Source organism: Cydia splendana, chromosome 14, assembly GCF_910591565.1.
Source record: "Cydia splendana chromosome 14, ilCydSple1.2, whole genome shotgun sequence".
Taxonomy (NCBI): domain Eukaryota; kingdom Metazoa; phylum Arthropoda; class Insecta; order Lepidoptera; family Tortricidae; genus Cydia; species Cydia splendana.
Genome location: NC_085973.1, coordinates 11,495,388 through 11,552,243, shown reverse-complemented (window position 1 = coordinate 11,552,243; position 56,856 = coordinate 11,495,388). Strand labels below are relative to the sequence as shown.

Sequence of the window (56,856 nt, the reverse complement as noted above, 5' to 3'; positions counted from 1 at the left end):
TTGTTATAGCGGCAACAGAAATACATCATCATCACTATCACAGATCACGAGATACAGCCTGGTGACAGATGGACGGACGGACGGACGGACGCACGGACAGCGGAGTCTTAGTAATAGGGTCCCGTTTTACCCTTTGGGTACGGAACCCTAAAAAATAAAGTAACAATGCACTTTATTACACTTGTTGTTACAAGTTTATTGGTCGGTTTATTGTCCAATAATTTCAATGATGTTAGTTAGTGACTTTTGCTTGTCACCCGACGATCTGTTAATTTCCTCGAGTGACGTTCGCTGCCGCATGACTGCCACGATTTGACGTTCATTCCGTCACTCATTTTATCAAGAAAATTGACAGCGACGAAATTATTTTTGCAAAAAAATAGTACATACTATATTTTTAACTGCATCTTTATTTTATTAACACATTCAATACCACTAAGTGCTACGGGTTACGCTCGTAGCGTGTAGCCACGGTTTCGTCGTATGTAGCGCGTAGTCGCTACGAACAGTGTACCCGACAGTCGGGTTCTTGGTGTTGAATGTGTTAATGTTACAAGATTGATTTTTATTTTCAGACATACTTTACATCGTTTGGCAGAGGTTTATTTAAAGGAGACCCTTTATAATTTTAATATACCTACCTATTTCCAGATGTTTAATAGCCACTCAATCATAAAATTCTATTAAACCTTTTGGCTCGCTAGTATTTGAGTAATTTGAGAATTGTATCATCATGAAGAGTAATCAAGTTTAATAACTACGACGTTTGCCTACAAATATTTTTGAACTGTCGCCTCTGCAGAGGGATTTAAAGTTGTATGTTAAACTAAACCTATGCATACTGTACTGCTACGTTCTATCTAAATTACGACTATTGAAACAGCACTCCCTCGCGTCTGACGACAAAGCGAAGGATTGCAACTTCAGCGTTTGCTTTTAAGTTTAAAGAAACTTTCCCGACTTACATTTCACCCTCATATCGGACATAATGCGGAAATGCAATTTCCATAAATTTTACACACCGTGGGCAGAGCCGGGCCGAAAAGATTGGACGTGACCACGCCGTATTAACCCCTTGTCCACTTGATAGGGGTTTGATAACGAGAGCTAATATTATCTGCACAGGATTATACAAATTGGTTATAGTTTTCGTTATCGTTGTTGGAAAAGGAACAATTTATCTACTCATTCGTACTTGGGGTTGGGCAGATCACCAAATTTTGTATCTTAATAATCCCACGAGCATCTGAAGATCTGAAGGGAGTTTAAAAGGCAGTCAGACAAATTATTTAGAGTTCTTACTCCTCTTCTGCAATATATCCGGCTTAATTTTTAAGTTTATCTACTATCTTTTAAAACTAAGAAGTTTAGAAGGGACTAATTATAACTTCAAATTCATGTCAAATTTTATTATTTTTACAATAGTTGTGAAATTAGATGGAATTAAAATTTACTAACAATGCAACATGTCGTGCGTTATATGTTTACAGGTTTACGTCTCAAAAGATTATGTACGTTTTCTTGTTAGCTACAAGGGACGTGCGGTTTTAACAAAGCAAATAAATTATAAAAAGATATCCGGGAGGCAAGACAGGCTTTTCTGAGACAAGTCGTAAATTTAATGGACGGAGAAATTCCTATTTTCCAAGCCTATTTTCGCGGTTAACTTGGTGAAACTATTTTCTGTGAGAATACCTGAGTAGATTAGATTGTCTTGTCTTAATGCTGCTACCCAATTTTATTCTGTTTCATAGGCTAGCCCAATGACCTTGAATGAATACCTGATTAAAATTTATATTTTATTTTTAATATTATCTTCATAACACCTAATTATTCAAATTACAACAAAACAAGATAATTGGATATCTTATAGTTTTCTGCTAGAACCACAAAAAATATTTTTCATTTAGGAGAACGAATACATCGGTAACAGAAAGTTGTTAGAAAAGGCCACTTAGAGATCATTTAAATTTATCGAGGTACATATGTGTTATGACTTTTTACATACATTTTACATTTGAAAATTGTAGAATGACGAGCCTTATTCTTATTTGTCTTGTATAAAATTTCGTGTCATAACATAATTGTAAACGATTTTCACCCCTGAGTGGCCTTTACTAAATGGATAAGAGGAAATCCACGTAATAATTACGCGATGCTCACCTCTTCTTTATAATGTTTAGGTACCATCGCCCACACTGTTAACTGTACATCGGTGGACCTTATGCCTTTTGTAATAAGGTCCACCGATGTACAGTTAGGAGTGTTGCTGTTTGTACCACCGATGGCTTTTTATGTAGGTATGTTTCAAAATTCCTCAACTGTTATATAATATATATATACACGAAACGCGATTCCACGTGTAACTAACTCCCTTAATTAACACAGTCGTTCTCCCATTCGGCTCAGAAATTGCTCCATTGTACAAAATTTGTAACGTAGTAAAATTCTTCGACCGCAACAGAATTACCACGGAATTACGAGTATAATTTAATTAAGACATAACAGCACCTTTAATACCAATTAGTCACACGATCCATAGTTTGGGCGTATTGGGTAATTTGAGAGCTTGATGGGTTTACGCCGGCTTTGGGTTTACCACCTACTACAAACTGACCAATCAGGCGCGGCCAGTTTTCGGACTTCGAAGGCTTCTCTGATTTATCACAACACTTGATGAGTTTCTCTAATAAATCCAATGATGTGTCTATTAACGCATCCATAGTAATAAAATTTACTGTGGAATTAGTTTCATCATATTTTCTGCGTTATTACCTGTAATAAACATCTGGAGTTTGCCGCGGCTTTACTTACTGATCAAGTATGACTATAAATAGAAAACGTTTGCTTAAATAAATTTTGTTACTCATGAAATAAAACTATTAAAACGCAACGCTGTAAAGGGTTCGAAACGTCGGGATGTAGTATAAATTCAATATACGCTATATAATCCGTTTAAACTTTTTTTTATTTGATAAAAAATATTGTTCAAATAAGGCACCCCAGTGTACAGTTAATATAATTTAATTTACAATCCTACATCCTTATGCTACAGAGTCATCCTTAAAAATATAGTAGGTTTAATTTTCAAGCATTTCCAAAGATGTTCCACATTCGACGCTTTAGAGTCCGTTCCTGTTTTCGCAACCTTCAACCAAACAATGACTGAAACCAGAAACGTAATAAATTTTATGCGACGTGATGAGAAAAATATAGTTAGACTCATTAGATAAATTATAAGAATTTAATTATTTCTAGGTCTTGGACACTCTAAAATAAATAATATAATACTAGATGTGCCCGCGGGGGATCGGACTGTCACCTCACTTCCCTTTTCCAGAAGGTAATTTTTTGGTAAATAAAGTAGCCATTGGCTGCCCAGGCTTCAAGCTTAGTACCTAAGTGCCAATATATCAAAATCGGTTCAACAGTTTGTTCACGAAAAGGTAATATGTATACACAGTAGTGAGCATTTAACTAAGTTTACATTCTTCTTTAAGTATAATATTGTTATGTATAATATAACGGATATTAGAAACATTATTAATCGAAACATATTAGAATTAAATATCTATTTCTTAAAATACACACATAAATAGCTAATTACTTACCTACAAGTTACTTAGTGAGGAATATCGTTATGATAAACCTAGATGTGTACCTATTAGGGTACCTATTAAAAGTGCAGGATTCAGTTGCGTGCTAATAAGCTCGTTATATCAGGATAAGTATTCAAAGCTAACATAGAAACGATATTTAGGATACCGTTCAAGTTCATTGAAAACCTCTTTCGTTATCTTATATGTAGGTATATTAGTTTCTATCTAAAGATTTTCTCTTCACGTATATAACGACAGGGAGATGTCACATTGAGTATGGAGTTTCTTCGGCTGTTGAAAGCGTCCGAGCAGTTATTTCAACCAGCACAGTGAGTTAACTATTTATGGAACATTATGGGGCATAGATATTCTATTACATTATGATTATGACATACCTAAGTAGCAATTTACTGACAATATTTTAGTTGGTTTAGTGTGACATTAGGACAGTGACGGTAACAAGCGGGTTATTAGGGGCAGAAACTTAAATAATATATTGAAATGGCCACGTGACTTCTCGATACATTTTAACTTTTCGATTGGCGTTTCTTGGTTATGCCTCTCGGATTTCGATAAACGGAGTAATATCGGGAAAGACGCCTGTTACTTGAGGACCTCTGTCATTCTATTTCTCTAAAATGTTCTATGTCTACTGTTTACGTCTATCGCATCCCAGTTTAAATAAATATCCATTTAAAAAGCGGAACCAGAATTTAATATCCAAGATGTACTTAACAGACTTTATTCTTAAAGATACCAGCGGAGGTTTTCAATGTAATTGCCCCGGTTCCTTCAAGAGGCTGACAGCTCAAAGGCTGGCTTGTGACGTGCTCATTGTGGGACGCCTACGGTATATTCAAAGTTTGCCCGTATTTTTCTATAAATACGAATATAAACTACTGGGGTTTATAGTGTTTGTTATGTTTATTCAAACAAATATAATTATCATGTTTATAGATACCTACTGTAAACTTCAGAAACAGTCTCTTCTATTTGTAACGTCTCTATTGACAGTTTCATTTTTTGTTTTGTTCTTTGAAAAACCGGCCAAGTGCGAGTCGGACTCGCGCATGAAGTGTTCTGTACTATTACGCAAAAAACGGCAAAGAAATCACGTTTGTTGTGAGCCCCACTTAAATATTTATTATGTTCTATTTTTAGTATTTGTCGTTATAGCGGCAACAGAAATACATCATCTGTGAAAATTTCAACTGCCTAGCTATCACGGTTCATGAGGTACAGCCTGGTGACTGACAGACAGACGGACAGTGGAGTCTTAGTAATAGGGTCCTGTTTTTACCCTTTGCGTACGGAACCCTTAAACATGTACTCTAATATTCTTAGCCCACCAAATTTAAATAAAATATGTAGAAAAAATAATTTTCGTTCCCATTTTGACATGGTCATCCCGGTAACGATTGTAATCTCGAGTACGGCCCATGAACGAGTAAATATGTATGAATACGTATAAAAATTAGTTAGTCGCTAACTATTATGGGTAACTTACTGACATACTATATAAGTGCGTAGTTTAGCCAAAAGGATCCTACCTCTATTTTTTTCGTTTAGACAGAAAGTTCAAATTCTCCATTGAGCGGCAAACATTGCAAGTGCATTGTTTATTACATTTTCATTATGAGACAAAAGCAAAAAGTAAGTACAGATTAATTTCTTCGCAAAGTAGCGATTAGTTTATTACTAAAATTATGATTTATCGTAACAGTTTTATTGCGCTCAGATGCTGGGTTCAGCCCCAATAGAAAGCCTCCTAATAGTCATAAAACTACACTATGGTTGTAAAATATCTTGATTAGTGAGACTAATGGAATCTTCTAATGGCCTTTACACAAAAAGATTGTAACAGTATCATAGTTTTTGAGCTTACGAGTATAATTTACTGCAGTGAGTAAATTTTATAATATTGCAGGATGCATTTACAATTACATTATTTAATTCTGAAAATTGCTTCGTTTTGGAGCCTTTTAAGTTTTCCTTGCAATGCTTTAATACTGCAATAGATGCTACTAATAGCAGCTGGGCAACAGTCGTCTACGGCCACTGATAGAAATCTCGAAACTTCTCAAAAAAAGAGACGTTGTCGCGAACATTATCATAGTGAAACAACTGCCAAAGCAAATATGTAAGTAATGTATAAAGTGGCACATAGAATTACATAAAATAAATATGTTTACTGATACTGTTACGTTTACGATATTTGTTAAAAAAAAACATTATTTTAATCTTTTAGGTACCTACATATGTACCTAATAGTTTTTTTTTTCAAACTACTAACGCTGCACTCAAAATAGTATTTTATTTACATTTACATTGTATTTACTACCAATTAAATATAAGCTAAATCCACGTAGGTTTTCATTACAATTTTTCTCCGATATATTGTTTCTATCAGTGGGCGATGGCCTTTAGGTCTCCAATAATTTTCAAATAAATACAATGCCCGAGCATTCCTTATAACATCCGTCGTCCGTAAATCGTATGACAAAGTTCATACAAAAAAGAACCAAGACAGAGTCCATTATTTCTCTTGAGTAACCTGATATTGCTCATTCAGTTGTTTTCTGGCTGTTTGGGTATAAGATTACACAAAGTTATTTCAATATGGCAATCGAATAAGAACCGAGCTCACATCGTGATTTTGTGATCTTCGAAATGCTATTGCTAACCCATTCAGTAATTGAAATACGTTTATGGCTGGATATAATTTACAACTCGCATCTGACTCAAAAAGGGCTCCGAAGCTTAATAAAATATTTTTATATGTGACGTTTATATTTAATAAACTTAAAACAAAAGAAAGGTATGCGTCATAAAATACGCTTCAGAACGTATTTTAAATTAACAGCTTTTGTAATTATAATAAATATTTTGTTGGAATCGATGTTGGAATTCTTCAACTATTCGCATTTAATAACCCTCCTTTTGTTTCACCGTAGTCTGATAAATACAATGGTTTTACTTTTTTATCCAACATAAAAGTTCTTTTACTACCTATTCAATACATCACACACTAAATAATCCAACCGAGTTTGTCTGAAACAACCAGCAAGTTTTTACATCCCACATCGGCGATACGTCTCCCGTTTATAAACTACCATTAAATCATTCCAAGTAAACTTTAATCGCAAAAAGACTTCAACTTTTTAGCGCTCCCCCTTTTTGTAGGTATCGATATCGGTACAATTATCGATAGAAGCACTCGCGGACGGCAAGATTGCAATCTCCCGATAGGTTAGTTTAATCCATAGATTTATGGCCTCAGCTACCACGCTTTAATCCGCTCGCTGAGAAAAACCAACGTGTTTGCCTTGCCAACTTGGGAAATATTTCGTTAGGTAAATTTAGGGGTGTAAACAAGCCAGAAATGTGTTATTGGTGTACTAGATTTCCTAGCTACCTTTGGTTTAAATTTATTACTGTTTCAGTAACGGTATTGAGCTTCATGTGTTTCTGGAAATGTATTATGTGGATAAAAAAAAGTACAAAACGTTGCAGTGGCTATTGAAATTGCAAGGTTAGATTTATTATTCAAGCGGCCTTGTTTGCCAATTTTGCAAGTAATAAAACAATTACCGGTAACGGTAAACCGTTGCGTTTTAGAAATCGTCAAATTGCACAAATATAAAAAATGTGCAAAATGTGCAAATACTTTCTAAACAATACAAATTGCCAATTCCGAAGAAGGATGGGTTACAGTTGCAAAGTTTCTAAAGAATTTTATTACATGCAATAAAAATATTGGCGTTTTACCAATACGGACCAGACCCATTTACATATTTACAAAAAGTCTTTACCGGCTAATATTGGAACATCAGGTAAGCCCTTCAGTCCAAAGGTTGCGGTGCAGGTAGGTCGTATAAATGTATCGAACAAGGCTGCACCTTTTGCTCGAAACTTTTGAAGCTAAGTGACTTAAGCAAACACAGTTTATTGGATATTTGTACAAGTGTGATAACCAAAATATGGAATAATATTCCGTTTGCCACCCAAGAAGTATCCATTATTGTCAATGTAAATAGGATATAAAAAGTATACCTTTATAAATTATTTATTTTATTTTTAATAGGTATGCATTTATTTTTTATAAGTGTATGGTTCACTAATAAAATGTCTAACCAAACTAACGACGTACTGGTCTCAATGTCTACTCTCATGTTGCGAAAAATATAAAATAGAAGTTACTGTACACTTGCCTAATTTAGATTGATGAGTAACTTTCAGTTCCAAATCGCTGGCCCAATATTACAGGGTTTTATGTTACATTCTCAAGATATTTAGTTGAAATTCGACATAATGTCACTATGCCAATGTTTAAATTTCAGTTCGATAAAAGTGAAACATAGAACCCTGTAATAGTGGACCAGCGAAATGTTAAAATAATAGGTATGTAATTATGAAAATATTGCCTCATCGGCGGCAGACGTTGCAGAATTTTCCAGTGTTACCGTAAATTAAGGAAAAAATAAAATAAAATAAATAAATAAATCATTTATTCAGATGAAATAAACCCTAAGTATTATACAATTTTTTTTCTTCTGCCAAACTGAAGGTAACTATTGTATAGTCCTATAATATGTTCCAGTTTTTAACGTTGATTATTAACGAGCCGTTTTGATTTGTACTCGTTACATTTATTTTGTTGCTTATATATAGGTACTACTTTTTCTATATTAGATACTCATTATAATTTGAAAAATATTTATACATATTTTCCTGGAACTTGAAGCTGGACCATAGTTGTAAGTAGTCGACTAAAGCTAAAGTTACCTGATTTTACGGTACTGAGGGCCTACCGCGAACCACATTCGACGTATTGCCTCCCTGTCACACTTACGTACGAATTTACAAGTGCGACAGAGAGGCAACACGTCGAACGTATTTCGGGGTAGGCCTTCTGGAATGTTTAAGGGAACTAACTAATCGTAATCAACGGCAATTTTATTGGAAACAATAAAACAATTGCAGTTAAATTTACTTCCACTGTTTCAATACTAACTGTAACCAAGAAACAGTTTTCTCAATTTTCTCACAATGATTAACTTTATCGCAAACAAAAGGAAACGGTATGCTCGATAGTTATTATGATTAGCAAGTACTGCGCTCATCCGGCGGGATTAACTTTAGCTGCAGGCTTGTACTTGTTATTAGAACATCCTATAAATAGGCCCATAGTAATTATCAGTCGAATGTTTTTTTTTGCCTTGAAGGAAATTACGAAATCAGTGCTGATAAAGTTAAGTAAATGAATGTATGAGAAAAAGTTAATAACTTTGATTTTCCTTCTTTGTGTGCTATTGTATGTCTCCAAGCGATATCATGATAATATGAATGATTGAGATGGCATAAAAAATAAGTAAAAAATATCAGTTATTTACACCACATGTAACCTTTTTATTAATAACTTTCCTACTGTCCAAAGCTTTTGATATGTACCTACACAAAAAGGGTTAATTTACTTACATCATGTTTTTGTAAAAACATATTTTTTCCTGCAGTAACTACGAGTATGTACACTGGCGTTCAAAGCTGCATGGAGATGTTTCAACCGTAATATTAAGGCAGTACGGTCGACATCTATCCATGCACTTTTGAACGCCACTTTACTTACTAATTCGTTTCAGAGTCTGCAGGAAGAAAACTCTTCACTGTAGTAGTATACATATGTACCAACTAGTAGTAGTTAGATAAGTATCTCGTATTAAGTATTCTCTATGTCTCAAAGTAAAAAAATTACATAACATTATGATTTCGTACTCTCCAAAGTAGTCAAATTTTACACAGAAAACCCCATTTTATCTGTTTGAGGTTAAAAGTTAAAAGACTGATTTAAACTTTCACGATTATTAAACATTATCAAACTACACAACGGGACTTAATCGCGTATTTAAGTTTTAAGATTTACCTCCGACGTTTCGAGGACGGCGTTGTCCCCGTGGTCTCGGAGAAGACTGGCTCAAGTTGACATCAACATCTTCTAGCCGCGCGAGTTTTTCGAACTACCCGCACTTGGTCTTGTTTATCAGTTTGAACGTTTTGCGCACTAGGGATGTTACTCTGTCGACACACAACACTAACGATATTCGATTAATCGACTGTCGATATTCGTTTCCGCTTACATTTACTAATGACTGGATTCCATGTGGATGAGATCTTAAAACCCTCGTCCCGATTAAAATTGCAATGTTTTTCTTAAAACTTAAGTCCCGTTGTGTAGTTTGATAAAAGTTAAAAGAGCTAAAATACAAGCATTACTCTGCGAGTCTGCGCCACAGAAATGTATGAAACATAAAGTGAATAGCGTACAGATTGAGGGATTTTCACAGAACAAGTACCATAAAAATGTCGCCACAGTATGAACCGTCCTTTATATTCATATGTAAGTTATGTAGAAAAGGGGTAATATTGTACTGAAGCGGGAATGGCGGTTTTCATTTGAGTAGCCGACTTGTTCTGTTTGCGTTATATTTTCAGCACAATAGAAAAGTGTGGAAGGGCTTTGGATAAGTTGAATAATGAAATGTGTCTGAAATTAGGAATTTAAATGATAGTGGAAAAAAATATTATCTACGTTCATCAATAATAAAAATTAAGTTTAGGTAATTCTTATTTGTATTAAAAACAAAGCTTTCTATGGCACCTCTGCCAATTTGCCGATCGATACCTATCACTGGCCAGCCGGCAAATTGTATAATTCCTAATATATACCTACTACATTATTTAAGTGTTTGTTGAAGTGTTGTTTCGATAAGTATGAGATACAATACTTTGCCATATCAAATAAAGACCTGACACTATGCAGACCTTTTGCAGGGCTACCGGCAAGTACCTATAAATGACAAAAATTACAATACTTAATCCCTTTGTGGTAAGTTAAAACTACACTTTGAAACAGTCACTAATATGAAAAGGTTTTTGTTTTCACATCCAGAGTGAACTTGTATTACACTACGAAAGGGAAATTCAATGAAATAGTATGTACTTAATATAAAACGAAAACAATAATGGGCGTTTTCAGAAATAAATATCGAAAACCCGATTCTCACAGATCCCGGTGTTTTTGGGTTCTTTCAACTCAGAATCACAAGCATAAGTATTCAATTCTGACGATAAAATAAAATGTCCCAAAAATTTGTATGAAAATTGTACATTCCACTACGTCACGCACATACAAGTGAAAAAAAAATTCATACAAAAACGTGACGTAATGGAATGGACATTTTGGGACATCTTTTTTTAATGGTGGGATGGAGAATGCTGTCGATTCTGAGTAGAATGAGTCCAAGAACGTCCAGATGTGAAAGAATCAGGTTTTCAATATTTATTTCTGAAAACGCCCTAATACTGCTTTGCTAATTTATCGAATGTTGAGAGTTACATAAAGTTAGGTGAATCATATTTCATTTGAATATTTTCAACAAATATAATCGATGATATTTTTTTACAAAAAGTTTAAGCAATACATCTCAGACCTACTTGTACCGTGTACACATACATCTTCCAGCGGCCGGAGAGCTTTGATATCTTAATAAGAGGTCATGTCGGACGAAACGAGTAAATTACACCTGTAAAATATTTACAGCCTTTTACTTTCGCACTGATCTATCTTCCATAACCGAGTAATGGCAAAATAAACCTTGTTCCCAAAACGTAAGACAGACTACTAAGAACACGTGAAGATGAGATACGAATTTACGACAACAGCCAGTCAGTTTACAACACACGGTACTAAACAAACAAAAAATTGCATTTTTTATTTAACGCAATTTCGGTTTACGCGCCGACAAAATAACTGAGATTTAAAATTTATGAACGGAAAGTTAAGATGTTCTCCAAAATTTTGAGTAGCGGATAAGATGGTTAAAAGCTAAGTGATTCTGGGTTTATTATTTTTTTTTAATTCAGGTTTTAATGGATTAATTTAATGGGTATTTTTAAAGTTTTTATAACCTTGGGCATATAATAAGAGAGTAGGTATACAGTGGAAGAAACATATACTAAAGTCGAAGAAAAAATATACTATTCATGTACCATGTACCTAATGATGTTACATATGGATGGTGTTTAGCAAAAATGAGTCATCCCACATCCATTTTGCAATAAAATGACAACTTTAAGCTTCAATTTATTGAGTTGACATCTTATTGAAAAAATAATGTGGGTTGACACATTATTGCTTAAGAGCGCTATTACATTTCGGCGTTGAGCGAGTTTAGGTATTTTACGCGCTGCGGCAGGCCGTGCGAGCTCAGTACGCCGATCCCTTCTACCACACTCGCACTACAATGATGGATTAAACATTCTTGATCCTTCGCGAAGCATATTGAAATCAACCATAACAACACTAACTGTACTTAACTTTTAAAGTTCTAAAACTGTTATTTGGTAAGTACGAAAATACTAAATGCAGTGCATACATACGTACATAGGGGCTGTTCATAAATTACGTCATCTATTTTTGACGATTTTTGACCTTCCCCCCCCCCCCCTCAAATCATCCAAAAATCAAGCTTCGGATGAATCTGTTTCCTCCTACGTCATGTTACCATCATCCGATGTCCAGACCCCCCCCCCCCCCTCTCCTCCCATTTGAAACGACGTAATTTATGAATAGCCCCATACTTGTACTTATGAAGGTATATTACTCGAAAGAAATTATAGGTACCTACTCGCTTATTTACATGTTTCGTCATTGCATTTGGTACCTATAGGTTGTAAAGTTTGTATCAACGAGGGTTTAAAAACGAACTGGTACTGAGGATCTGATGATGATTAAGGTGGTCACGGATACCAATCAACCATGTAGTAACATGATTAGGCTCGTTTGATTCGTCTCAACAAGATCTTTGACACTGAAGATACACAGGGTCTGATGATGGAGCTGGAAGGTGGCCACGGGTACCAGTCTATCATGTAACTAAACAACTTCGTGTTTGGGCTCGTTTGATTCATCTCAACAAGATCTTTGACACAAGACAGTACTCAGGGTCTGATGATGGAGCTGGAAGGTACCATTACCAGTCAACCATGCAACTAAACCACATCGTGTTTAGGATCGTTTGATTCGTCTCAACAAGATCTTTGACACTAGGTGATACTCAGAGTCTGATGATGGAGCTGGAAGGTGGTCACCGGTACCAATCAACCATGCAACTAAACCACTTCGTGTTTAGGCTCGTTTTATTCGTTTCAACAAGATCTTTGACACAAGATAGTACTCAAGGTCTGATGTTGGAGCCGGAAGGTGGTCACCGGTACCAATCAACCATGCAACTAAACCATTTCGTGTTTAGGCACGTTTTATTCATCTCAACAAGATCTTTGACACAAGGTAGTACTCAGGGTCTGATGATGGAGCGCGAAGGTGGCGACGGGTACCTGTCTTTCATCATCAGCTCCATCATCAGACCCTGAGTAGTATCTTGTCTCAAACATCTTATTGCGAGGAATCAAACGAGCCCAAACACGAAGTGGTTCAGTTACATGGTAGACTGGTACCCGTGGCCACAGTCCAGCTCCATCATCAGACCCTGAGTACTAACTTGTGTCAAAGATCTTGTTGCGACGAATCGAACGAAGCCAAACACGAAGTGGTTTAGTTGCATGGTTGATTGGTACCGGTGACCACCTCCCGGATCCATCATCAGACCCTCAGTACTACCTTGTGTCAAAGATCTTGTTGCGACAAATCAAACGAGCCCAAACACGAAGTGGTTCAGTTACATGGTAGACTGGTACCCGTGGCCACAGTCCAGCTCCATCATCAGACCCTGAGTACTAACTTGTGTCAAAGATCTTGTTGAGACGAATCAAACGAGCCTAAACACGAAGTGGTTTAGTTGCATGGTTGATTGGTACCGGTGACCACCTTCCGGCTCCAACATCAGACCCTGAGTACTATCTTGTGTCAAAGATCTTATAGAAACGAATAAAACGAGCCTAAACACGAAGTGGTTTAGTGGCATGGTTGATTGGTACCGGTGACCACCTGCCGGCTCCATCATCAGACCCTGAGTACTATCTTGTGTCAAAGATCTTGTTGAGACGAATCAAACGAGCCCAAACACGAAGTGGTTTAGTTGCATGGTTGATTGGTACCGGTGACCACCTTCCGGCTCCATCATCAGACCCTGAGTACTATCTTAAGTCAAAGATCTTGTTGAGACGAATAAAACGAGCCTAAACACGAAGTGGTTTAGTTGCATTGTTGATTGGTACTGGTGACCACCTTCCGGCTCCATGATCAGACCCTGAGTACTATCTTAAGTCAAAGATCTTGTTGAGCCGAATCAAACGAGCCCAAACACGAAGTGGTTTAGTTGCATGGTTGATTGGTACCGGTGACCACCTTCCGGCTCCATCATCAGACCCTGAGTACTATCTTGTGTCAAAGATCTTGTTGAGATGAATAAAACGAGCCTAAACACGAAGTGGTTTAGTTGCATGGTTGATTGATACCGGTGACCACCTTCCGGCTCCATCATCAGACCCTGAGTCAAACTATCTTGAGTCAAATAAATACATATAGAATGTCAGGTCGTTTCAAATATTTTTAATCCTGTCGGGTAGTTTATTAAACTGTACCATTATAAATTATAATACTATAAAAACGGTGCTAGGATCAAAGTCTCTCGTTGCGGTTTACACGCACACAGTATAGCGTTTTACACGGCGCCCGCCGCACACAATGATAAAAAACCTCGTCGTCGCCGTTGAAAATATGCGGAGCCGACCGACACACGTCCTGCCTCTACAAGCTCTGCCGCGGCACTGAGCTGGCGCAGCGCGCGTCATCGGTAATATAGAGTAGTTTTCAAAAAATTGCCAAAAAATTATAGTAGAATTTCATAAACACTAATGTATACCAACAGTATAAGCAAACGTGCCAGATTGCTTGAGTATCAAAATGACTTCGATATTAAGTAGATTTTCGTAGGAATTGACACTTGTTTCGGAGAGAAAATCGAGTTCGTTTTACTTTGATTTTCTCTTTCTCAAAGATATGTAGGAAAAATATAGTTTGATATGCCTAAAGTACAGGGTATTAGTAATACAAAATAGCCAGGTTTAGCAGAGTAAAATTCTCAACATTTCCAAATAAGAGCTCGCCATTCAGTGCTTCACGGGGTTTTTCGGAAACGACCATCAGAAAAAAAATCATTACTAATTTAATAAGTCCTTTTTCTAATATTTACAACGATATTTATAAAGATAAGAAGACGCTTTTACTGGAACACGTACTCATTGTTTCTAATAATGAGCGCAAAGTCCTGAATTTCGTCGACTAGTATCATCAATTTTGCATTATTTCGACTTTTCTTGTAAGAGCGCTCTTAACAGCATCCATATATTATATGCCCGTGGATTCACCTGCGAAGAACTTGGTAAAGAAACCCCATACAACTTTGCTTTCTTATTTATTCTCTATAGTTTGTGATAAAAAATATTTTATTTTAGATCTAGTTATTCAAACAAACAAATATTCACATTATTTTATAATAACAAGCACATTTTTAGGCGTAAACTAAAATGTGAAATATTCATTGGATGAGTACTATTTTACTTTTTTATTTTATTTTGATTGCCTAGTATTGTAACTTTATACTTGAATACTCGTCTGAGCTAAAATCTTGTTAGGTACTAAATAATATTGTATCATCATCATCATCCTCGCTCCATCCCATTATTTGGGGTCGGCTCTCCTGATACATTTCCGCCATTCTGGGCGACGTTGAGTTAATTCGGGTGACAGTCCCATCGTCTTTAGGTCGTTTTCAACGGTCTTCATCCAGGTCATAGGTGGGCGTCCGCGCCCAATAAAAATAATATTGTATGATAAAAAAATGATGAAATGATGTAAAATAATAATAAATAATATTGTATGTAGTTGGTAATTAGCAGACTTTTTCCTGATAGGTAGTTTATAAATAGTTATACCTACCTGTGTGACAATTTTATGCCATAAAAATATGTAGCCGGTTATTTTACTTATACATAAGTACTTATCTACAATGGAATGAATTAAATGTACGAAGTAACCACAATCTTTTGCAGAAGAAAGTAACTAAGAAGCAATTGTTTATATTTTTGACTTCTAACGACACATTTTTTCAACACAACGACCCGAAATTAATTAAACTAATCAAAGCGTATCTCCTCCGAAGTCACAGTTGAGAGGCAACGCAATCGTTACATCGATAATTATTTTATACTTCATCGCAATTGTTTCCATCGACAATTTGTCCGTATAATTATTTTCTTACGCTCAACTAGCGTTAAACAAAGACAGGATCATTCACGAATATTTTTTTCGACTGTGAGCTGTTACTCATTTAACTTGAACTAGAGATTCATAACAATTGCGCTTAATGACAGACCAGACATATACTGGTTTGGTCTGAGGCGTTGTAAAAAAGGTTTAAGAATAACTGATCTGTCTTTCCTTTGACCTGAAGCGTTGTGCCGTGAAATCGACAGATGTAAAATAATAACAGAAAGTTACTAAGTGATTACACAGAGTTGCAATACTTACAGAAAGGTCGGTTCACAAGAAAACGCTTATCTTACTGCACTAATCAATATATATAATTGGAATCGACGAAATATACTTAAGACGAAACGGGAGCTGAGCTAAAAGTCAATTTTGAGATTTCAAGCTGAATATACCCGTCGCTCTGACGGGGCGTGAGAGACTGTATTTGTGTGTGTAATGCACGCACACAGATGCGTACGCTTGCACCCGCGCGCGCCTCATTGCCGACAATTTGCAATGTTATTTTTCGTGCGTTACTGCCACGAGGCGTTCACTTATTACTTACTGTGTTGCGATTGAATTTTTTGACCCGGCTTACGTTTACGGAACTCGATAATATTTCTACTACTGTGACTTGGCTTTGTTTACTTGACTTTGCTGATCAGCTTATTGTTTTGGACTCCGTGAGTTGTGGTTACCTATTGGACCGCACGCAATTCATCTACCTTTATTCAAGTAATTAAGCGTAATTAGCCGAAACCTTTATAAGAGTGTAATTCATAAGAAGTACATAAGATATAATTTATGTACTGGTTTGCTGTTAGCTTTTAATTGTATCACTTTACATATATGTTACTCAAATAACTAACACGGTTACACTGTTGTAAGAACATTATTTTTCAGGTAGGCCTTATTATACCTACTATAGGCCTTATTACCTCCTAGTACCTTAGTAGTAGTAGTACTACTACGGAAATTGATTCAAAGACTCAAGACTGACTTAAGTGGCAGTAGGGTGTAGGGTTTTTTCTAGGCTTAATGAGTTCGCTGAAGCTTATTTTTTATACTTAGCGCACAGAACCACTAGTTTAACAGTATCAGCTCTAACCACATGTCACCATTTTGTCCTTTACGTAACAAACTCAGGGGCCCAGAATATCCGATGTACCTATCAAATCAAGGTTCTGTACCAAATAAGGCCCGGTTATTATAGTTAGTTATTTTTTAGCATTAGAAAGAAGGTAAATAATCATGACGTGTCTTTTTATTAATAATTATTGAAAAACGCTTTCAAAAATTAGTTTATATTACTTATGAAAGCAAAAGAATATAAAAAAGTATATGATTAATACATACATACATACATACATACATACAATCACGCCTATTTCCCGGAGGGGTAGGCAGAGACCACGGATTTCCACTTGCTACGATCCTGACATACCACTTTCGCTTCCTTCACATTCATAACATTCCTCATACACGCTCGTCGGTTTAGGGTGCTCTTGCTCATTAATATGATTAATATGATTTATAATTCTAACATATTTGCTATGACTTATTTTTCAATGGTAATTTTTAATAAGACATGTCAAAATCTGTTACCTTAATGCAAAAAAAACGAACTTTAAGCGTGCTAACTTTCAAAATTTCATTTTTTATAAGATAGTATAAGTAGATGGGCAAAAATTTTGCGTCCATGTCCACCAGTGAGTAAGTGATTGAGATACCTAAACATTTAACTTTATAATGTAAAATGATATAATTCACTAACCTACTCGTTTAATTTCAGGTAGGTTGAATAAGGAACCAAGTAACCATGGGGAGGAGCAGTATTTACTAACATTTTCTTTTTGGGTCTTCAGAGTGTATCGTTTTCTTTTTTTTGCACATATTACACTTAAATATATATTCTCTGTGTAAACCCTTACGTCTTTCAATGACAAAGGCAAGATCAGCAAATGTACAATTTGTATGATCGTGCCTGATATTTGAGATCACAGAAAATAAATATTTTAAATCCACTATTCTGCGACCTTCTAAAATTTTGTTTTATCATGATTCATGATCAAAAAGCTCGGATTCAATAGTCATATCAAACGTCGATTATGCAGTTGATGATGAGCTTGCATTTTCTACCATTGGTGCTGCAAATGCATCAACCGGTGGCGATAAACTTTGCCCTCTTGTAAAACAAATTACTATTGTGATTGTGTCCAGCAAAAGGCCAAAATTCGGTTTACTTTCCTGTTTAAAATATTACTAATTTATTCATATTTCAGATTAGGTACATAGGTAACTGTCTGAATGTTACAATGCCAGCTGGCAAATTCTATCACATTTGTTTGTTTGGTAGTCATGGTAACATTCACTTACATTGATATCCTTATTAAGATCTGTATCTTATTATCCAGACCTTAAAATATTGCCACCGTTTCCCTTTAAAAAAATACTGTTTAAATAATTGGCTACTCAAACAATGCTTCTATAGTATAAATAATGACTACACAAAAATGGGTAGTATTGTATATAATGCACGAAATAAGGCCCGATTCTTAAGCGGGTTTAAATTTTGAGGCCATGTCCGCTAATACTATAGACAAAATATCAAGTTTAATAAACACAAAAAAAAAACATTGATGGGCCTTATTTTATAATTTAGGCCTTACTTTGTAATTTAAAGTAGAGTTAGGCCAAGAAAAATCTATAGCGATTTTGATAGAACACGCAGTGCAAGTATTATTTCAAACGTCGCTTCTATGAAATTATGACATATAAATAACACTTGCACTGCGTGTGCTATCAAAATTGCTGTAGACTTTTCTTGGTCTGACTCTAAAATATTCTTTATTACACCACAAACATAAAAACAAATTTAAAAAAAACCGGCGAAGTGCAAGTCGGACTCGCACACGAAGGGTTCCGTACCATTATTTATAAAAACGGTCACCCATCCAAGTACTGACCCCGCCCGACGTTGCTTAACTTCGGTCAAAAATCACGTTTGTTGTATGGGAGGCCCCACTAAAATTTTTATTTTATCTTGTTTTTAGTATTTGTTGTTATAGCGGCAACAGAAATAAATCATCTGTGAAAATTTCAACTGTCTAGCTATCACGGTTCGTGAGATACAGCCTGGTGACAGACGGACGGACGGACAGCGGAATCTTAGTAATAGGGTCCCGTGTTTTACCCTTTGGGTACGGAACCCTAAAACCGATTTACAATGTAGATAAAGGTAGCAACAGGCGGTCTTATCGCTGTTAGTTCTTATTCTTCGTTTGTTTAGCATTAGAGTGAAGGTGACGTTAAGCATGCAATCGTATAATTATTTAGCTTTTTTTGTAATAGTTATGTACTTAGTGGTTAATATTAGTATTTACTATTTTTTTTTCAATAATGCTTAAAAACGAAGTACTTATAGACATGACAACCAAATATTAACGCCATTGTAGGGCAGGATATACAGAACATGAATCATTTGTACTGTCACGCTCCGTGATTGTTGAGCCATTTAGGGTTCTAGCTAAATTGGACATTCCATAGAGCACGAGTAAGTATGGAACAACCAATTCAGCTAGGACCCTAAATTGCTCGACAATTACGAAGCGTGCCTGTAGGTACCTAAAAATTTTGTTAACCCATTTTAACCATGCAATAAAATATTTTTGATTTTGATTTCTAATTTGAAATATTAGAATCAAAAAGTTCATAATAGATTGTATATCATAACTACAAAAATGTGTTCCCTACTCTCAACCCAAAACCCCTTGTATCTTAGGATCTAGATATTTTCACACAAGACGGTTTATCGATAACTTCTTACATCACTAGATTATCGACATTAAATGTCGACTATTGCCCATCACTTTTCTGGCTGTGTACGTATTTAGAAACTTGACTCCGCCCCTAAAATTAGTGCGATAGGGACAACTGCAGCTGAGGCGAAAAATCCTGCGTAAAAATGACAAAAATCGAGGTTTCGTAGTCCTCTTTTTCCTCCCCCAAAACTTAACCAATCGTAACCAAATTTGGAAATCTAAATGATTATGAAATTATCTGTGTCGGACCGTTTTGCTTTTTTGGCTAATTGATATCAGTTTTGAATACCACGCCTCTCATTGCGGCATAGTCTATTAGGCCATTTTGGCCGTTTTTGAAGGGCTCTAGCGCCTTAAAAAACAAAAATATCAAAAAAAGCAAAACGGTCCGACACAGATATTGACAATATTAATCTGTGTTGAAAAAATCATTGCTCTAGCTTCAAAAACCACGGAGGAAAACGAGGACTACGTTTGTATGGAGGAATGACCACTCCTGTTGGCTCTTAGTGATCGACTTTTGATATTTACCAAGATAAAAATTGTTAAACCGTAATGTATTATTTTAATCAATTTGTGGATTTACATGTCCTTTTGTTAATCTGTAGTCGTTTAACATTTTGTACAATGCCTTTCAGTTTCTATCAAATGATCACAATTATATTTATATTATTCTTGCGGGTAAATATTTATTTGTGCGGTAGTTAACGGAATCATAGTTTCTAAAAACGTATGCCGTAAACATTAGTTAGGTATTTTATAGAACTTATATCATAACTACTTTTTAAATAACGCAAAGTACCAATAAAGATTACGCACTGATAAGAATTTAAACACGTGTAAAGTGTAAGTAAGCATGCTCTGTTAGGAGTCTACCATATCAGTTCCTTGATGACATCAGTTACGTCAAAATCAGTTTTTTTTATTGGACCTAATCTGGAAGTATGACCTTGAATGAAGTACTTTTTTCTGTGATAGACACTAATAAAGCTGACAAAAATATGCAAATAAAAGAAGTACGTGCATCAGTAAAAACACACGTCACAAGTTAAAAACTGGCTCGGGTTATATTGTGGGAACAGAAGCTGACATTTAAAGATAATTTAAAGCATTTTATATGTTTTTAGTATTTTAATAGTCTTCATTAATCCAGTACGCCCTGGTTTATATAAAAGTAATTAAGTTTGGTAGTCCCTAACCTGGCGTTAAATCAATTTCCTGAAGAATTAAAATTTAATCAAAACGAAACCGAATGTAGTCCGCATAATATTATTTACGTAAACCCGTGAAGAGATTGAAGACTCTTAATTATTTCCCCTTTCTCAAATTCGCCGATTTTCCTGTTTCACCTTGAGGCTTACCAACCTCTTTTGAGAAACAAATAATTTACCTTATTGAGTTGGTTACACTTAATTTTTATAAACGTGAAAAAAAGAAATCTACCCAGTAAAATACAGTAGTAAATTTTTCCTCTTGTGTTTCGAGTTCGGCAATACTTTTATTCAAATAATAATATTATACCTACCTATCTACAAGTTACATTAAATATACACGTACGTTATTTATTACATTAGTAAGCACATAACGCCAAGCAAAATAATAACAAAATTGTGGAAAAAATATTTTTAAAAGTGCAAAATGACACGAGTCAATTTTTTTACTGAAAATAGGGTGCACGTAATGTAATAGGTATTTTCGTCCCGTCACAATGTGAGCAGAGTGGCGCAGTGGAAGCGTGCTGGGCCCATAACCCAGAGGTCCGTGGATCGAAACCACGCTCTGCTATAAATGTTTTTTGTTTTTGTTTTTAATTTTATATGCCCATTTCGCCGGTCAGGTCCAGTAATCAGTTTGTGAATGAGCTAACTTTAATAAAATAGTAACAATTTTGGTTACTTAAATTAGATATTTATGAACTTACATGTAGATTTTTTATAATTATTATCGAGACTTAACGGCATACCTAACGTTTTTTGCGCTAGAATATCGTTTCACATTTTATTATAAGATAAGTTTATAGAGCACTGAAGAAAAAAGGTAACGTAATGACGTAATCCGGGTACTTTTACCTGCGTTTTGGGATCACTAAAATAATTTTACGATTATGAGCTCCCTATGTAAACAATCGTAACCCAATTCAGAGAAGTATAAATTGCACTATAAAGACATTGTATTTGTTGGAATTTTTGTTGTACAATTCCAACAAGTCAGTTTTTGCTCCCTCTGTGTAGAGCCGCCACCGCCACTAGTGATGTGCCGCCGGGCTATTCTTGTTCTCGGTGATTCCCAGATAAGAAAACAATGATTTTGGTCATATGTCTTCAACGCGTATTTTAACTAACATTTGACGTACACCTGCAGCTGCAAAAGTACATACCCACTTTTTGAATGAATTCCATTCATACAGTGTATATGTTTTTTTGCAGCTCGCTGTACCTATTATGAGTAATTATCCGACTTTTTACTTGCTATAACTACGAATATTTTGTACTAGTACTCTACCTACCTTTTATTAATACAGTCAAAACCGTTTACGACGACATCGTTTAGAACAACATACCGGTTATATTGACCAAAATCAAAGGTCCCGGCTGAATTCTATTAGACCGCCTTATAAAAAACACCGCTTTTTGCGACATCGCTTATTACAACATATCTCTTTAAGCGACTACATTTAACTGATATTTTCGGAGAATTATATCTGTTAGAACGACCAGCCGTATTGTAAACATTTGAATAGGTGAGGGCAGTATCCCCTTCCCACATCTGGCACACTAAAGTCATTAAGATCGCAAAAGTAAACAAAAACAACTCGAGTTTAGGGTCTATTGTATTTCTCAGAAACAAAATAGGTACACGTGTATGCAGTATAATCGAAACCCAAAGCCCGCTTTCTCATTTCTTTTCAGTCAGTTTGTTACTTATCCGAACACAAGACGCACCAAAACATATTATGACAATACTTTAATTAAAATTCAGCGTGAACTAGTAAAGTGCGTACGTACTACAGAAGTGTTTCAAACAAACTAAAATAACAGATTTTGTTAATGTAGAAAAATGATAATTATATGTACGTAATGTCTTTTTATTATAATTTTCATGTGATATAAATAAAATGTAGTTTTATTTTATAGATGAGTATATTAATTTCACATTTAATAATAAGTATTAAGTACGTCATCGGCTGTTACGACTATCGGTTTTTACGACCAAATATGAGTAGTCCCTTCGATGTCGTTATAAACGGTTTTGACTGTATACGCAAAATACGAAAACAAATACAACTCGATACATTGACAAATTCTTATTAACTAAGTTATTATACATACAAATATTTTTTTTTGTATTTGTAAGTTTCTTAAGTTTCGCAGTTTATTCCCGGTAATGTTAGAAATATTCCTAAAAAAGTAAGATTTTTTTATCAGAAATATGACCCGGGTATGTCCTTAAACTACGCCCAGGACCTGGGTATGTCCTTAAACTACGTCCAAGACCACCGGTGGACGGGCAGCAGCGTCCCTCAAATTCGGTGTACTCGACTGCGATCGCCAACCCGCCTGCCAAGCGTGGCGATTATGGCATACACCCCCCAAAGGGGGAGGCCTATGTTCAGCAGTGGACGTCTTATGGCTGAGATGATGATGATAATGAAAAGTAACATTTTTTTGGTCTTCCCTTACCGATCACACGTACAGAAATGATTCCAAACGAGAATATTCCCCTGAACACGTCACTAGCCGCCACATTACGTCAGTGGCCAGTCATTATTGAAATGTGTGTCGCGACCACCCAGGACACACTGTCGCAGAGAACTAGAACAGGTGTATGTTTAACTTAATCGTTTGCTTACATGTTACTTATTCATCGTTTTAAAAGTACTGTCATTTTGCCTGGTTAATATGTTCTTAGTGCAAAAAAGATACATTAAAATAATGTACTTAATTTTAAAGTAAGCGGGTTGTTTATAAATATGGTCCCAATCCGGCAAAAAGCATAAAGGATGACTCACGTTAGACCGGGCCGTGTCCGGGCCGGAGCTTCCGGCGCATCGTTTTCTATGGAAAGCATCACGTGATCGCCTGTCATGTCATAGAAAGGATATCTCATGTTAGAACGGCCCGGGTCCGGGACGAGGCATCCGACTCAGCGTTTTCTATAGAAATTCATAATTCATAATTTATTGCATAATAATCATGTGGTACAAGACAGATATTACATTAGGGTAAGTTCACACATGAACCCTGTTAGGGCACAGCAAATGTTTCTTAAAACTAAACTATAACTAGGACGTGCAGTGCAGGCACATATATGTACATAATTTAAAATAAACGCATTTTCATACTTATGTTCAAGGCATAAGAATAAAAGCTATAATATTTATTATTTTATACTTATGAAATTACATTAATTACCTACCATTGATTTATTATTATTAATTTGTTTTTAAATACACTCCCATAGTATCATTAATAAATTAGCATTAAGAATATTTAATTCAATTCATCATTCATTAATAAATCAGCATTAAATATATTCAATTCATCAATTTATCATTCATTCAATAATATTATAGGTAAGTATATTCAATTTAAATTATCATTATAAGTTATTATTTATTTAATTATTTAGGTATATTTAATTTAAATTATCAATATAAGTTATTACTATTTAATTATTTATTTAATTTAAGTTATTATTATTTTATTTAGGCAAAGATTCATCATTCAGGTACTCGTCTATGGAATAATAGCATTTATTTAGCAGCAAATGTTTTAGTTCCCTTTTGAACACGTTGTCTTGAATTTCGTTTATAATTTTTTCGGGTAGTTTGTTTGCTACAAGTATGCATCGATAGTAAGGGCCTTTTTTAAACATTTCTAATTTTGTTGGGGGTAGTTGTATTTCAATTTTATAATTTTGCCTTCTTTGCGAGTTAACAACTTTTTTAGTGAAAAGATGGGAATTGTTAGGAAAGCATTAGGTACGTGACGACCGGTCACTTGTCATAGAAAATGAAGTTGCAGTTTTCATTGATTATAGATAGAGTTTGTAATAATTATGTATTTACTACCTAGATATTATTATTATATTTTGTACTTATTTATACTTTCTACCATCAAGTGATATTCCTAGTTATGATCCATATTCCGTAATAACTTTACCTATATGTTATTTGTATTTGTATGAGGGCATTTAACGTTATGAAAAATAGATTACATCCAGCACTTATAATCATTGGAGCTACCCAACAAAGTAACTGCAGAATAACAAAATTATTACATTTTGCTTCTCCTGTCTTATTATATCGATGCAAAACTGGTTACACAGTCTGTTTACACAGGAATTACAAGAATTATTTATTCAACGATAAGTAGTCTCAGAACCAGTTAGCTTAATGAATTGTTGATGTATCGTTATCGTTAATTATTTGCTCGTGTGTAAAAAATAAAATTTAAATTATTTAGGAAAGACATTAATACTGTCTTTGAATTACTGGTCTAATAATTATAGATTTGATTTGTCTAGTTGGAGGCCAAGACACACTTTGGGTCGCTGCGCCAGAGGAGTAAGTAGTAGTAGTAGCAAAAAGAATAGATAGTATAGAGGGGTCCTGTCATTGTAAATTTTGTAGTCACTGTAAATTTACTGCCATCTATCGACACACGACTAAAACTCAAAATGAAAACGTATAAAGTTATCAAAAAATGTATATATATGGATAAATGATTTTATTATTTTTATATCATTTTGATCCATGTTCATTCACTGATATCTATGTGTTAAAATTGTTAAATATGAAACGGTGTCGTCACGCCATCTAGCCGAGGATATAGGCTAAAGGTGTGTGCGGCATCTATTCGAGAATGACTTTTACTTGAATTCCGAGGCACGTTTTTTCCTTAGACTTTATTCGTCTTATACGAAGTTACATATGTCTTTGGTAGTAGTAAGTAAGTTTGTCTAGTTAAAATGTCTGGCTTTACTTGATCAAGAACGCTAGACGCTAGACGCCGAGACATCTGACATGTCATTTTCTATGACAGCTGATCGGTGATCACGTGGTGCTTTCCATAGAACACAAAGGAAGCTCCGGCCCGGCCCTGGCCCGGTCTAGCTTGAGTCATCCTTTATATTGGCTGTCGTAATTACGTTGTTTTTCGTAATTTAATGAAGTTCTCGTAATAAAATAAGGTCTAATGTAGGTAGCATGTGAAAACTCATGTATTATTTGGGATGAAATAACTTATTTATTTAAATCAAAATCGTAAAATAACCGACAAAATATCATACAAATCGATATAAACACGGACACTGCACAACATTGATTACTTATGTACATAAATTGAAACCACTCATCAGTTGTAATATACAACAAATATTTACGTATATAATTGTAAAATATTATACTGTAAATAAACATATTTGTTAGTCTTTGTTTGTTTAGAGACCCTTGTTAATTAAAACTCCGTAATTTAAGCTATGCATATTATCATTCCAATGTCTAAATTTGCAGATAACTCAAATGCAGTTCATCTGAAACCTTTTAATTCCCAAATGACCACACAAACTGAGAATTCTAAAAAGAAATTCAAAAATTTCTAAAACATAAAAACATTCTTCGTGTGTCCGAGGAAATTAGAACGACGGCGAAAACCATTTTAGAAAGCAGTAACTTCATATAAACGTCATATGTCCTTTCGACCTTTTGGTTCAAAGCGATATAGAGTTCGTGAAACAGTACTGATATTATCCGTGCTTGCATAAGTTTCTCTCAAATAAACCACTTTAAATTTGGACGTAGGATCGATATAAACTACACCATATTGTAGGTCATATTATACTAGTACGTCTAAGGTACCGCTAGCTTGCTGTCTAAAAGCGTTGGTAACTCAGCCATGTCTCCGCCGTTGGTGGCCGACTGGGATATTCCAAATATTTCGCAAATTGCAAGATTGCCGGCGCGACATCGGCCGAGCGACAAAAGCTTCGATGGCGACAATAGATCTGGCAACTGCCGTTTCGGTGTAGTAGCTAAAAACGAATCTAATTTCTCTTCCAGAATCTGGTATAACAAGAATTCTCGGGGATAAAAGAAACTTTTTAACTATGTATCTACTTTTAAACATTGCCATCCTCAAAGATGCATGCTGCCCCTGTACCACTTTGTTAAAAATTTTACTCAGAATTTAATTGGAAAAATAACTCCAGATATTCTAATAACAGTAACAAAGTATCGATTAAGTGTGAAGCAAAGTAACGACTATTAATTAATACCATTAAGGTTGATTAAACAATGGTACCCAAATCAAGCAAGGCAAGTACACAGATACTCGCATATTTACATTGTTAGACAAAAACAATACATAACATTTAACGGTTTTACGTTAACCAACAGACGATAGTCAGCCGAAGTAAAATCTAATTATGAATACACTTTCATTTGCCTCTTTGCGTCCAGTACATGAATACATCAAATCGTCTAAATAAATAACGCTGAGTTTTCAATGGAGTCGGCTCAGAATAAATCAAATAACTCCGCTGGATTCGCTGTCGTTGGCAAATGTGTCTTCATTCATGACGGTACGCTGAGGCATTGAGGAGCTGTGGAGATGTTTGTAGGGATCATTTTATTTGTAATTAATCATAATTGGAAATTCACTTAGCTTAATTCAGCTAAAGCATTTGTAACTTTTTGCTTGCTACTTTTTCTTGATCAAAAGATCATAAGAAAATAAGGAAGGGTATATTGATAAATAACTATAATTTCCACACGAAGGCGTGCTTTATCAAAGTTGTAGACGGCGCCACTTAAAGAGGTCTTAGGCCAACTGTTTTTAATCTCTTAGAAAATCTACCGTTTAGACCTAGATACACCTTCCTAATTCAGTTGTCCTAATATTTATGTTCTGTAGGTCTAAATGAATTATAGTTTTATGTTATTTTTTGTGCTAATAATCATTCTTATTCTTATTCTAAGTGTTTGAACTGGCATCTAACTACTGAACTATTAGGATCCTATCCTAAGAAAAAAGTTCTTACTTATTGCAGTCAAACTACACTAACTAGGTTACTTTTTAAGATGCGTACTTGTGGCAGTGGGCTGGCCATATCGAAGAACCGACAACCGCTGGGGTAAACGTGTTCTTGAGTGGAGACCGCGACTTGGCAAACGTAGTGTAGGACGCCCTCCGACCAAGTGGGATGACGATCTGCGAAAGACTGCAGGCAGATGCTGGATGCGGCAAGCTGAGGACAGGGCGCTATGGCGCTCTTTAGGGGAGGGCTATGTCCAGCAGTGGACTACTATAGCCTGATGATGATGATGATGATGATGACTTGATAAACGCGATTACCCCTGCTGTATGTCACCAGGGGTAAACGCGTTTAACAACGTTATTACCTAGGTGTAACAAGGTCACTAATCTTTGTCATCGCAAATGACTAATTTCGTCTCATGTATACGTTTCCACGTCCTTCTATGTTCTTGACAGACGCGGGCAGGTTTGAGCAAAAATAGTCTCCACCGGTATCGGTACTGACGGACAATGCGTTCATTATTGAGATGCAAGCCGTCCGTCGCTCGCATTGCGATTGTGACTACGAATACTAGACGGGAATATTGACAGAATACAGTTTACTACATATTTAAATTATCCTGTACATGGAGTATACATTCACGGTGTTACTGAAGCGTGCTATAGTTCTCATTTTGTGTAGGTACCTAATGTTGATGCTGACTGCCCGAAATAATATAAACCACAAGATTTGGTATAGGATGGTTGCGCCTCTCGACTTTACATAATTATGACAGAGACCGTCACCACCATTTGATTGCCCCGCAGACTTCTTGGATACTTACTACATCAGTTTTATATCGAATAGCTAACCACGTTACCTTTTCTAATATGTACCTACGTTCCATTTCCTGTGGTCGTGTGTTTACCATTAAATACCTAGTTTAATTGTCAAAAGTCTCTTTATCATAATCATAATCATCATTTATTATTAATATAAAATTACATGTCAAATAGGTACTACAATATGTAGGAAGGTATTACATAATATTATTCTTATTCTATGACATAGGTTTACTTATATGTAAATAGCTCTTTGTGGTCATAGAACGTCTGCTCGAGGTCGCTCGTAATTATACAACTTTGTAGTAAAATACTTAATGTTTAGACTTATTCAAAATATCTGTATCAAGTGAATATAATATTTATTTACGAGTTGGTGACATTGATAAATTATTAAATATTAATGATGCAGCGTTCATTGTTGGTTTTAGAAAAACATTGTCCTTCCATTATTTGGAGTCGGCTCTCCTAGTTATATTTTGCTGGGATTCTCGGTCTTAGCTGGGGTTTAGGCTTCTTCCATATCCCTTTTCATTTAACTGTGGCCAGCCATGTCAATTATTAATTCCTTTATTCATTTAATATCTTGGGTTAGGTTATTTATAATATGTTTTTTTTTTATTAGCCTACTTTGGTGTCCCACTGCTGGGCAAAGGTCTCCCCTCGTTTTTTCCACTCGACCCTATCATCGGAGTATGAATATAAAAGTAAAACATAAAAACTTACAAAACAATAAAAAAATACATATAAACATATTATAAAAAACCTATTGTTAATGTTTGAAATATCTATTTTATAGTTATTTATCTTTCCCATGTACGGAGCAATGGTCTTTTGGATATTTGGGAGGTGTGCGATAACCGACATGTAGAGATAAAACCGCGAAACCAACATGTAGAGATGAAAGTTTATATCAATAGTTTATTAAATGTTATTAATCTACTGACATTATAATCCCAAAACTCTTGGTAACCCGCCATTCTCTTCCGAAACTCAAAAGAAACAAAACCCAAAGATCAGCGTTCGACGACTAAAATAGTATTGGACTCGATTCAAAACTCTTTGGTATTACTACACTACCTATTTGTTGCCATCGCCCATTCAGTAACTCAACGTGTCTTAGTAATTTGTTTCTGAGGAATTCGGTTATTAGATGACGATAAATTTCCCATGTCCTAAGGGAGTTTGTTTACATATTTCTCGGTGAGAGTGGGTTATATTATATGCTTTATTTATCGATGCAGCGTTTTTAATGATCGGCGAAAGTTCATGGTATTTATTTAAGAAGGGCTTGGTTGCCATCAAAAAAATTCGGTACGCATGGAAATAGCATTGTGTTTATGTAGTTTTTCTTATGAAAAGAGGACGTTTTTAATACAAAATAAAAAAGTATAGGCGGGTTTTGGGAACCTTAAATGCTGCTCCACCAGTTCCACTACATACCTATGGCAACAGTAACATCCATCGTTATTAGAAAACTCATTCGCCGACCGCATTCTTACTCTATAACTTCCAAATTCAAATGGGTTTCATATGGATGTTACTCTGCTTTTACTTATACCTAAAACTTTTACTTATTACCATTTCTTTTCCCTGTCGAAAGTTTTATTCGACAGCTACGTCTCATATTCTATCAGGTTACCTTCTAATAAAGTCAGTAGCTGCACACCCAAGCAAGCTTTGCTTCAATAAATATGGACAAGGAATACATTCAGTGCTAACAACAATAAATAAACTCACAACTAAATGAGACATTCACCAGTTGTATCTTTTTAGAGGCATTTTGCAACATTAATTACCAGCGAAATAGTAACAGTGTTAAACAAAAGGCAATAGGGTTTGTTAATCTGATTTGTGTTATTGCAACGCAACTTTCCAAGGGATTTATTACAAAGGAGCATTTAAGAGAGTACCTGGTTACGAAGACGGGATCGCGAGGCTGAATCTGCAAAATAAAGCGTTAGAATGCTTTAACCGTGCCTTGATTTATCGAATAGACTTCGAATTTGAAACCGGGAAAATGCAACGACCGTATTGGAAGCGTAATCATTCATTATACAATAACGCTGTAGGTTTGTTCGTAAACTAAGGAGCAAAGGAAAAGGAGTAATGAATTAGTTGATAGAGGGTAGGGTGTATTGTCTAATAATGTTGGCGAATTACAAGGCTTAGTGCGGACTCACCTTTGATGCTTACGCGAACATTGCTGGCTCGTGCAAAATGGAATTCTAGTTTCACACGCAACAAATGTACTCATTATCAGATGAACTTTGCAAGTGTTCTGAGGATATAAATAAAAGGCTAATGTACAATAATGGAGATGACAGCTACGAAAATTATGTTTTAGAATAAACCTTAAGCCTGTGAATAACATTCTGCTTAAAACCATCGCGTGTCTTTTTTGAATCCCTAGGGCGGTTCAGAACCATGAGATTCATAAGTTGTAAGTCCGTTTTTTAGGATTTCGATTCCGTACCTACCGGATGAGTGACAGACGAAATTTTATATAGGTTATGTTTTAGTTTCATGTTGGAGTGATTATATAAAACGTTGCAGGTAATAAAATAAAGTTGTGTCATAGTACGGATACCAATTACCAATACTTAATTAGGCTAGATATTTAATGGGTCATCATCATTGGCCACAGCATCTTTGCAAATGATAGTTGCAGCGACTAAAGAAGGTATTTTGAGGAGGCAGCCTAAATCGACTGCGATGACTGTATACATAGACCAATGGCCGATCGGCATTTCTCGCAACAGTTTAAAATTAGTTGGGGTAACATTGCACTAATATAAATTAATATCTTCGGAACCCAATCATATACATAGTTTCAAATACTCTCAGGACTATTTATTGCCACCCAAGCGAAATATTTTTAAGTTTTGAAAGCAACATTTAAAAAAGAATTATCTAAAGTGAAAATTTGTTGTTGTTACAAAACGCCATTCTGTGTAAGTAAATTAATATATTACATATACCTAATTGATATGTTACGAAGTAAATTATATCGTGCCAAAATATGATCCGCGAAATATTTTCACTCAGTATACAGTCCAATTTATTATTAATGGTGCTAATATATTTCATGGGAATTCATTTAATTCGTGCAATCTAACTAATATGTATTGATATATCAAGATGTTATCTGAGACGAGAGAAGTTACGATTCTAAATTAAGATGTGATAAAAAACTAGAGGAACATGTTTTAGACCACTTAAATAAATATTTTATTGACAATAAAACTATTTTTTAATTATTAGTGTTAACCTACAGGTTTTTGAATTCATCTGTGTTTGAAATATGAGTTTTATTGAACGAATAATTTACGATATGATTTTATACAATTTTAAAACTATCGGTTAATTTCTAAAATATATTATACATATGCAGAGCTAGAGGGAGATATATTTATGCATAGCTTAGTATAGCGATATTAGCGATAAGACTAATTATTGTCACGTTTATCGTAATTTATTTAAAATGGTTTTACATATTTATACAGTAATAGACCTTTAGTGTTCTTGTCTAGAGCACTATTTCTATGAAATAATACGCGGAGATAGAGAGGATGAATATTTACATATAATGAGAGAATATTTACAATGATTAATTTACAATTGCATTTACAAATTAGATTTTAGCTTCCGTATCGTACGAAGGAAAATTTAGTTGTGAATGACATTGACTCGTTGTCTCGTTGACGTAGACGGTTTGTGGGCAGCCAGCATTGCGGTGCGCCACAGGACCCCCCTGGGAGAATCAGAGTCCTGCCTGTAAATGAGAAGGAAAGGTTACTTTCCGGCCAGACCGAGTGGTTCTCACCGGGACAACAGCTTGAGCAGGCCTAGCACTTATGCCTGTAGGTGAAGCTGTGTCGCTCTGCATGTAAGCTGGTTTGACGCGGTCAATGGAGACTGTCACTGGTCCTCGTAGTAAGTCCAGTGTGACGGTCTTGTCCGTTCTCTTTAGAACGCGATATGGGCCTGTGTATGGCGGTTCTAGTGATCCACGCAGTGCATCCTGTCTAAGGAAAACATGGCTGCATGAACTTAGGTCCTTGTGAACAAAGACTGACTTGTTTCCGTGCCTCGATGCGGGGACAGGTCTGAGGTGTGACATCTGGCGTTTCAACTGAGTGACAAAATCATCAGGCTGCAGGGTGTTTGAGGTATGAGAATGAAAGAACTCACCCGGGATGCGTAAAGGCTCACCGTACACCATCTCTGCAGCTGAGCATTTGATGTCTTCCTTCCACGCACTTCTTATGCCGAGTAGGACGATCGGCAACACCTCAGTCCACCTCGTGCTGTTGTGGGCCATGATTGCAGCTTTCAGGGAGCGGTGAAGACGCTCCACCATCGAATTGGCTTGAGGATGATAAGCCGTCGTGTGACGCAGCTGTGCACCACAAAGCTCTGCCAAGACCTTAAACATACGTGAGGTAAATTGACGTCCTTGGTCAGTAGTTACGGTTTGAGGACAACCAAAACGCGATATCCAAGTATCGTAGAATGCATGGGCTACCGATTCAGCCGTGATATCAGACAGTGGCTTTGCCTCGGGCCACCGTGTGTACCTGTCAATGGCTGTGAAAAGGTAACGGAATCCTGATGAAGGTGGCAATGGGCCGACCAGATCAATGTGGACATGACTAAACCTTTCTTCCGATAATTTGAAATTTCCAAGAGGAGAGGAGGTATGACGTTGCACTTTAGCACGTTGACACGATTCGCATGCACGTACCCAGGTACCGCAATCTTTGCGTACAGATGGCCACACGAATCTCTGAGTAACAAGTTTGATTGTGGATCTCGTACCTGGATGACTCATGCCATGGATAGTGTTAAATATCTTCTGGCGATGCTGCTTGACGATAAACGGACGTGGCTTTGCTTGAGACGTGTCACAATATAAATAAACATTGGTACCTGGTATGGGTACTTTCTCAAGCTTCAGTGACGAAGATCGATTGGCAAGAAGTTCTTGTAGTTCTGGGTCTTCCTGCTGAGCTTGCGCGATGGCTTCGAAGTCTGGTGGCACGGCAATGGTCTCGATACGGGAGAGCGTGTCAGCGGTGATGTTGTCTTTCCCGGAAATGTGTCTGATGTCGCTTGTGAACTGCGAAATGAAATCAAGGTAATTGAATTGTCTCGGGGAACATTTCCTGTCTTTTTGCTGAAAGGCGAAGGTGATAGGTTTATGATCCGTATAAATGACGAAGTGTCTGCCTTCGACCATGTAGCGGAAATGTTTGACACTCTCATATATAGCGAGCAACTCCCGATCATACGCGCTGTATTGCGTCTGTTGCCGTGTCATCTTCTTTGAGAAGAAAGCAAGTGGTTGCCACTGTCCTTGCACCAGCTGTTGTAAAACGCCGGCCAAGGCCGTGCTTGAAGCATCAGTAACTAGAGCGAGTTCTGCGTCCATAATGGGATGAGCCAGTAATGTAGAGTTTGCAAGACTAGACTTACAGTTCTGAAATGCCTCTAACTGTTGATCTGTCCAAGTTAGTGGAGACGAACTTTTCAGTTTAGGTCCAGTTAGCATGTCGTGAAGAGGGGCTTGGTGTTCGGCAGCGTGAGGAACGAATCTTCTATAAAAGTTCAGCATGCCGAGAAACCTGCGTAAGCCACCGACGGTCTTTGGGGGAGGAAATTCCTGCATAACCTTTACCTTCTCGTCGATGGGACGCGTGCCTTCTTCAGATACAGTAAATCCTAGGAATGTGACTTCTTTCTGACCAAAAGAACATTTGGATTCATTGATGAGCATACCGTACTCATGGAACCTATCGAAAACTTGCCGTAGATGTTCTAAGTGCTGCTCAGCATCTTTAGAATAGATGAGCACGTCATCGATATAGGAGTACACGAAGTCCAGATCTCTGAGCACCTCATCCAGGAACCGTTGAAAGGTTTGGGCAGCGTTTCGGAGTCCAAATGGCATGAATGGGAAGGAAAACAATCCAAATGGAGTCGTAATTGAAGTTTTGCAGATATCATCTTTGTATACGGGAATTTGGTTGTAAGCTTTAACTAAATCTATTTTTGAAAATATTTTACTACCAGCGAGTCGATGTGCGTAGTCCTCTATGTGGCGGACAGGGTATCTGTCAGGGATAGTGCGTGCGTTCAGCGCGCGGTAATCCCCGCACGGCCGCCAACCATTGCCTTTCTTTGGCACCATATGTAGCGCTGATGCCCACGGTGAATCAGACGGTTGTGCTACACCGTCACGAAGCATCTCTTCAAACTGCTCCTTAGCAATCTTCAGGCGATCTGGAGCTAAGCGGCGTGGTCTACAGAAGGTAGGAGGACCTGGAGTAGTTCGGATGTAGTGAACAGTGGAATGCTTTACCTCTCGCGGCAGTCCAGATGGTTTCGTTAAGCTGGGATACTCTGCTAGCAAGCGGTGGTACTCACTGTCACCCGAAATTGCCTTAACGCTGGGTTGGTTGCAGTGCTTAAGCTGTCCCGTAGTCGACAAAGTTGTTAAACTGTCAATAAGCAGTCTTCTATTTCTGCAATCGATAAGAATACCATAATGTGCAAGAAAATCAGCGCCAAGTATAGGTTTGTTTACGTTTGCTACGACAAAGTTCCAAATAAAGTCTCTGCGTAATCCTATGTCTAACTTTTGCTTGATTATGCCGTATGTATGTATGAGCGAACCATTAGCGGCAGTAAGCGAGTAGTTGTCAGGCGACTTGCAATTAGGCATAAAATTGCGTGGCAGAACGCAAAGGTCAGATCCGGTATCAATGAGGTATTGAATTTTAGTTACTCTGTCCGTGATAAATAGGCGGCAGGTTGTAGTAGGAGGACAGTCGGCAGCCGCCACGGTAGACTGTCTTGCTAGTTTTCCGCTTTAAAGTTGCACGGCGGAATGCAATTCCGTGCGTTGGTATTAAAGTGACTATGATACCAGCACATACCTGATTTGACAGCTCGATACCGACCGTGTGACTTCGATCTGCTACGACTGCGCGACCTGCTGCTGTTAAAACGCGAACGTCGCTGACCGCTGCTGTTACCGGTGCTTAGCTGAGCAATTTGTTGCGTCATTTCGCTCTGGATGCGCGCCGTTATAGATTGCTCCATCTTCTTAAACATGTCTTCGAACGAAGTCATGCTTGCAACCTGCTTAAAAGAAGAACAAGGTGTCACGTCGATGATTTGGTCTGCAAGGATCGCGATGTCGTCTAAAGAAGCCGTCTTCTGAGACGCGATGATCGCTTGCACTTGAGTAGGTAAGCGAGTGGACCACAAACTTCGGAGAAAATCGTCAGTGACACTATCGCCAGCTAATCCTCTAAGGTGACGAAGGAATTGGCTTGGTTTCCTGTCTCCAAGTTCTTCAAATTGCAGCAACTGACGTCTTTTGTTTTCTTGCGACGTTGACAGTCGGTCGATCAATTGTTTTTTCAACTTTTCGTATTTATCTGTTTCTGGGGGCTTCGTTATGATATCCCGTACTTCTCGAGCCGTTTTGGGATCTAGCTCTCTGATAACCTGGAAATATTTCGTTGAATCCGCTTTCACGCCCCAAACGGCGAACTGCGCCTCGACCTGGGCGAACCAAACTTCCGCATCTTCTGCCCAAAATGGTGGTAACCTCATGGTTAACCGATCCACCGCAGCACCTGATCGTTCGGGCTCTATTTTCTTGCAAATGGAATCTTCGAATTCGTCGGTCATTTTGAAAATTTTGAAAGTCGCGGGTCACCAATTTAGTGTTCTTGTCTAGAGCACTATTTCTATGAAATAATACGCGGAGATAGAGAGGATGAATATTTACATATAATGAGAGAATATTTACAATGATTAATTTACAATTGCATTTACAAATTAGATTTTAGCTTCCGTATCGTACGAAGGAAAATTTAGTTGTGAATGACATTGACTCGTTGTCTCGTTGACGTAGACGGTTTGTGGGCAGCCAGCATTGCGGTGCGCCACAGACCTGTATTGTGAAAATACGTGTAAAAATAATTGACATGAACAATTAATTATCACGGCATTGCCGCGCGGTAAAATTTACTAACAGTTAGAATTTTACCTTTATTTTTAAATTACTAAAAAGCAGAAAAATTGATTTCCCACAAGATTAAATTAGGTAACTAATTCAGTTAACCGCACGAAAGCAAATCACTTTCTGAGAATGCCTCCGCAAATCTTGACCAAACAAAAATATTTCTAAAAACTTATTATAACGAACCGCTGCCGGCACTTGGAATTAGATCGGGAGCGAATTTCTGGAAAGTATAAGTTGTGAGCATAACATGACTTCGGATGGAAATTATTCAGAATTACGAAAATTAGTTCAAATTATCGTCCGGTTACCGTAGCCTGCGCATCGGCGGAGGCATTAAGGTTCGCCGCGGGCACAACTGTTGCATGACAGCGAAATATTAATAATTACGGAGTAATTGCCTTCGATCAAAACGTTTCATATGGACTACTATATTGCACGCTTTTTTTATAAATGCCATAAACATTTAATAGGTTCATATTTAAAAAATCGAAGTAAACAGAGACAAAATATATCCCTGAAAAAAAAGGACTTACACGATTTTAAGTTGCCCTAGTTTATGATTATTTCCATGTAAACAATAAAAGCTTCCGTGGAGTGGTATGAAAATTCTTCGAAATAGAATACCTGGAAATAGTGGAATTTAATGTTATTTTTTTTTAATACTATCATTTTATAGATAATCACTATCATCGCTGTGATGCGCTTGTGACCAATTTGTTACTATACCCTTATCTTGTACATGTTTAAGCAGCTACCATAGGAGTGAATCAGGTATTTTAAAGGCAATCAATTTCATATTTGATAGTACATAAAATTATGAGTAAAAGCGAAGCGGAAATCGTACACTTGTGTGAAACAAACATCTCCCGTCGTCCCGTCAGTTAATCATAACGACAGCTCATTATTTAAAAAAAAGCATCGATAGTTCCCAAGTAGATATCAAATATTTTTATTTGTGTGGTCTTTTTATCAGGTGACGAAGATTTACTTACAAGTGCCGGTCGTACGGGGATTATGGACCCATCTCAAATTTTAAAGGGAAAAAGTTTAATGTAAAGATCACTGACAAATTTGTAACAGAACAATGAATCGGATATTAAAGTATCTTCTTTCTTGACACGGGCGAGCGGATGGGCTTTTAGGCTGCGGTTATAGTGACGGCAAAGTATAACGTTTACTATCGAAAGCAACAAATAAATAATAATTAATTATCCTTCCTTTGTCTGTTAAGTTTCGATTCGCGGTAACAATGGCAAATATTTAGACCAGAACGATTCCTTGTTCTCCTAATAGTATCTACAGAAACTCTAAAATGATGTCTAATATAATTATATTATTTTGTATGTAAATTGTACCGTCTTTTTACAGTAAAGTTTACATACAATATGTGTACGTACCTAAATATATGTTTTGATTGATTTGATGGATTCACTTGTAGCCAGGCTCTTTTTATCTTATTATACACAAAGTAGATTTGTTGTTTTATTTCTGTTTAACCATTCTAAATACTTTTAAAAAGAAGTTTGAAAACATAAAACATTTTTCACATCCATCGCGTGCAAATACTCATATCAATACGTTTACATATCGTGGGTTCATGGGTGAGCAAGAATAACGTGCGTGACATCTAGTAGTCTCCCTTACTGTCGAGACAGGAGCCTTAACGTCGCAAAACTATCGCTTTTCTACCTCAAACGAAAGTTCCCCAAGACCAACAGAACTCAAGCTAAAATAAACCATAACTCACCTGATTAGGATTTAAAATTGTTTAAATTCTTACGCTCTAGTTGTCTTTTTAATAAGTGAACAAATCGGCGATGTCCTTCAGGCATCGCTCATCGCTCCGCTTAATGCCGGAGTCTCACGCGATCCGCTCGCGAACCTCCGATGCTGTGGTGTTAAATGTATCCGTCGACTCATATCAGGTTACCATACCAAGGCGTGGGCATTGACATGTCCGACTCGTTTTGTTTCGTTCAGTCAACCGCGGTAAAGGTTGACTTTCTACGCATCGACGTGACGTTACCGCCGGTTGAGTTACGTTAAACTTTATAGGAGACGCTTGTCAAACGTCAAGGGGACATGCGTTTAAAAAAATAGTGAGCTTTAAGCCCGACAGGTTTATATTACAATACTGTAAAAAAAATAACGATTTAAATTAATCATAGACAGAAAATCTATAAAAGTCCTACCTAACTTGTCGGTTTAAGAGTCTCACGAACTTGCCATCAAGAATACCTCTTATACAATCGGAGTTACGCTCTAACATATATCTATGTCGTTATAAGATGAGAGCGAAACTACCTGTCTAAGAACCATAAATCTTTCGCATTCATTTATCAAACTATAAAAAAAATACTTGACCCATCTTCATTTTTAAGTTGGTTAAACACGATTTAACACGACCCCTAGAAAGTATACAAAAACGAATCGATTGTTAGGAACCTCATTAATTAAAATCGGTTTTCATTAGTTTTGACACTACTATTAAAGAAACGCTACAAACATAACCCTTCCTCTTCGCTTAACTGAAATCGTGTAAAAAAGCCACTAATTAAATTTCTTCTTGCGCTTTTAATCATTTCTGCTGCACATCTGAATTAATGCAGCCGTAATTTTTGCAAGACCGCATTCGAGTTCCACGTAAGTTGTCACTACGTTGAAAAATAATTATAGTGTATATGGAAATACGTCATGCTGCGCAGACACGGGCCTTCAGCGGATTATTAAGATGTTAGATCGCTGCGTGCGCATTTAACGGGTTGTCTCTGCTGGTCATTGACTATCTCTCATGGATATCGCATTATAAGAGTTCGCCTTTACGGTCCTTCTGGCAAATTGCAAGTCTATACACCTCAAACCTTTACCTAAAATTCGAAATTAGCTTCTTCTGTTTCACCTACTTATACGTAATACAGCTAGCAAGAGTTGTATTTTTCTCTAGCGGCCTGTGTTTTTATATACTTAGGTCTTATCCGGAACACCACGCTGCGGTCAAAAACCCGTATTGTCGATGTCGGCGAGAAGACTGCTCGGCTCAAATGGGACCGGGCCGGTCACGTCTGCCGCATGCATCCAGACAGATGGGCTAGTTTACCTACCAAGTGGGTGCCAGAAGTAGAGCGCGGACGCGGCAGGCCCAGACGGAGATGGCGTGGCGGGACGACCTAGACACCTTCCTCAGTAACTGGTCAGAGCAGGCGCTATGTCGGGAGTCGTGGAAGATAAGGGGAGACTCTGCCTTTGCCCAGCAGTGGGACACCATTATAGGCTAGCAAAAAAAAGGTCTTATGAAACTGCATTTGTCTTCGCGAGTTTTGATTTGTGAGCAGCTAGAGATTAATACTCCATCTGATGGATACGTAATCTGTTGCTGAATCAGAGATAATGCCAAATGATAATCGAAACAAACAAGTCGAAGAGACGACTTATTTAATGCTTGTCGCTTTGAGTGCAGCATATTGGGCTGGTCATAATTCAATGTTCTTTTTCATTTTTAAAACAGGTAACACTTAAGCACTTTGCTGTATTAAAGTTTTATAGCGCAGTCGTGTAAGATCGGATTGGACAGGGTAACTTTTAGAGCTGTTCGACCTTAATCGAGTAGCATGTTTGAAGGACGTTATACAGTTCGAGGTTTGTACGTACGGGTAACATTAAGAAATTCTTGCTACTGACGACAAGAACTATTTAAAGTAATTTAAACTAAACATAAGTTGTTGTTTTTTTTTTAATTTGGTCAGTATAGGAAAATCCGAAACCGCTAAAGGTACAGGAAAACCGTCATAGGAACCTATGTTTTTTTTAGTGAAAATAATATCATAAATGCACACTTGCACAGACGACCTAAAATTTGGCGGTGTCAAAATTGTTTCCATAAATAAAGGGCTAATGGTTCCTATAACTGTTTTCTCTTATCTTAAATAGTTTCTGATTTCCCTATACTGGCCACTTAAAAACACACTGTATTAAATATTTAACCATTAAGCTAGATTCGGACCTTAGGTACTCTGGGCATGATGTGTAATGTAAAATTGTGGTGATGTCATCATTAATGGTAAATTCCTATGAAAATGTGACGATTATAAATAAATATCTGAGAGAGCGAGCTTTTCTCGGAAAATATATAAAGAGAAGAAGAAGAAGTAGAAAAATGCGCGTTTTCCCAGTGATAAGACCTAGCAAGATCGATTTATCGCCCCCGAAAACCCCCATATAGCAAATTTCATCGAAATCGTTAGAACCGTTTCCGAGATACCCGATATATATATATAAATAAATAAACAAGAATTGCTCGTTTAAAGGTATTAGATGATACTCCCTAGTGAGGGAGAAACAAACAAAGTGTTTTCGGTTTAAATCGGTGCAAAGATAGCTTAGTCGGACTTTATGCCAAATGACTTTTAAATAGTGCGGATATATTAAGCTGAAAGCTGACAGTGTCATTGCTTTCCCTCAGAACGTATTTCATTTTGTAAAAAAAATCTTAATTTTCTTTTTAAGTCTTCAAAAATATTATGTTTTTTTGTTGTGCAAAGAAAAAAAGCAACAAGCGTGGAACTCTGCACGGCGTCAGCAAAACGCAGCAACGGTACGCCAATGTATCTTATTTGGGTCAGCATATATTCATTCCATAGTAGTTTTAGATTTCATATAAATAAAATAAAATACAGTTTAGTACTTACTGCACTTGTTGTATTTACAAGTACAGTAGTACAGGCTTTGCGCAACACCAACATAAATAAATAATGATACCTATAAAATTAAATATGGTAACATTTATGGCCATAGATGATGACATGTGAAAGAAAGGGATGGCTTGGCCCATGCTAAAAATTGTTTGTCACCTACCTATTTGGAATAAGAGTGTATAAAATAAGTAATGCTCTGGCATTAAGTACCACTCTCTGAATCTGGATTACAAAATTAACACCAGAGTGTCGAATTATAGTGTAATCGATTAAATTCGAGTTCACAAGTTTTTTTTAGAGTATATTATTATGCAATTGGTAAACTTATAACCTGTGGATATTAGTATGTAGTTTGAAAAATAAAAACAAGTTATGACCAATTGATTAAGATTCATCTGCGTATTGCTTACATCCTTCTAGAATATGCAATTATGATATTTACTAGACAACCAAGAATTCTGATCATGTATGCATAATGCATATGACATTTTAATAAAGCTTAGCTTCATTTCATACTGATGGATAGCACACAGCATTTTTATTATTTTCCGCATAAATTCTTGCTACGATGTCATAAAGAAAATAATCAGGTTTATAACATGCATCATTTATGAGCTGATAAGGGCAAAGAACTCTGTTCATGTTGTTTCTACAAACTGCGGTGCAGCGCCACTGGTGCGTGAGACCATCACGATACCCATCTTACAATTACACTTCTATTCTATCTTATTACTGTTGTTTAAGAACTAAAATTGAGTGGCTAGGTTGTGAGGCGTTATGGACTAAAACTAGGGACTGCACTTGAATACATATTCGGTTATCATGCTGATAAGAAACTGTCGCAACTAGAAATTGTTAAAGCTTGGTCATAACGGTCATACTTAAAAGCAGTCTCGGTATTCTTATTACAGTCATGTTCAGAGGTAGATGTTACCAATTTTAGAGATAACAACTCTTATTTGCAGCAAAGGTAGGTACCATAATAGTATATGTTTAAGTTTTTATATAAATACCGATACGGTAGGTATATTCAGGCAGATTATTCATAATTTCATTCATAATTTATTTATTGCATCCATGGTTGTTACATTGGTGTTACATAGTAATAGTGAGTTTCACATTGACCCTGGTAGGGCACAGCAATAGTCTTAGAACTAAATTATGCTAGGTATTCGACAGTATTTATATAATAATTATAAAATTAGGTCTTTTAACAATGGTTAAGAGATTGTAATTTAAAATTTTATAGTAATGAATGTCTAGGAAATATTATTGATAATTAAAATTAACATTGAAATTGTAGTGTAAGTAGGTATATAATATTAATTTATTTAATAGTCATGTCAAGGATAATTTTATGTCACACAATGTTTAATAATAAGTGGTAAAAAATAAATGAGTTAAAAATAATAAAGTGAGTAATAATTAAAACTAATAACATTATTTTAACCTCCTCTGTTCCAGAAGCTTTAGTTTTATTTTTGAATTTGGAATATTATCTTAATTAATAAAAGTTAAAATTTCATTTTGGAACAAGACCTTTGTAATGGCGTCTGGGATACAGGAGGTTAAGGCTTCATGGAAAATAGAATAATTACTAAATTAATTTCGTTGTTAATCTAATAATACACAGTACCTAGGATAAGGGGGAGGCCTATGTTCAGCATTGGACGTCTTATGGCTGAGATGATGATGATGATGATGACCTAGGATAAAAAATGAATATCGAGAAACATTCCTATCCATTCTCATGGTATAATAATATACTCCGCCTGGTACTCCATTCCGAGATTCGCGTATGACCTAACTGACACGCGCCTACGTCATCATGCTGTTTACAGGTTCTCAAACTTTGAAATGTGGGAGAATTTTAACCAACGGTGAAAATTATTTTAACGGCATTAATTTTAAGTTATTCATGTAGAAACATAGTAAAATAAAACAAATCTAATGTATTAAATTAAACTTTATTTATCTATACAAGACAAACGTTTAAAAAACTAATTCACAGTTACACATTAATTACCAAGCTTACGACGTGAAAAGTTTGGAAAACACTGCGACTGCTGACACTGAGCGAGAAGGAAATAACAATTAACACGCGTTCGACAAGGATGACGGTCAGGGCATGAAGTTATCTAGATCCGAATTGTCAAATGTCCACAGCGCTATCCTGTGTTGCCAGTAGTATAAACAGAATTACCCGAAAGTCTGAAATTTCGTTCGTGAATCGGAAGATATTGCTAACGAGTGATTAAAAATGACGTGTTATTGTAAAATTTAAGCTAAAATACATATAAATGAAAATTATAAAATTATAAAGAAATATTTTAACTTATTAACCATAGGTATAAAGTACCCATGTAACATGTTATGTTGAAATAAAGTGGCAATGTTATTGTGACGTAATCGCGTGTCACTCTGGGAATGGAAGACCATGTTTTATTAGACCATGTCCATTCTAACGTTTAAGAACGTTATTCAATCTAGTTTTAAGGTACCCCTTTAAGGTCTAGCTGGTTTGTTAGTGCACACCATTGTATGCGGGTGGAGCGTCGTTGTATGGAAAAAAATAAAAATTTGATTATCAATGTGGAACCAGTACCAAAAGTTGCAGTTTGTCATGTAGATTATAGTGATTATATCAAGTTTCAAAATCAACACTACTTTTAGCCCTCTACTCAGCCGCTAAAGAAATGAATAAAGGAAAATTTTCATCAATTATTAAAATATACTATTTCACTAATATGTGTACATTTTATTGAAATTATATAATACTTAATAAGCCTATAATAAGTTATTACCAAAATGTTTGTGCATTTATCAATATTTATGAAATAATATAATTTCAGAATTTCATATTAAACAGCAATTTCGTGCAAAACATGGAAAATGATACAGTGTAAAAAAAATATATGAGTTATATTTTTTAGACATTCTTGTGTCAAAGTAACGATGTTATTGATTACGAAAAGTATCATTTTACTGCAAAAAAAGGGTTACATAAGCGTCAAATAGGGCCCTTCGGCGTCGCTTACGCCCTTTTTGGGTCATGTTCACACGTATGTTAGGCATATATATACTGTATTATTTTTATTATCTTATCATGTTCAAAATAGTTTTCACGATTCTGTTATGGGTTGTAAACTCCAATTTGTGCACAATAACCGGGTTAAAGGGCATTTTCCATAAAACCCCTATTTACGTGGTTTTACCGTGTCATAAAAATATACGTTATAAACAAAAATTAGTATAGGAATCGAGTATATCTGTAAGAAAAAGATGTTATTTAATAAATAAAACTTGTTTAAAAAAAAATAAGCATAAATTAAATTTATTAAAAATATACATATATTGCTATATATAATCGAATAGTAGAGGGCTAAAAGTATATACCAATATTTTTTTTTAAATTTTCCCTGAAATAATAAAAAATTAGACATCCTCTTAGAGGGGTTCCATTGCTATATTCAAGAATTTTGGATTTCGCTCCACCCTATAATGTATGGGGACCTTGCACTTTGAGACTATGCGCTGAAACTTGGAACAGTTGGTTCTTAGCTGGTCTTGAGCAGATACAGACCGAGAGATATCGAGAGCCACCTCTCATTTAGTGGGGGGGGAGGGGGGAAGTTCGACGCTGCCGCGCTTCACTTGGAGCAACATTTCTCTAAAACTATACCTATTAGGGCATGTGATATATCATTTTCGGATATTAAGGATGAGGAATCTATTTTTAGAACAAAAACAATGCACTTTCTAACAAAAAAAAGCATAAAGTAGAAAAGACTAAAAAACGTATTTTTGTTTTTTTTATAATTACCAATTTTTTTAAAAAGCGTTGCAATAATCTGAAATTAAAAAATATAGTCGTAAAGCTACACTTATTATGTTCAAAAAAATATATAGTTTATTACACAAATCTGTTGATAAATGGGAGATAAAAATAATATTAAGCGTGGGTCAGAGTGATCTCATATGAAGGTGGGAAGTTTACTTATAATTTGTTCTACAATCGTTTTTTTTTTAGTTTTTCGTAAATAACTCGTAAACGGTAGCCCATAGCATAAAAATATCTGTTACGTAAATAATCTATTTCAGATTTTTCATAAAATAAGTGCTACTTTTTTTCGCTAGGATCAATATTAAAAAAAAAAGATATTAAAGGAAGAAAATAAATACTAAGGTCCCCTTTTTTAGGGTTCCGTACCCAAAGGGTAAAACGGGACCCTATTACTAAGACTTCGCTGTCCGTCCGTCCGTCCGTCCGTCCGTCCGTCCGTCCGTCTGTCCGTCCGTCTGTCACCAGGCTGTATCTCACGAACCGTGATAGCTAGACAGTTGAAATTTTCACAGATGATGTATTTCTGTTGCCGCTATAACAACAAATACTAAAAACAGAATAAAATAAAGATTTAAATGGGGCTCCCATACAACAAACGTGATTTTTGACCAAAGTTAAGCAACGTCGGGAGTGGTCAGTATTTGGATGGGTGACCGTTTTTTTTTTGCTTTTTTTTTGTTTTTTTTTTTGCATTATGGTACGGAACCCTTCGTGCGCGAGTCCGACTCGCACTTGCCCGGTTTTTATTTAGTCATTCGTAAATAACTCGTAAAGGATGGCCAATAGCAAAAAATATTTTTATACATGAATAATTAGCATAAAATTTCCTACAATTGGTAATTATAAAAAAAAACAAAAATACGTTTTTTAGTCTTGGCTACTTTATTCTTTTTTTTTGTTAGAAAGTGCATTGTTTTTATTCTAAAAACAGATTCCTCATCCTTAATTTATCGGAAAATGATATATCACATGCCCTAATAGATATAGTTTTAGAGAAATGTTGCTCCAAGTGAAGCTCGACAGCGTCGAACTTTGCCCCCCCCCCCCCCCCCACCCCCCACTAACTGAGAGGTGGCTCTCGACGGCTCCCGGTCTGTATCTGCTCAAGGCCAGCTAAGAATCAACTGTGCCAAGTTTCATCGCATAGTCTCAAAATGCAAGGTGTCGTGCACTAACAAACCAGCTAGTCCGGACTTTAATACTTTCTTAATTAAATGTCTGGTCAGTTTTTTTACCACAAAAGTCTTAGTCTTTGCCTTTGTAGTTTCAGTGTTTATGCAAAACATCGTAATAATATCCAGTCTAGACAGCTAATAACCATCCAATAAGATTTAACGCGTAAACTTGGTTATGTTCCTTTTTTATTTTAGAATAACAATAAGTTTTTATGCAAACAATTTCTTTCGGAATACCTGGAGGGGGTATCTCTGCTTACGATGCAGCCAGCAAGACGTGGTTATGATATTGTAAGTTTTATTAAGTTCATCTAGGTTGAAGCGAAGTAAGTAGTAACACTAACAAGTTGTCTACAATTTCATACGCGACCTCCAACGAGCAACCTTCCACGAACTTTTATTTTACAAGCTTTTATTTACTTTCACCTGTCCCATTGTCTGTCTGTCTGTAATCAAATCTTGCAAGTTAAATTTGATCCACTTCCCGGTTTCCGATTGAGCTGAAATTTTGACTTTGATTGACTATAAATCGGATGACAATGCAATATTATGGTACCATCGAGCTGATCTGATGATGGAGACAGGAGGTGGCCATAGGAATTCTGTGATGAAACAGCGCAACCTAATTGTGTTAAGCCGACCACTGACTAACAGGCCGCCGAACGATATCGGCCTGTTAGTTAGAACAAAAATTTGACAGCTCCGAACAACTGACAGGCCGATATCGTCCGACGGACTGGTAATCAGTGGGCCCCTTTAGGGGTTTTTAGAATTGTCTCGATGAGTATTAGTTGTCTGTCGTAAGAAAAGTACAGTCAGCGATAAAATCTTGTACCAAAAATGTAATTTTTTCCAAAACTTATTCTTGATGCAGATCTTTAACGTCTTCATACTTGACGCATTTCACTAGGTTGTATGTAAGTTATACGAGAGAATTAATTGGAAAAAAATCATATTCATGGAGTTTAAGCGAGTTGAACTACTGTCTAAGCTCCTTGTATTCTGTGTTTATAATATTTTACATAATACATGCTGCTTAGTGGAGAAGCTAATATTCACATAACAAATGCATCCCGTATAGTTAGAGTTAGCTTACGAAATTTGTGTTGGCTTGTTTTGACAAATAGTTTAGTATTTTAGCAGAGCGCATATGCTGCATCAAGCTTCCTTGCCACGGTGGACCAACCTTATTCACACTGTTAAAATAAAATAAAAAAAAACTATGCAGTTCAAATATCTCCTCTCATCTCAGGGAAAGCACCTACTACAAACTCTATTGAAATATGATGCATGCACTTTTTTATGACAAATATATTACCAAGTTTATTTATCCACTTGATTAAACTTGAACATTTCCATAAGAAAACCATTATTGAGATGATTGTCAAGATTGCGAACTTTCTATTCCAAATACTTACTTATTCATTTTATTAATTTACTAAGAGAGAGAGAGAGAGCCGTCACAATCCAACTTGGTCAGCGGAAAAGCCAATTCCTAGATGACAAATGCGTCCCATATAGTTAGCGCTGTTTGCATGCGCGGAGCGGCCGCTGACAAATAGCCGGAGTTTCTTAGCAGAGTGTGCCCACACTGTTAACGCGGGCTGAATAAACAACTACATAATATATGTTTTGTACAGGACGCTATGGGAAATTATTAATATTTCATATTCTTTGATTTAAGTTAACGGTAAATTTAATAACACTCTAGGGGTACCTCTACATCATGAGTTTCTGGGAAGTTGAATTAAGTAAGTAGGTAGGTACCACAAAATATTATAATTATGTTACTAGATTTTGGTTAAAGGCCTGCGAAAAATTCTTCAAATCTTTACGTTGATTTCGCAATCCACATTTGGCTTGCTTGTGTAAGTGCTTGCCAATCCTTCTTGTACGTACTTACACGTCGAGTTGAGGTCCAGTTGCCATCAGATACATCGTAGCGTCCGAGATGCTCAAAAATATGATGATATACGTTATAAAGCGAAAAAAGTTTTTCAAAGTTAATTTAAGTTAAAGACGAAATTGCTTATACTCGTATCGAATAGTGATGGCGTCACGTTCCGTGAAAAGCATCTTTTTACAAATGCCCGTGCACCGCCGGGAGTAAAATCACTGTAATTATTTGTATGCAGCCGTTAACGAGTATAACTTTTCATACGCTTCTAAAGTTACAGCAGCACATTATTATATTTTCTTTGAAACACTTTCTCACTGGATAAGCCGCACGCCACACGTTAACAATCTACTTCTTAAAACACTACCAAATAACGAACAACATTACCAGGTTCTAGAAAAGCGCATGGAAGTGATTTGATAACTTTCCCAGATAGCTAGTCCACGATTAAAACGACAATGGCCTGTTTCTTTCATTAAGCATAGAGAAGACGAATTTGATTGATCGTTACGACAACTCGTCACGTGGCACCCATATGCCCTCTTTGGTGACTGATGGTAACGTCACCGGTGAACTGTCAAGCCGAAATCCCATATATAACTTTTTGAGTGCATTAAAATATGCATGTACCGTCTCCGTCCCATCGGTGGTAAAAAATACAGTTTAAAATAAAGGACTTTAACATAATATTTATACGTAGTCATAAGTGAAAAATACTTCGTAAAACAGCACCTCAGTGATCTATTTATCAACCTCCAACTTTATCTAAATAAGCCATAAGTCACAACAACTGCACCAAACCTTGGACCAAGAAAATCACTCTGTTTTTCCCCATTACAGTCAAATTTCCCAAACAAATTCGTACCATTCACGAGACTATTTCACGCCCTATTTTCCCGTGCGAAATTTCTAGCCCACAATTGAAAATCTACCGCAAACCACCAGCTTTTGTGTGAACTTTTTGTTACACACTATTTTTTTCTGTGGATAAATGACGTTCATTCTTAATTCAATTTAGGGCCATAGTTGGCTAACACGGAAATACGAAAAACAAATTTAACGGACGAGCGTAGGCGGAATTTGTGAAATGTTTGCTTAAATGGTTGAAACGACACTTAAATAACTCGATTGTATGGGATTGATCAGAGCAGTCGATTTAAATAGAAAATGGAGCTTTGAATAGAAATCAGTACATATTAAATGCAAATAACAACATCATTTATTTCTTAGTGAGAATTAGCATATCGGCTTATGAAACTTTAGTACCTAAGTTATAAATAGTGGGCTCTTTTAAATGGGACACTGAGGGCAGCCAACAGATCCCGTACTGCTAAGCCAAAAATAATGGTTTCAGGAGGCCATACCTAACTTTTTGATTAACGTTTATTGACATTTACAGATTTTGAAAAAAAAAACTAGATTGATCTCGAAGAAGCTTTTAATCCCATCCAGGGAGACAATTTGTACAAACAATTAAATGAATCTTAGAGGTATTGAAAAATTATTATGCTTTTCGAAAAGCAATAATTCGTTAGATATCAAACTCCATGTCAGATTTCCAGTCAAAGTTTACCTATCATTTCTTATCAAATTGTAGATTTCAATTAATTTTACGTTTAACTGGGTGGGTATACGCACATGACCGGTCACATTTAGTAGACCTTTCCAGCTAGATTCTACGTCTCCGCATCACAGTAAGCGGTAGATGTGCCCACCAGGGTGCCACTCTGCGGCTAAGTGATTTTATTTGTGTCCACATTCCTATGTGTATCAAATTACGCGGCCTTGGGACCAGCTGCTTGATCGATTGTCTACGTCTTTGCTAAAAGCGCCGATATTGACTCGAATAATTACTCTGTTCGGAACGGATGGTCAGAAGTTATCAAGCCTTAAATGGAATTAAGACATTGCCGCTTGGCTCGTACAAAGAGAGTGCATGGGAAAGTAAATTTTCAAGAATAAAATAGGCATAAAGCGATTTGGACTCGCGCTCCGGGGTTTCCATTTACATATATTTTTACACGAGTCCCGCTACTCGTGTTTTGAGATACGCCAAATACAAGAAGAATTTATTAAACATAGGTGTAATATTTTCATTATTATTTTGTCGAGATGAAAAAATAGCAGAAAAAATTTGAAATGTTCCATTACGGTTCTTGAGATATAGCAGCGCTCTAATGAATGAATGGACGAATAAACAGACGAATAGCAGAGGCGTAAGTACTTAATAGGTAAAATTTTAATTGAGCACGAAACCCTAAAAATACCATTTAAATTATTTCCATTCGGATACAAATTAATTCGGTTTTAATATTGATTGTTGCTTGTGTTATTACACACTAAATAATAAATAATTATTGGAATAGATAGAATATGAAAATGTGAATTCACATATAGGTACTTAGGAATTATGTTCCGTTGTTAAAGTATTAAATGGCTCAGGACCTTGGACTGCAGTCAAACAAGAAGCAGGTTTGTGTAAAATTAATGTTCAACTCAAATACGGCTAGTAGTTAGGAAAATTTCATAGTCCCGTAGTATTTCCATTTATTCGAATACGTCTTGCTATTCTTTATGCAAATGTGGAAGCGGGAACCTTATCCAGGGGTGTCACTCTCAGCTGCCGAATCGATTTGGAAGTTTATTCAGGCTGACAACACGAGGTAGGGCTGTGCCAGGATATATTCTGCTTCTTATTACGCGGACCGAGGTCTCAACTGCGAGCACGTGTCGAGGTACAATTTTCGAAATTGATGTGCACGATATCATTCCGCTCAATCATAGATTCCTTTGAAATGCATCGGCATTTGCATTTTTTTGGAATAAAAATGGAAATATGTTGATTTCTCCAAATTATCCCGTCAGCTGCATGAAACAGAGTACCTAATGTAATTGCAATGTATTTGTTATTGAGACGAGCGTAATATTTAATTATTATATCAGGTTAGTTACGGGCTTGACAAGCTCATCTTGACTGAGTAGGTTTTTAATTAATGTGTCACATGACATTATTGAAAGAAACTTAAAAATTGCCTGCCTCTGCTGTTTTGAGAGCGATAGTTCACTCGTGGACCCGGAGAATGACTGGCAATTAGAAGGCATCAACATACTCCAGACGCGCGAGTTTTCCAACTTCTTTCACTTTGTCTTTTTTATCGACGAAAGTCTTGCAGACAAGGTTGTCACTCAATCGACATACATTAGGTATTTTCCTTACAATGTCCGGTTTTTCAATCGGTGATATTCGTTGACCTCTTCACTTAGGTACTACTCGTAATTACTGAATTCCACGTGGATCAGATCCTAAAGCCATTATCCCGATTAAAATTGCTGTAGATTGTTTTTTCGCCAAAAACATTGCAATGTCAATTAGGACGATGATGGATTTTCACTATAAATTCTGAAAGTGTAAAACTGTGTAAAAATGCCTAGAATAAAAAAAAGAGTCCTTAAAGTACTGCACTTTAGGAAATTATTAACTAAAGTATGGTTCCTATTAAATACTTACTACAAGTTATGATTTAAATTTCTTACGTACATCTTAGGTTGCGTAATTTCAAAATACAATTCAATTTCGCACCAAGTCTAATTCCATCCGTACCCCCAAAACTGCCGACTATATATTTTGCGATACATTTAAATAAGTCAACTGTTGCGATATCATCAGAATTTATGCGTTAGGGTTCTGCACCACCGAAAACTAAAAGGTTATAAATATATGAGTTTCATAGAGACATAAGGTCTTGTTTTACGATAGTATAAAACCGTGGTTGCGTACAATTGGACGTGACAACCGCCCGCCCAATCGTGCGGTAGAATTTAAAGTAAACGGGGAAAGTGGAGTCAGCAAGGTTTTCCTTCAAATAAGACGACATTATCGCGAGATTCGCAAGTGCAATCGGGTATTTTGAGTTGAGCTTGGTTTTAGACTGACGACAAAATAAAAGTAATGTTTTTTGTGTCTATTGTACTTAAGTGAATCGTTTTTATAAAAAAGCCTTTTTGCCTAATTTCCCAAACTCATATTAACAGATGATGTGTAAACTGGATTCATCTTAGCCGTTTCTTTTCAGTCGTTGATAGTCATTTACATATATAGCGAAATACATGACATGAATATAGAGGTGCCAGTGTACTTCAGTGCCTAAACATACAAAAGGTTAAGTATCCTTTCATTAAGAGCAGAAAAAATGCCTTCATTCTATGTCCTCAAAAAATGCAAAAGATGACTAAAAAATTCGGTCAGGATTCTTATCCTACACAAACAAGAGGTTAAAGCCTCCTTTGAAGTTTTTAATACATAATTTTATTTCAACAATACACCGTTTATGCCTCCGCAGATAATGTGAGAAACCTCCCAAATTGCCCCGAGTACCTCCGTATCGTACATGGCATGTTTAGTTAGTATTACAACGAGAACGACCATCATTACTCTCAAGTGTTGTATTTAACGCGCCACCGAAGCCAACTTCATATTTATAGGCTGTTGAATAATAAAATATATTTATCGGACGTTATTAAAATTATACTGCGGATTTTATTATGAGCTACTATGTTGCATAATATATGTTCAGGCAGTTACGTATATCGAAGCATAAGTTCACACAGTAGGGTTTCAATGTGTCGTGCAGTTCTAAATTCGACTTTATGCCAATGAAGCTTACATATAAATTCCGTGATAAGTCGATTTTTGATAAGAGGTAGTGTAAAATAGCTAATCTATTAAAATGCAAAACTTGCAATGCATGGTCATGGATGCTAAAAAGGATTCTCGTAAAGGAAGTGGACAGACATAAATATTCAAAGTATATCGTAAATGCAGATACCTACGGCTAATTATTGATGTTGTAAATCTATACAATTACTCATTACCCTTACTTTTTACTACTGGCGATAAATTTATAGAGTCTGGGGGGAAAAGTTCAACGCAAATACATATTTGTTAATTTTTCTTTCGCTATATAGTTGACCGGTAAAAAGTGGTAAGGTATCGGTCGGATTCTAACTACTTTAGCGTTAGCGGTGCAGTAGGTAGGTATTGCAGCACGACAAAACTGCCGACTCAATGTCGCCATAGAATAGGTACTGCTGCAGCAATGCTGGTGTAGTCTAAATCTGAACCGTACCTTTTCATATTAAGTAGCTAGTTTACATTGTTTTCTAGAACAAAGAAGTTTAAATAGGTGATGAAATTTATACTGTGTCATAACTGCAGCTGCAGCCTTGACGCGGGCGCTGTCACTGATCGCTCTTATCGCGACAGTAATGCGGCTACGAACGTCATTCATTTTATCAAGAAAATTGACAGTTATACCGCCGCAGCAGTAATATCGTAACAGTAATGCACCTGCATTGAATGCAATAGACCGCCACTTATCACCTTTAATATAAACTGCGAATACTGCGATTCCATAACCGAGCAAGAAATAATTATTTATGTAGGGGAAAATAGATAATTCAAAATAGTGCGACACTTGGATAGTCATAAAAAGATACAAGAAAATGACAGATGCTAAATCTAAATTGTCTTGAGAATGTGGGCGGGCGCCGGCGACAGCGAAACGATGACGGAATTATTGAATCTGCGTTTGCCTGACGTTTTCTAGGGTGTGACTGACAAGGGTGCGCCGAGTTGTATATTGCCAAATAAACTGTCAGAATACCTAAAAGCTGGACAGTAATAGTCGAAAGCCCATATATTTATTTGCCACGGTGGAGTTTACAAACATGTCAAATCTGAGTATAATTTCATATAGTTATTAAAATTTGCTAATTCTTGAATCCAAACAACGTTCTCTCATGATTTGTTTTGTTTCATAAACTATCATTACAATTATTTAAAATTAAAGCAATAAAATTATTCATACTTTATTCATAAATAAATTACAATCGATTATAAAATTACCTCTACATAATTTCGCTTCCAATTGAATTTCGTCAAGCTTTCTCGAATAAATAAAATTATTTTATCTTGTTTTGAAATAGCTCTTATTGACAGAAAAGTTGTCATTTATTATGTAAATGGAATTGATGGAATTGAAAACCTTTTTTTATTGTAAACGCATGTGTTTATGCGGGATGATTTAGTTAACTTATTTTTTGTAATCATTCATGTATTGTTCAAAATGATAATGTGATAACGATTTTCAATTAACCCCCTGTAGTCGCCAGGGACGCAGGGCTACCACAAGTTTTTCTTTCAAATAAAAACCTTATAGGTCCGAGTATAAACTAGGGGATCTCTGTCCTTTGTCAACACGTTCAAGCTTATGTACCCTTTCATATATAAAGCAATCTACACACTAGGTCACAAAACCTAAGCTGCGGCCACACGAACGTCCGTGTAACCAGACCCGACACGTTGCGGCACAAAGCCTCGCCCATCTGACATAAGCCTTACAGCTCGCAGCCGATTGGTAGGGCGTTTCTTTTCTATATAAGGTTTCGCTGAATCACTAATTCTATAATATTTTAAAGCCGATTTGAAAATTGAAATGTCTGATTGGATTGAGGTATAAACCAATTTTCTGGATTAATGCGTGCGTGATATAATCGGGTTGGATTTGCCATGTAGTTACACTCCGTCAAGAATGTCAGCGCAGTTCTTTGTCATTGTAAATATTAAATTTTATGGTTGATAGTTTGAATGTATCAAATCAGACAAATAGCTAGTTTTAAATATGATGCTAAAATCATATAAAACCTCTCGATTGACCCAATACTTGAGATCAATTATCACGATGTACGTAGATCATACCTAGTAGATACTTTTATCGCACGTACCTAATCTAACTAACCTAAGTGGTCATGTTTAAATGATTTGATATTTTTCACAATGAATACATGAATCCGAAATTGTGAAAAAATCATTACAATTTTTAAAACAGCGATTGTTCCCCAAATGTAATTGTTAAAAATGTCCCAGCACCTTTATTGTGCTCCCTGTCCTCAGCGAATAGCCATTGAACGTTCGTCCACGACTGTTATTCCTAACACTCACTAAGCACTCGGAACCACGCCACCCAGTTTATGTGTGACATCTGTCACCGTGACTACTGTGTTTAATCAGAGTTCCGGGTTAAAGTGGTTACTGTAATAAAGATGCTTTAAAGACCAAGAATAACAAGTTGTTAATCAGCTGTCATCTCAAGAAGCCGAGAAAGCCTTTGTGGTGATGTCAAACATCAAGCTAATAAACGCCGCCTGGGTAATCAAAGAGATGAAACAAGTTTCTGTAAAATATTCAATGTGGTGAATGTTGAGTTTTGTTTCGTGGAACAACACTTACATGCGATGCGATGGTCAAACAAATCCTCGAAGCGTATTCTTGTTGTAATAACAGGTTATGAATTTGATTTGGATTTGTTATTTATTGATATGGTCTGGCAGTGTCAAAAGTTATGCTTCTAATTAAAGAACGGGCCTGTGACCTGTTTTATAAATTGCGTGTATAATAAAAAATGCGTCTCATAAATGTATGTAATGTCTAACTGCATATCAATATAATTATTATTTAACACACACTTACACTAAAAAGGTACACTTTTACTAAAAATCAGGGGTGGCTAAGTGGTTCAATCGTACTGCTTTCAATCCAATTAGTTTTTCGAAACTTATTTACAGCCTGTTATCAGTTTACCACCACCTTTTCGGTGAAGGAAGTATCCCAACCCGCTGAAATATAGAGTGGAAGAGATCACAGCCCAATCCCTCTTTATGCATAAGATAAAGTATCATGCTTCTTAAGTGTTTATGTATATAAGAGAGAGTGTTTATGTGTTTATGTGTGTGTGTGTGTGTGTGTGTGTGTGTGTGTGTGTGTGTGTTTGACGAACAAGCTGGATAGTCACAGCACTAGTAGGTATAAAGGTTTATAAAAAATTTCACATCTCTTTAAAGTTTAAAACTTGTAGTATGTTTGCGCCTAAAGGTAATAATCGTACTAAATACTACGCTTAAAATAAGTACGTGAAGCTGTAGGTACTTACCTACTCTATAAAGCCCTTGAACGAGACGTCACCGATTTCTATAGTAAAAAATTATATTCGTCTATAGTAAAAAACTATATTGTCTATTACCCAAATTACGGAGATCGGGCATCAAGAAGAATCACTAGTAGGCACCAATGTTGCCCAAAAAGTTCACTAAAGTACGGCGCAAATCTCCTATATATCCAGAGCAGATGTTATCTGTGACGCGGAGAATAATATCCCCATGAGCGATTTCCTTAATTTCGTGAGGCGAATCAAGGGATCGATCCGCCCAGATCGCTAGTTAGTGATAACGTTTATGGCCCAACGCCGGTCTGCGAATAACGAGGATCTTTCTTTCTTTCGATCACGACCCAACGCGGTATTCGTGTCTGGATGTCAATTGGCTATAAGGTTGCGAACTTTCCCGAAGATATGGCTACGAGGTCGCTGTTTATTGTTCTTGTTTTTCTGCGGCGTTTGTAATTGTGTTCCTGACGCGAGATAAACACGTCGGGGTTATAAAAAGTTGCCATTGCTCGCACTATTGTGATATGGATTTATGCTACATTGTTTGAATATTTGTCCCGAGAATATAATAGAGAGATTCAATTATGAACAAACTTTTACATACTAACCTTGTTAACTACTTATATACTGAATCGGTTTTGATAATTAAAAAAAAGGAACTT

The 56,856-nt window shown here is 36.2% G+C and overlaps 1 non-coding gene across 1 annotated transcript; it reads left to right on the top strand.

Annotated features, from left to right (window-relative positions):
* Positions 1–21,401: 21,401 nt before the first annotated feature.
* Positions 21,402–21,473, top strand: Trnam-cau (transfer RNA methionine (anticodon CAU)). Its single transcript has one exon. It is a non-coding gene; the product is annotated as a tRNA-Met (tRNA).
* Positions 21,474–56,856: the final 35,383 nt, after the last annotated feature.